The sequence below is a fragment of the Colossoma macropomum genome, unplaced genomic scaffold (assembly GCF_904425465.1).
Source record: "Colossoma macropomum unplaced genomic scaffold, Colossoma_macropomum, whole genome shotgun sequence".
Taxonomy (NCBI): Eukaryota; Metazoa; Chordata; class Actinopteri; order Characiformes; family Serrasalmidae; genus Colossoma; species Colossoma macropomum.
The window spans coordinates 7,390,474-7,450,168 of record NW_023494796.1 but is presented as its reverse complement, the minus strand read 5'-3'; the positions used below and the strand labels follow the sequence as shown (position 1 = coordinate 7,450,168).

The following is a 59,695-nucleotide window of genomic DNA, read 5'->3' as shown; positions in this document are numbered from 1 at the left end:
ATAATCAAATAGACTTGCTCATGTGGTTTCTGACATACAGTAATGTACAAAACTGACAAAAGAGCTAGTTGTGTCTGTATTCTTGGCCATTTTATATAGGTGCTATATAGACATACATGCTAACCGATGAAGTATAACCTTCCATTACTTATTATCTACATTTCCTAGTTAGCAAAACTAAAGAAACCGAGTGTCCTGGCTGATCAGCTATGTTTGGAGTGAGAGGGAAAATACTGCGAATTAAACTTTCAAAATCCTTATCTGGTTCTCTCAGCTTGACCAGGCCTCTAAGAAAGGGAATTCCACCAATTTTTCAACATTTCTGCATAATTAAATGGTTACGATGTAATAAAAGTCATTCAGAGTGGTTGGTGGTGGTTTGAAATGCTCAGTTCTAGAGAAACCCAGTCAGAACTGTTCACAGTGGTGGTGATGGGAACCAGACGTCCTCCTCTAAAAGCTCCTTCAAAGAAAATTCTTACATGAAATGGTTATAAATACACTGTCTGATGTCTGAGGCAATGTTTTACGGTAGTTTTGTGATTAATTTTTGGCCTAGAACGTCTTGTAATCAATTTATTTTAACGTATTCTTGGTGGAAGGACACGTGAAGGGTGTTCTAAGGCAAAATAGTTCCCGAAGAAAACTCCTTTTTTCAGATTTACCACTATTTTACCATCATCACTATCACATATAGAAACTCAAAAGACCCGTGTAGGGTCACTGGTGGTTTTGGACAGTAAATAAAATAGCTATATTTGCGTTGTAGACATCATGACCCCTGGTTCCTATCACCACCACTGTAAAGAAATCCGAGTCAGTAGGAGTCTCCACCAACGAATCATTTCACACTGGATGTGAGTTTCAGTGTGAAATGATTCATTATTCAGTATATTATGAATTATACAGATCGGTGGAAATCCCCTTTCAGACAATGCTCCCTGTTGACACTAGTATGTCTGATTGTACGTGAAGTTAAAACACCAGTATTGGGTTTAACGATTCAGGTGTAGACTACTGTACACATGTAAGGTGGTGAACTAAACGGAAAAAAAATATTATTTTTGTGTAATTTACGTATATATTACCTATGTGTAAAGTGTGTTGGTGTCGTTTAAACTGATCTGAGAGCAGCATTTGGCAGATAAACCGAGCACACATCAGCACCAGAGCACCTTCCACCAGAGCCATTCGAGTAAAGTAACAATATGGATCTGGCGCCCTCTGTTGGATCACTTCAGAACTGCACTGTGTACAGCAGATCGCCAGTGAGGCAAGGTGTGAGGAAGTATGGGATGTGTAGTTTAATCACACTGAAGGAGGAATTTGAGAAGCAGGTGTCCTGCGGTTTGTTTCTTGATGTAGACGTGGGGAATTTCTTCTATTGGTTGGTTAAATTCTCATGCTTGTTGCATGATTGAAGGGTTCTTTGCATTATGAAAGGGCTTTTCAGATTGATGAACAATGTGCTTTAGATGGTTCTATAAAGAACTTTTTGAAAAGGGTCCAAAAGGGTTCTTCTGTTGTTACGATGTCAAGCTTGTAACAATAGAAGAACCCTTTTCAAAGAGGTTCTATGTAGAACCATCTATAGTACATTCGTGCAAATTTTCCATCCCTTTCGTGATGCAAAGAACCCTTTAATCATGCAAAGCATTCTTTAAATGTTCATGATTCTATAAAGAACCATTTTCTTTACTAAAGAACCCTTGAAGCACCATATTTTTTAAGAGAGTACACCTATTTTAAGTCCGCTGGAACCAAGGATGAGAGAACCGACATAGAAGTGGTAATAAGAATACATTTCAGTGAATTTTGTGCTCCCCATACATTAATCTGATATATGGCAATTTATGGGTTTCAAATACATGATATATATTAGCATATATGGATTTCTCTTATATTCAACATATATTAGTCACATATGGACATGTATGTGACATATAGGCCAACTTTTGTCAAACTGTCCATTTTTAAAAATGGGACATATATTTCAGCCATATATAAAATGTATGTATAACACATATATTAAACAATATATGATAGAAAACATTCATAAAAGGCATATATTGTTCATATATGCTGGCATCATTTTATATAATGTAGGGTTTTATACATCTTATTTGTTTCTTCCACAAACACCCCAATGAAGTAAACATTAGTATACTAGCTACATAACTAAACTCTAAATACATGCACATTATAGGATATGCATTGAAACATGACATTAATGAAAATATTGTTCCTTGACACATATAAAAATCTAATATTTAAGAGGAAACAGTTAATATAGTAACAATTAGAACTATTACTCAACCATGTATCAGACATATGTGCATGATCCATACATTACGCATATACACTATATGGCCAAATGTATGTGGACACCCCTTGTAATTATTGAGTTCAGGTGTTTTAGTCCCACCCATTGCTAACAGGTGGATAAACTCAAGCACACAGACATGCAGTCTTGATAGACAAACACTGGCAGTAGAATGGGTTGTACTGAAAAGCTCAGTGACTTTAAACATGACACTGTCATAGGATGCCTCCTCTGCCACAAGTCAGTTTGTGAATATATGTCCTGCTAAATCTGCCCTGTCAACTGTAAGTGCTATTATTATGAAATGGAAACATCTAGGAGCAACAACAGCTCAGCCATGAAGCGATAGACCAGGCAAACTCACAGAGTGGAGACACCAAGTGCTGAAGTGTGTAGCGTCCATCCTCGGTTGCATCACTTACTACATAATTCCAAACTGGATTTGAGCTCGACCCATTAGTTCCAGTGGAGGATAATGGTAATACTACATCATACAAAGACATTTTAGACAATTTAATGACTCAAATCAATATGAAATCCATATGATAGCTCAACTGAGACGATAGAGACGATAGCTGGTCATCCTCTAGTCCTTCACCAGCGGTCACAGGACGCTGCCCACAGGACGCTGTTGGCTGGATATTTTTGGTTGGTGGACTATTCTCAGTCCAGCAGTGACACTGAGGTGTTTGCTGGAGGATGACCAACACAAACTGTGCAGCAGCAGATGAGCTATCGTCTCTGACTTTATATCTACAAGGTGGACCAACAAGGTAGGAGTGTCTAATAGAGTGGACAGTGAGTGGACACGGTGTTTAAAAACTCCAGCAGCACTGCTGTGTCTGATCCACTCAGACCAGCGCAACACACACTAGTAGATTTCAGTATTGATATTGGAAAGGACAATGTGATATGTGATATATATTGTGCCATCTCTAGTCATTTTCATGTGTGTCACTAAAACACATCTACTCTTTTACTTATGTCAACTTTTCTGAGATCTTTTTCTTGCAAATGAATTAAAGAGGAATTCCACACTTTTAGAAGTAAAGGTTCTGTGCAGGTACATTTTTTGTTCATCAGGGAACAAACAATGTAAATGTTCCCTCAAAGGTACAACAGTGGTTTTAAGGTCCAATTGTGGACCTTAAGTAAGTTTTTCACAGTGGAAAATATGTAAGTGTATCTTTTCATAACCTAATTTTTTAAAACAGGAAAAGTAAAATAAAAGCCTGGAGATGAGACGGGGTGTGTGGCATCAATACAGCTTAGAAAATATTATTTCAATGGATTATTATACAGTTATATTCCCTGACTAAAGGTACTGAGATGTTCCCTTGAGGGTACCACCCCAACGACAAGAGGGGTACTGCCCCAGAGACAGTTTACTACCTTTATTTCTGAGAGTGCACCAATTGTTCTACACTTCTGCATAGGTTAAGATGTAATATGTAAGATGTGAAATGCACCATCATAGACAAAACTTACCCAGTCAGAATTGTTCACAGTGGTGGTGTTTATTAGAGTCTATATTAAAAGCACAATAAGAAACATATTTTTACATTGCAATAGTTAAGGAATCTGCTCATCAGGACTGGAGAAACAGCCACGTAAGCTTAGAAGAGTTACGTCTCAGAATATCAAATGACTCCCCGATCAATACACACTCAGTCAAGCTGTTCTGTGTATTGTGTGGTGTATTGTTTCCCACCTCCAGTGCGGGGTGGGGGCGGAGGGGGTGTGTCTCAGTTAGACAAATTAAACTTAAACCCAAATAAGCTCTTTGCTTGCACAGCTGATTATAGACTTTATCCAAAACATCCTGTTTCTCAGGAAACTTTGTGTACAACACCAGACTTTTTACAACCTCTACGTTCTTAAAAAGCTGGTTCTTCAAGGGCACTTTAGTAAAGGCCATGTTCTATATAGAACCATTTTCAAAAAAGGTTTTATATAGAACCATACTCAACACAATCTCCATCAATCCGAAGAACCATTTTACCATGCAAAGAACCACGTAAGCATGCAAATCATTACGATGTCAAGCTTGTAACAGTAGAAGAATCCTTTTTGGTTCTATATAGAACCATATAGGTCTACAACACCTGAAGAAACATTTCACCATGCAACGAACCATTTAAGCACGAAATGGTTCTATATAGAACCACGAGTTCTATATAGAACCATTCTCTTAACTAAATAACACGACGAATTATATTTAACAGTGTAGAATTCTGTGATCTAGAACACAAGTACCTGCACTGTGCTTGTGCTCTAGAATGCTTTGCTACAGAATTCCACTTTCCAGAACAGAGAAATCTGCATTCTAGATCACAAGTGGCCCCCAGCTGCGTACTCGCGTTCTAAACCTCGGCTGGTGCGGAGATTTCTGCGCTCTAGAGTGGGAGTTCACTACGGCTGCGTCCCAATATGCGCTCTGTTGTGCGCAGCAGCTAAGCGCTCTTGATCATAAGTCCGAACGTCGGCTCTTCGGCTCCGCTCGGCTGTTTCCGCCTCCATCAGTATTCTCCCCGCGTCCGTTGTGAGCTGCTCGCGGACTGGAGCCGCAGAGGAGGTGCGCGAGCAGCCCGCATCACCGCGCGCCCTCTCTCCCCTCTTCGGCGCGAGCTAACCAACCGTCGCTGTCCTCGCGAGAGAGAAGGAGAGAAGGAGGGAGGAGAGAACAGCTTCAGCCGTCGTTTTCTTTACGTTTTGTTTTCTTCTTTCTTTGTTTTTCTTCTCGTTCTGTGCGCGTGCGATGAGTGGAGGCGGCGAGGCACTCGCTGTTCTGTGAGCGGTCGGTCGGTCGGTGGATGTGGAAAAACAGAAGATGATGAGTCTCTCCGGCTTCCTCCTGCCTGCTTTATGGGGACTGGCGCTCGGCGGATCACCCAGCGTCCAGATCGGTGAGAAACAGCCTGTTAGCTTATCTTCTGAAGAAAAGCCACAGATTCTCCTCCATTTTCAAGCGGCAGCCGTTCAAACGTGTTTCGACCGACGAAGCTCAGGTCGCCTTCTATTCGCCAGCTTCATGTTCGAATTGTGCCGTTCCACCTTAAATGGTGCAGCAGTTACGTTCTGGCGCCTCAGCAGCCTCAGGCGCCAGAACGTAACTGCTGCACCGTTTAAGGTGGAACGGGAAAATTTGACGGTTGGAAATGAAGACCAATGGCGCTGTGACTGTATGAGCCATCCTGATAGAAAGATTGCTTAAATTGCATTTATTTGATTCAAACTTGTAGCTGTTTCGGTTTAACACGAGTAAAGCACACATTTCAGTTTATTTCGGCAGTAATTGTGTCAGTGTGATGTGTTTTATTAATGTTGAACCGTTAGGCTTCACATTTGAATCCAATTCAAAGCATGGGGCTTTTTTCAGTGCAAGAGGACTGCGGTGTCGCTCAGAATGTCGAGTTGCGGGCTTTCTGATGTGCTAAAAGACTGAAAATGAATCTTTTCTTCTTCTTCTTGGTGTTTTTTCCCCCCAGGCGGCCTCTTCCCCCGGGGGGCGGACCAGGAGTACAGCGCCTTTCGGGTCGGGATGGTTCAGTTCGGCACGGCCGAGTTCCGCCTCACGCCGCACATCGACAACCTGGAGGTGGCCAACAGCTTCGCCATCACCAACTGCTGTGAGTCCTCACCGACTCCGGAGCTCCACTCAGCCTCTTTAACGGGTTTGGGCGGTTATTCGGTGAGGTGGACGGTGGTTTGTGTGTGTTTAAGTTTGTTTACCTCCTTCACGAGGACCAAACATGAAACAGGTTAGAAACGGACGTTGTTGACGTTGCGGGGACAGAAAGTAAACTAAGCCAAGAGATTTCCTTTTGGTTCCTCAGATTACGGTGCAGGCAGTGAACCCGGAGACGAGGAGGTCTCCCCACAAAGACAGGAATACAAACCCGCGTGTGTGTGTGTGACTGTGTGAATCAGAGCAGATTTGTTATTCATTCAAAATGGCGGCGCTGCCTCTGGAGGGTTTGTGCTCTTAAATATTTGAAGGACTCAGTTGGGGCGTTTTAGATGTGTTAGAGTGGAAGTATTGTTCGTCCTGGGTCCGACTTCACGAATCGGCGCTATCTGTGTTTTTAATGAGGGTGTTAGCCGCTAGACTTCACGAATCGCTCTTTTGAATCGATTCTTTTTCTTAGCGAATCGATTAGTGAGTAGAAGTGCGAATAGACCAGAAGTGTCAGACTCACTGAATCTCATTAAAGGTTTATGAGAGAACACCGTTTCTGTCATATCAACACCATTCTTTACTTTCCTGACTTACTTACTCTGAGGACAGCAGTTGCTCTAAACACAGGTCTGAACAGTTTATGACAGACAGTGGTCCGGAATTGCTTGGAATAAAATCATGTTATATTAACCTACATTAACGGCTAAGAACCTTTTTGTCCTTTTATAAAGTTGACATTTTGGAGATACACTATAATAGAGTTGATTTCACGTGTGACTCGTTCACGTGAATCGTTGAATCGGGCTGTTCATTAGAATCGGTTGGAGAAACTGAATCGGACTCATCATCACCAGAGGAGCTTGTTTTGGCCTTAGACCGGGTTCTAATGTGAACGTGGGGTCGCTAGAGAAATATGGTATCTAGAACTCTTGTTTATTTCTTCGTTTGTGGGTCAGCAGCGATATAAACTGGCGGTAATTTGCCCAAAGCGCCTCAAAGTTGGTTGCCACGGCAACGGCTGAGGAGCTAACGCCCCGCCCCTTTCCCCTTGTTTAGGCTCGGTGAGCGTTAAAAATGGGAGATGGTGTGATTTGAAAGTCGTCCGATGACGGAGGTTTAATAGGGTCTTCTCGTTGAGTGTCGGGGTTTATATCACGTATTTGTGCTGGAAATAAGCGCGGGCGCAGGCACGAGCCGAGAGGCGCGTTAAAAAAGGCACAGCTCCCTCCCTCCCCCCGCTCGCCCTTCACATCCACAGATAACCGTGAAGCACCGTGAACGGAGAACTGCTGCTGCTGCTGTCGAATAACAAACGTGAAGAGTGTTAACGGGAGCGGAGCTAAGCTCGAGACTCCGGAGGCTTCAGTCCTCAGCCTGTTTCTTCGCAACGAGGGGCATCAATGATTGATGCTGTGCAAACAGCCCCTTTCAGTGGTGCACATTGCAGGGCGCGTTGCATGAAGCATTTCATTCTGAAACGTGAAGTGCATGCTTCACACTTAAAAAAGAGGGTTCTTCAAGGGTTCTTTAGTAAAGGCAGTGGTTGTTTAGCGCGAGGAGTTCTATATAGAGTCATTTGCATGCTTAAATAGTCCTTTGCATGGAGTGATGGTTTTTCAGGTTGATGGACAATGTGTTGTATGTGGGTTAATATAGAACCTTTTTAGAAATGGTTCTTTATAGCACCAAGAAGTGCTACAATGTCAAGCTTGTGACCATAGACGAACCCGATTTGGTGCTACATAGAACCGTTTTCAAAAATACAACACATTTTCCGTCAGTCTGTAGAACCTTTTCACCTTGCGAAGAACCGTTTAAGCATGAAATGGTGCTATACAGAACTCATAGTTCTAAATAGACTGTTGCCTTTACTAAAGATCCCTTAATGAACCGTCTTAAGTGTGTAGACTGTGTGGTTTATTTTACCCGTCACTGTATAGCCTGATATGCACAGGACTGTATGCTAGCTCCTGTCCTAAAAGAAGGAGTAAAATGGCGTGGATGTGTAGCCAAGCCTGAGTAGCTTGTATGAATGTGTTTGAGCCCAGAATGAGAGGGGCGTCTGTGCTGGTGAATGAGTTGCAGCTCCGTGGGCGTGTGTATGTGGCACGCTGTTCAGAAACGGTGGGGCTGTTTTTAGAAGTGAAGGAGTTGCGGCTCCAGCATGCAAGCATCACTGCAACATGTCACTGCTGGGCCTGATTAATAAAATGGCACATGCTCATGTCCTCACACTTGCATGCATACACACACACACACACACACACACACACACAGGCTGTTGCAACTTAACACGCATATACAGGCAGGTACACGCACACATACATGCACAAGCACACACAATGCAAACACACACCCACATACACATGCACACTCTTCTGCACACCTACAGCTCCTTATCGTACACGCACCTGCAGGCACAAGCACACACACATACACACTCTCAAGCATCTTATCATGCACACACAGGCACGCGAACAGACATGCACAGGCATTAAGGGTCGACCCATGTGTGTTTTTGATTGATACCCTTTATCAGTAAACAAGAAGGCCGAAAAGCGATGCAAAACTAATATAAATGGAATATAATACTAACATTATTTATTAACAATCAACAATTATTTATTATTATAAAAAGTAAAGTGAATCAACACTGTGTGAATGTTTCAAAATCATAATGAAACAATGAAAGTTAAAAAGACAAAAATAACAATTTGTAAACAGCAACATTTAAAAAATTGATCTCTTTGTAGGTATAAATTACATAAATTACAAGTACTCCGAAATCAAGCACATAATCATAATCATTCAAGCTAAGAAGTGTTTGTCTCAGTATTTTTATTATTTTTATTAGTCATTTTTGGGTTTTTTTTGGTCTGTAACTTTAAAGACTGGTTTATTAGTTGTTCAGCTCATTTCCTGTCTGTGATGTTATTAGTTGTAGAACATGCATTACTTTTCACTCTAAATGTAATGAGTAAATATACCAACATATACAGGGATTAAAAGGCACAAATATCCAAAATTTGTGTTTTCTTCCATGTACAGCTTAAAGCTTCCACTCACCAAATAGCTTAAATGTGCTGTTTGACTACGGTGGACTTGTGCATCTCAACAACAACTCTAACACCAGCCGTCTTCCCAAGCTGTTGGATCGAGAGTGAATGAGTCAAATTATGTTACTGAGTGAGTTGTACTTTTTGGCAAACGACTGCAATGATCAACTTCAGCGTGTCTTTGCTTTGTTTCACAAACACACAACACAGACATGACTAACAAGAGAGTTTGATTCGTTTACTTGACGCATAGTCCAGCCTTCGACTTACCCAGTGACGCTGTGGTGGGACATTGAGACAGGCTACAGGCTACATATGTGTTGATTGATTGGACTAGACACATCATACTTATTTTGACTAATTCAGTAAGGCTGTGGGCAGGGGCATTGAGCCTGAAGTGTTTGTGTGAGTCTTGGTTGCTAGAGATGCACATTCATTTTGTTAAAGAATTTTTATTGATGAGGAAACAAGGTAAAATCACGATTCTAATAATGGGAAAAATGATAAATATCGTCTTCTATAGTTGATCAACCCCACAAGCATGAACACACATAAAAGCACATGTAAACAGAGACAAATGCAAGCACATCCATCATTTTGTAAGATACATATAATATGTGAACACGTGCACAGGCAAACCCATATATGCTTTATTTGCTAAGATATGTAAGGTACTTCACCATTGTTTGCAGTAGGGCGTATATTTATATTTCTGTACCTTTTCTTAAGGGGCCTACAACATCAAAAAAGACATTTTTGGTCTAGTATGTTAATGTTATTGAAGTTTTAAGTTTTAAAACACACCCTTATTCTTCAGTCCATGCAGTCTATATATGGAAACTAAGCTGTAAAAATGGCCTGTTTTAAGTTGATTATATTTGGGATGTCACAAAAACCGGCACATTTAAATATATACATCTATTCAGGCTTCAGCAGTTTAGCCCCATCTATGCAAGACAGGAATACATAAGACAGGGCAGCCAATCAAAACAGAGGTTATTTGCATATATATCAGTATTTTGTCTTTTTTGCCATTTCTCCCAATTTTCACCCCAATTTTGTCTTGTCAAATTCTGCCCATTGTCTCCCACAATCACACCATACTAACATTGGTAGGATGAAGACAAGCACGAGCTTTCTCTGAGTCACGTGAACCCAGCCACCACATCTTTTCAAACTGCCACTAACATAACATCACTGAACAGCTAAACCTGCTTGGAGAAGAACATTAAACACCAACCCTGTTACTGTTAACAGACGCCCGTGAACAACTCAGCGGTTTAAGGACGTCATGAATCTGATGTAGACTTTATAAGGATTTTTCTAAAGAACAAATGTAAGAAAAAAAACTTGGCCCACTCCGCCTAATTCTGCGGGATTTGGAGAATTCACACAGATGATATATGTGTGCAAAAATATAAAATACAAGAAAAATGTAGGATATGGGCCCTTTAAGGAAAAGTCCCAACAGTGTTTCCCACAGGTCTGAAATAAATCCTGGGGGAACATGAAGAGGATTTTAATGTATACAGACACCCAAATTAATCTCAGTATTCCTTTTACTTAATTGAGTTTGCAAATAAGGCATGTATGATTTAACAACTGATATTGCGTCCTCTGTTACACAAAGTATGCCCTTTTTATTCGTAATAACAAAATATGAAAGCTGTTAAAATGGAACAAATTATACATGGGGGGGCTGTCAAAACACTTTGGGGGCGCACGTTTGGGAAACACTGCAGAAAGTGACTTTGGCTGTAGGTCGGGTGTCCAATCATATCCACAGAGGGCCGGTGTGGCTGCAGGTTTTCACTCGAAACAAGCTGAAGCACACCTGATTCTGCTTGTTTAATCAGCTGGTCTTAGTCTTTAAACATTTCATCAGGTGACCTCCTGCTTTGTGGGAGTAAAACCTGCAGCCACACTGGCCCTCTGCAGACAAGATTGGACACCCCTGCTCTAGGTTGTTGCTCTGTGGATTGTCAGTGAGTTTTAGGAATGTTCATCATTAAAAACATAGTCGATCAAAATCACACGACATATTGTTTGGCGCTAAAATGCGAAAGCATTTTAGAATTCAGTATTTGTTGCCTTCTAAATATTTATCAGGACTGTCAAAGATGCTATACTGTGGCACCTCCTCCTAACATGCATACCGTTATACAATTTATGGGCACTGACTGTTATAGTATTGTGAACTGCTATGCAGTTTTTAATTATGCCAGAGCACCTTATATTTCATTCTGCTGCAATGCATAAATCATAGGGCTTTCTAAGAGAGAATGGTTTTAGTGTAGGATGTCTGCAGGAGGTAGACATTGTTGTTTGCTAGAGTGCTTCTTTAATCTCTGACAGTTTTTGTATGCAAACACTTGGGACACATATATGTTGTGCTGCTTGTTTCACTTATGTATAGCCTGTTCATTATTTGGTACCTAACACCGTGAAGCTATAATGGCATCTTGAAAAGTGTGTGTGTGTGTGTGTCTCATCGCATAAATATTCACATCAGTCCATGCGGTGGATTTAGTGCTGAAGACAGGATGAGAAACGAGTGAGTGGGCACTTTCTCTTACTGTTACTGACAGTCCCTCAATCCCAACAATCAGCAATCACCTTGAACGAGGGAGAGGGAGGGGGAAAGTGGAAAGGCTAAAAAAATTAAGAGAGAGGTTGAGGTCAAAGGAATGGGTTCACTTGAATGAGTTTAGATCAGGAAAAAGCCGCATTCACAAGGACATTTTGGTGTGGTGTCAAAACGCACATCTTGACATTGATTTCATTGAGAACAGTACATTGATGGATAAAAAGTGCACACCAGAGCTGAACTTGATGGAACATACTCACATAATCATCTGTCAGCTAATAAAGATGGGCTGGGTCGGAGTTTCTGTCGGTTACGTTGATGACAAATCATGTTGGTGGTGCGCCTGGAACAAGAGTACTACAAAAAGTAAATTCTGTTGGATTGAGCAGCTTAAAGGTGTGAAAAGAATGGATGACTAGATATGTGCTTTTATTTCTTCCTTTAACTCACACTGTGGTGACTCACCAGTAGGGCTGAAAGATTATCGTTTTTAAATCGAAATCGCAATTTGGATGAATGCAGTTTTCAGATCGCAATTTTTATTATAGTCTTACAGTCTATTGTCAACAACATTGATATGATGCAAGTTTTTAAGTAGGGAAATTCTATCTAGTAATATGGAGCTTGTGAACTCCTGAGACATCACTACCGTAAATCTCCGGCAGGCTGGCGCACTGTGTTAAGAGATCAAGTCTCAAGCCAGAAAGAATATATCGCTGTTGTCGGGACAAAACCTTGTATCTCCGTTTTTGTTGTTTTTCATTTTTTTACATAGTTGGAAAAAGGCAGCTGCCCTGTACGTTGTGTCAAAAATTCATGACGAACGGACCGACAGAAATGGTCCAAAATTACTTGGAAAAAATGATGTCTCCACTTATTTCAGTTAAAAGTTAAGAATGTTTTTCCTTGTCCTGTAAAGTTACCTTTGTGCAGATATAAGGTTTTGTTCCAACAGCAGGGATATGCTGGTCTTTCATAGCCAAAAAAGGCCTATACCTCAATATATACCCCAGTTATAAACATTTGCAATTAAAATTGTAATCGCAATATTGGTCAGAAAAAATTGCAATTCGAAATCATTCAGTCCTACTTACCAGGGTCAGTCTGTGAGCTCATTCACATGATTCTGTTGGATTTGGCGTGAAACGCCACAGGCATTTCATGCACAAGATTAATGTGCAGAGCGTCAGCTTGAATTATGACTGTACTGGTTGAACCATATAAGAATCATAGTCAGAAAGGCAGATTAAACACTCACCAGTGCAGGTAAATGTACATTTAGGGGGTAGATTTGTGTCTCCCCCTCACACTGGCAAGCTTTGTCATCTAAGATGTTCTAGTAAGGATTTTTGCTTTTTATCACTAGTTAAGTTAAGTTTCGGAGCTAATGCTCACTAGAATTACAGCTTATCAATAATCTTACTGGCTATATAGTTAAGCTACCCAATCAGCCTAGGCTAATGCTACCAGCAAAGAGTGGCAGAGCTGGAAACAAGTCACGAAGTTACAAGTAACAAGTAGGTCTCAAGTCTTAACACTCGAGTCCTGAGTTCTTCTTCAGCTATTTAAGGCCATTTCAACACGGATCACCAAAATGATGGTAACAGTAACCCAGCCTTTTAATGACAGCATATTAATAGCGTGTGGCTGTATATTAATTTCTTATCACTGTTTTTCCAAATAAAATACAAAGTCCATTGCACACAGATAACCATGACAGACTTAATGATATAAGGACTAGTGCAACTACTCATTAAAAGAATTTTGAAAGTACAATTAAACTTGAAAAATTAAATTTGAAGATAATACATTTTGATGATTTTTTGGGAACACTGGGCACATTGGATTAAAATAAAAACTAGCTCAGCTCTAAAACTAGCTCAGACAACTAAAATAGCTGCTAGTTTCAATTGAACTCACATGACAACAGAAACAAAACAACCAAGCTGAACCAAGTTTACAGAAATGACAGCAAAAAGATGTGGATGTACAACCCCATTTCCAAAAGAGTTGGGACACTGCAAAATGTAAATAAAAATAGGATGCAATGATAAGCAAATAATGTAAACCATATTTTTAAAAGAAAATACTACAAAGACGAAATATCAAATATTAAAACTAAGAAATGTTATTGTTTTTTGAAAAAAATATGTCTGTTTTGAATTTGATGGCAACAACACGTTCCAAAAAAGTTGGGACGGGGGCCTGTTTACCACTGTGCTGCATCACCTCTTCTTTTAACAACGCTCTGTAAGCGTTTGGAAACTGAGGAGTCCAGTTGCTGTAGTTTTGAAAGTGAAATATTTTCCCATTCTTGTTTGATATAGGATTTCAGCTGCTCAGCAGTTCGGGGGCTCATTTGTTTGTATTTTTCATTTCATAACCCTCCAAATGTTTTCAAAGGGTGACAGGTCTGGACTGCAGGCAGGCCAGTTAGGACCTGGACTCTTTCAATACGGACACATGCTGCTGTAATACATGCAGAATGTGGTTTTTCATTGTCTTGCTGAAATAATCAAGGCCTTCCCTGAAAAAGATGTTTGAATGGCAGCATATGTATATGTATATATGTATATATCATTGAGCATTAATGGTGCCTTCACAGATGTGCCAGTCACCCATGCCATGTGCACTAATGCCCCCCTGTACCATCATGAATACTGGCTTTTGAACTGTGCACTGATAACAAGCTGAGTGGTCTTTAGCCTGGAGAACACAGTGTCCATGATTTCCAAAAAGAATTTCAAATATTGATTCTTCAGACCACAAGACACTTCTCCACTTCCCCTCGGTCCATTTTAAATGAGCTCGGGCCCAGAGAAGGTGGCGACATTTCTGGATCCTGTTTATATTTGGTTTCTTCTTTGAGTTTCAACTTGCATTTGTGGACGCAGTGATGAACTGTTTTCACAGACAGTGTTTTTCACAGTGTTCCTGAGCCCATGCAGTGATTTCCACTGCAGAATCGTGTCTGTTTTAATGCAGTGTCACCTGAGGGCACAAAGATCGTGGCCAGCAAATACTGGTTTGTGGCCTTGTCCCTTGCATAAGTTCGTAATTCGAGCCGGACTTGAGTCCACAGCTCTACATCATGGTCATAATTTCAAGCAGCAAACATAATAACAATGTGTCATGTAGGAATGGCATGGAAATCATCTTAGAGTCTGAAAAATCGGCAAACAAGAAAGGAATGTAGCAGCCTAATGTGTGTCTGTGGATTCAGTCATGACATTGTTAAAAAATATTGTATCGTAAGAAAATTATGAATCAGATCAAATTATCTAGCAAATCCACTGAGAAGGCAGATCAATCTGGTGTATCCCTGTCTCCTTTTCAAAGATTTCCCTGGCATTACTGTACTTTGGATTTGATTAATTTGGCACGTTTAGCATTTGCATCTGCTCCGTAGTGTAACTTGGGCTGTTGAACCCATCTTGTTATTCTTGTTGGTACTGCTCTGTCGCTGCAAAATTATTACCAGAAAATCTGACTGGCTGGAAAAATTGCGCCATTTACCAGACGAGACTTGGTTGATGGGGCGATGCAATCGGATATCATCTATCATTGAAAGGTAATCTGTTGACTCTGCTTAAAAGGCAATAATTACTGTGTGGCAAATTTAACTGAATAATGTGTACACAATGTTTGATTCACTTATTTTTGTTGAAACCTTTGGTTATTATGGAGGCTTAAAAAGGCTACAGTAGAGTATATTCCCCACAGTCTCTGCTGCAGATTTTCCAGTGTATGACTAGATCTGACACAATTATTACATAATTGCCTGATAGCAGTTTTTTAAACGATCGCAGTTATTTGAGATGATCGTCATTATTTAAGCTCACTGCAATACAAGTTGTTAGAATTCAGCTGACTGTTGGGCAAATAAATGTAAACATAAATAAATAATACGTTAGTGCTCTAACATGTTAAGAGTAGTGTTTATTTGCTAGCTATGTAGCTAATGCTTATATTTTTAGCATGGATGCTAGAATGAGTGTTTTTCTGCTTACATTTTCTCTCAAAAAATTTAGCTTTGATTCTGTGTAAAAGTACACACTTCAAAATGGTTCTTCAGGAGATCTTTAGCAAAGGCAGTGGTTTTGTTTGGATGAGTGAGTTATTTATTTAACCATTTGCGTGGTTAAGTGGTTCTTTGCATGGTGAAGTCGTTCTTCAGATTGATGGAGAACGTGTTGTGAGTGGTTCTGTATAGAACCTTTTTGAAAATGATTCTATATAGCACCAAAAGGGTTCTTCTGTTGTTGCAAGCTTGACATCGTAACAATAGCAGAACCATTTTTAAAAAGGTTCTTTAAAGAACCATACACAATATGTTCTTTTTTTAAGTGTGTAGACCACAGGGTGATGTATTATTTAGAGAGTACAACCAGAAGAAGTGAATAGAAAATAAGTCTAAGCTGCAGCGGACAGCATGTATTAGTTGGGAGTGGGCAATATAATCGATAATTGCAATTTTTCAACAAGAAAATATTGTGCTAATTATTTTTAGATATCTCCTAGATCTAATCAGACACTGTGGCAGGTGGACTTAAAAGTTAATTTGTCACCTTTATCAGAGCCCTTTTACAAATCCCTCAACTTTCAGCGTCAGGTTCAGAGCTTGGCTGCAGATTTTTTGTAGTTGATGACTGTGACTCACAGACGTTGCCGCTTGCTGTGTCAGATCTGTAATGCAACCATTTTCAGTGCCTGCTTGTTTTAAGGGGTTGTCGTAATCTAGTCAGTGAAATGCTTGTCAGTGTGGTACAGGTTAGGGGTCGACTGATACGTTTTTTTCATGGCTGGTACTGATACTAATTATTAGTGATCAAGGACAACGATAACCGATATTTGGGGCCGATATTCATTTACCATAAAGTTTTTAGTGTAAAAAATTGTAAGAATGCAACTTTTACTTTTAAATGATGATTAGAAAGCTATAAAATACAAAGTGCTTTCAGCTTTAGACAGTATTTGTAGTATTCGGTAACGTCGCCATGCTGGAAGGCAAGCTGTAAAAAAATAGACCAGAATGAGCACACCAGGAGTGGACCTTGCCTTTTCAGTGTGTAGATGCAAGTGAGAAAGGAGTCACGTTTGTTTGGCTACAGTGAATTAAATTATGGGACCGAATGCGATAACTGGTCGACCTCTAGTACAGGTTGTGATAGACTTGGACAGTGAAGAACATTCAACTGTTTGTAGTTGATCTTGGGTCATTGCCCTGCTGCCAAGTGAAGCACCGTCCATGTGATTTTGAGACATTTGGCTGGATCTGAGCAGTCAAGCTCCTGTTAACATCAGGATTTACTGCTGAAGTCTGAAGACACATTATCAGTAAAAACACTGAAGACCTCTGAATTATGAGCAGTTCTTACTGTTCTCTACTTTTCACATTCCATCACTCCAGTATAAGCTAATCTTTAGTTAGACAGTCTACTTTAGGGGTGCACAGTAACATTGACATCATATCAGTATTATCAGATATTTGCTTTAAAAGTAATTAGAACTGGACAGATGTTTAGATTTGATCAGCATTGCAAATCAAAATTTGATGACATTTATTGTTTAAGTGGGCGCAGGGATACTCTGCCAAAATGTCGGTATTCCATTCACTTTACTCTGTTTGTAACCTTCTACAAATAAACGTTACGTTTCTCTATAATGCCAATCTGGCTTTAATTAGTCCCAGTTTCTTAGTATTAGAAATGTTTATGAATCGGCATTGACAATAGAGGAAGTGCTTACCTACATTTTATTCAGCTGCTTTTGAGTCCCAAGTGTTGTAAACCCTGTGCAGTACTGTGTATAAAAATGGCTGGATTTTCAATATAGATAAAATGAATGCTGACACACAATTTTTTAAACCTCATAGTTGTTGTTACATTTGTTCTGACGTTAAAGGTCTGCCTGGGACTGTTTTTTCAGTCCTGCTCACTCAGAAAATTGGCATCATTTGTCCTGCTTCCCACCCACAACCGAAACGATTTGTCCCGCTCCTGCCTGCACAGTTCTGTCAAGGCGAACTGACAATATCTGACATAGTCTATTGACGAAAACATTATCATCTGCTGAAATAACACGGCAGTCATGGTCATCAGACTCACTGTGAAGTAACTTCACCAACGGCATTTATTCCCAGTAAACACAAATCAGGAATTAAACCATAGAACAGTTATTTTTGTGTTTTGCTGGGCTCGGCAGCTGTGGCCGTCAGACTGAAGGCTCTGACTTGTCTGTAGGCTATGAGAGATCTGCGTGTTGTTCAGGTGATCGGTTGCTTTCGCAGCTCTTTAGAGTGACTTCATTCATTTTTACTGTTATTATTTATATTGTTTATACATACAATTTAGTGATCGTTCTACTTTATTCAGGCTATTCGTTCATTTGTGTGATTTCTCTTCATGTAAGCTACGGCCTGCTCCCGCCTACAGTGGGCTTGTTTCCCACTCGTTCCTGCGCACAACACTAAAAATTAGTCCCAAGCTGCAAGATATTGTGGTGGGTGCCGTGGGAATTCACGAGAGTGCAGACCCCTCAAATGGTCTGTATGAATTGGTTATTGGAATTCCACCTCTCCCTGTGTGTGTATCTGTTTACTGCTCAAAATATCTGTATACATGTTCGTGTTTAGAGTAGAACCAGAAGAGGCACAGTATATACCAGAGCTGGGTGGGATCCGTAATTGAAATGTTCTTGGCAGGTTTAGTTCAGTTAAAACGAAACCCTGTTATCTTTGATCTGTTAGTGAGATCAAAGGTAACGCTGCCATGCAAACCCTGACGCAGACCAAATAAGTGGGCCGAGACCCCTTGAGAAAGTTGGTCTCTTTACACTTTCAAACAAAGCCACGTCTGGTTTATTTGAAGTATGAAGAGTATCAAAGACCAAAGATGTCTGAATGGTCCAAACACTGAATGAATCATGAACGCATGTTTTCTTGCTGCATATCTTTTTTAATATCTGCAACAGATGGCATTCTGGTGCTGTTTTGGTACATGCATGCATTTATTATCTTTTCATGAGCCCAGAATTATAGAACAGATGGGGGACATAGGAAGCATTAAAAAATATATAAATGCACACGACAAATATATTTTAATGTGCTAGGATTTCAACATTTTATAAAAGTAGTAAGCCACGGAAGATTACTTTAAAATAAGACAAAAAAATAGACACTACATAAACTCCATAAGCTCAGTTAGACCAGAGTAGAGCATGACTCAGAGAGGTCAGTGGAAATTATCCCTGTTATTAATGCCAAACGCACGTTATAAAATCTGCCCAATCACATTTTTACCAGTACTGCTGCTGGCACATGACCAGTAGAGTCAGGGTTCAAACAAATCTGACACACCTGCTCCACTAATTAATGTCTTTGGAAGTCCTTGGTTGACTGGATCATGAGCATTAGTGTTGAGTGAGAAAGTGGGGGATGGAGCAGCGTGTTTGATGCGGGTTGGGAATAAACTGAGACCACTAATGGTAATGGTAATGGTAAACATCCTATAGATGACAATGTATTCTACTGATTATACAATAATGGAATGTGTAATTGAACTCGCTCTCTCACACGCACACAATCACGCACTCGTGTTCAAAGCCCTCATAGGCAGGAGTACTGCCAGTCCTGCTAGCATCCCCAGAGACAGGAGCAGCAGGCTTGCTGGCATGTTGAGTAAGTGATGGTGGTTCAAAGCTTTACGTTTTGTACTCTGGCTTCATGTGCGCTGCTTACAAATTACTCCAGATGGGCAGACAGTACAGAGAGGAAAGGATGTGAAAAGCGATCAAACGGACACACACGACACACACACACACAGTCATATGCTCAGCCCCTAATTTGCACTCTTTCTTTATTCCGTACATAAGTGTTGATTTTATTCGATTACATTCCTTCAGGAAACAGTTGAATGCGGTCAAACTCATGTGCCACCCAGCTTGAATGAGATACAGACGTTAGGATGTAGCTGTGGCAGGTTGACTTTGCATCATAGATTTTGAATTTTACATGCCGTGCGCTGATGTTTCACCAAAATAAAAATCTATTTTCAAATATAACGGTGCATTTCATTCAGATACCAAGGCCAAATCCCATTTCACCCCTCGCCTACCACTTAGCCCTTAGCCCTCCGTTTTGCACGTTCACGGCTAGGGATTTTTGTTGAGATGGAGGGGTAGGGTGAAGTGTTTGGGCTACATGGCCCTCCAAACGGAGGTTTTTCAGAGGCACACTCCAAATCAGAAAAAAGAAAAACCGGCAAGATGGCTGTGCAAGCGACCAAAGAAACCCACAAATGTATTTTCTCTGTTAAAAAAATATGTTAACGATGGTATTATCTTAGTTTAATGTCATTTTAATGTATTATAGTATACCAAGCATGAAAAATCGCCAGTAGTATGCTAATGTCTTGGTAGCTAGCTAGCTAAACTATCCGTTCCACCTTAAATAGTCCAGCAGTATTGACACCTGAATCGCCAGAATGTAGCTGCTGCTCCGTTTAAGGTGGAACAGGAAATTTGAATGAGAAGCTGGTGAATAGCTGACTTCAGCTACATGTCACCAAAGAATGAAGGGTGGGAGATAATAAATTATTGCATCCCCCGTCTTTGAAAGCATATGATGCCCTAAATTTAACTAAAGCCCAGCAGTGAGGAGCTGAACTTTACCACTCCTCTGCTATCACTGCAAACTGGCAGGGTGGCCTACAGAGCAGCGCTAGTAGCCTGTTAATGAAGTAATGTTCTTTTTTATTTGGGTCCCATTTCGCAGGGGAAAATTTCAACCACTGCCCCTTGTTACTCTGTTCCAATGGGCAAGGTGACACTCGAATTCAAGGGTTAGGGGTAAAAATAAGGGATTGGGCCAAAGTCTGGCGCGGATCATTGAAAGCTCAATGTGACATAGCGGTGTGTGGTAGAGGTGAGCTGGTTTGTGCCAGAGGAGCAATGTTTAGCTCTTGTTTTCTAGAATTTATAGATTGTTAAAGAATGAAATTCTTTTGTCATATTGTCTAACTAGAGTACTGACGATAGTAAAACCAGTATTTGTTTATTTTTGTTGATGAAAACAGTATAAAGATTTTTTTTAATCTCTACCTTTAGATGTGTTTTTATTCTCTTTACGCTAGGCCTAGGCGAAATCTAAAACAAATAGCATAATAATTGTTTGTAAAAATGTTATTTTATTGTTTTATTGTTGTGAACACCCCATTTTATTCCATTGTTTTAGTAGTGAAAGTGAACAAAACATTCCATGTACATATTATTTAATATTATTTAGCACGCTGTTTAAAATGAAATTAGTCCTCTCCAGCTCTGTCATTTCTCTTTCCCAACACATGGCCTTTGAATCATTATTTATTGAATTATTAGCATTGGACAGATTTTTAGAGCTGACTGATATTTCGAACTGATATTCGATGTTGTATTAATTGTATTCTGGAAGAGCAGAATGTTGAGATGACGCTGGACTACGTTACTGTAATTAATTTATAAGCCTCTACAAATAACTGTGATGTTTCTACATTTTATACATGCTTACATATCGGCATCAGTCCAAAATGCCCTTATTGGTGCATCCCTAACATTACATCACCCTGTCGCCCAGGCCTAGTGTACACACATATACTCAGTATCTTTCTTCATCTTACAAAGACACACGCATACTCTCACACACACACACACACACACACACACACACACACACACACACACACGTAGACATACATTAGCTGTCTCTCTTGGTGAGTATTGTTAAAGTAGGGCAGCTAAATTTACCACTCCACTGTTTCAGGCCTCAAACAAACACAAGGTAAACCTCTGTCACTGTGTGTGTGTGTGTGTGTGTGTGTATGCGCTGTTGTACACGTCTTTTTGTCTCTCTGTTCGCCTCTGTGTCATTCTCGCTCTCCTCGTCCTTTCTCTCCTTCTGTTTTTTATGTCTCACCAAGACAGTGTGAAGTACTTTATAATTCTGCAGGGAGTTCCCAGATTCACTGTGTTTGTGTTTTTTTTTTGAATGAGAGAAAAGGAAAAGAGAGTCTTCAATGGGCCTGTTGTATTATCTTTCACACACTCAACACATCTGCATTAGGGCTGTTACTGTCGATTATATTAGCACTTGAATAATCTACCAACTGCTTTGATTCATTGAGCAATCCAAGTAATCCAAATATGTATGCCCATCAGGCTCTGTTGTTTATTGCAAGAGAGACCAGTAGAATGTAAAATATGTATTATCCTCAAACTACCGATTAATCATTGCTGACTGATCGAGAAGTCAAATTTTAATCAGTGATTTGCTTTAAATCGACAGCTTTAATATGCACTGATTAAAGAACGTCTCAGTTACTGCATCTGTGTCTCCTTGCTGTCTCCTTACTGACCTCAAAAGCAAAGGACTATGAGGCATTAGTGCTTAGATTGTTTGTGTGAAGATCTGTTTTGATGTTTGACTCAAACAGTTAATAATGTGTTAGAATTCCCATCACCAGGGGCTCTGTGTTGTAGGTACATTGGGCTGGTCTGATATTATTAGCTTGCTGTGTTTATGCATCTCACTGCCTACCAGAGAGGGATTTGTGTGCCAGTTTGGCTTAAATCAACACATAACCAACACCCTCCAAACCTGTTATGATAGATCATATGCTGCCTTGTGCAGTCTCTTTCAGTGCCAAGTTATGCAAGCTTATTCCAGTGTCCTCGGATTTCTATGCTAGTGTGGCTGTTAAAATCAGAGTCTACAGTTTGGGAGTGGGCTGCCTTTTTTGGAAGTGATCTGCAGTGTGCACTGCAGGATGGCATACAGAAGCATCATCAGAGAACTAGGCCTGGGACAGCATTTCAGTCATCTGTGCACCGTTACACTGATAGTAATGCCACATAACTCAATTTTGTTGGTGCAAAGGCTGTTAGTGAACTTGAATAATAGAAGCAGAAATGGTACGTTAGCTGTTAATCTTGTGTGATACTGAAAATGACATAAACCTTCAACAGATCTTAAGCTTCACTGAAGCAGGCCATCTGAAAATACCATGCTCAAACTGCTTAAACACTCTACTGCCCTTCTCTAGAAATACTCAGTCAACATGACTTAAATACAAAACCCCTTTTTTATCCACTTAATACTTAACACTTACAAAGGTGTGCAAAACTAGACTGTTTAAAATAAAGGAACTGCTATTCTGGTATAAAACATTGCAGATTACTTTTTGTTTGGACCCTGACACACCAAGTCGACTTTCGGCCGTCGGATGCTGTCAGGCTGCTGTTGAGTGTCGTTGGCTGAACATCACACATAGTTTGTGAGGTGCGTCTTTCACCATTGACTCTAGTTGGCTGTCGTCAGCACTGTTTTGGCCAATTGAGCATGTTGAATGGGCGTCGGTTGTCACCTGTGAGGAGAGAAATGAAAGGGAGCAAAATGAGCGAACAGCACTCTCAAGAGGACACAAAAAAGAACAGCTTCATTTTTAACACCAGTGCAAATAACAACATTTATTAGTGGGGATGGGCATTTTAACCATTTTTAAATGAGCAGTGATTGAAAATGATATTCCCAGTTAAAATATTTAATATTATTATTAAGAAACACGAATGCATAATAACACAATAACATAATAACATGAAATAAAGCCTACGATGCTTTTTTTTGTCATATAAAAGACACCCACACGTTTTATGTATAAAACAAAGTACCCTTTTTTAACCACTCAGTGCTGAGCTAATGGTGGTTACTTTCACATTCTAGGTTTGGCTTAAACACAGGCATTTCTCACTTGTAAGGCATTCAAACGATATATTTGTATGCATTATTGCAGGTTTTACAGTTTTTTCAGGCTGTTGTCCATGCCTGCTATGGAGAGTTGTTCCTTTTTTGCAGGTTACTTAAAGGTACTTTATGTTCTGCTACAAGCAACTTTCTGCTGGCACTGACCTGAAACTGATAGTGGATATTAGATCCATCTCTAAACAGAAGCACTTTGTTTACAGTGTTTACTTACATTTGCTCTGTAATAATTAATATTCATTTTTATATCAGAATTGTTTGTGCTCTATTTAATCTGGTTGAAATTGATTAAAGTGCCCTCCTAAATATGGAGCCCATACTTTATTAGTTCAGTCATATCTTGTCTTAGGTTATTGGTATGTTGTGTATATTTAGGTTTTATGATACGTTGTTATTTAGGCTGAGGTTGAATCATTGTTTCTCTAACCTTTTTTGCCTTTGGAATCAAGTGAAAAGATCTGTAAAGTGGGAAAATGAGTAGTTTGCGTTACTTTCGTTGCATACATTGTGCCAACAGACATTAGAATAAAACAGATTAATGAAGACACATTATGAGTCAGAAGCTTTATGTCCTCCAAAAAGAGGCGTTTTGGAAAGTTTTGGTTTGGCTCAGTGATCAGTGCTCGACACCTTCAGATGCATCTTCTCAGACGTGTGGAGGCAGATTTCTGGACACAGATTAAGAGTGACCCTGGACACTGTCAATAAGAATTCTCCATGGAAAATCCTTTTAGGGGTACCAAAAATGATTTGAAGGACTCAGATGCTCAATCTGAATCCAGAAAACTATCATGTAGGTTTGAATCAATCCTAACTCTAGACTAAAGCTAGTTTAAAGTCTTCACTAGTGAGCCTCCTCATATGCTGCCGTTTAGCCATGTCAGGGTTAATTGGGGTCTAAAGAAGCAGCACAGAGTGCACCAAAGTGTGAACAGTCTTATTTTGATTATGCAGACGTGCTGAGGGGACAGTGCAGTGGACTTGCATACTAATGAAATTATGAGAAGGGGTAAGGTGATTAGTAACCAGTGCAAATGTCTCATGGGTTCAGGCTTCTTTCAGCAAGGCCTAGAGAGAGGTGGGAAGAATCTGTTATCTCCATACTTTGTGTATAAAAGCACAGAGGTGTGAAACGTAAGACGTTTTAATGTTAATGAGCTGTTTACATGTCTACAGAATTATCAGTGTAGTTTGTATGCAATTAAATCTTCATACTTTTGTTCCTGACAAGAGTTTATGCTCTAGTTTTTAAATGATTCTTTGTTGATTTTTGACTGCCTGTCTGAGGTTGGTAAAATCTTCTTGCTCTTTAATGAATTTCTTTTAATTAGAAATGTATAAAAATGCTCCCGTGAGCTTTTGACCCGACACACTGGCAAACATGGTTTCACTAACATCAGCAGTTACTGGTGCGATTTATTGTTTTTTTTATGAATTATTAGCAGCCCTTGATGATGATAAAGATGAGCAGAACAGGCCTTGACAGTATTTCTCTGTTGTTTAACAGATTGAGCTTTTACTGAAATGATGAGAAATTCAGTGTGATATTTTTAATCCTTTCAAAAATAAGCATTTTTCTCCAAATATATAGAGAAAAATGTATCCTTTCATACTCATTCAAATGTAACCTTTTTAGCCACACCTAGGATTTGTTAAGTGGTCATCCACAACTTCCTGTTTTGCTTGAGTGTAAATATGAGCTGACACACAGGCCCAACACTCTTAGTCATCCATCAACATGGGGAAGATCAGAGAATACACGAAGACTAGATTAATGGACATACACTATGAGTCAGGAACGTAATGAAACAAAAGGCTGCTGACCTTCGTAAATCAGGCAGTGGCTGTAAAAATAGCCTCAAACCTGGAAATACCTGAAAATCTCCTCTACTAGGACAATAATTATTGCTTTAAGGCTGACTCAAAAACGTGACTGATTCTGCCATTTAATCTGCTCTTTTCTATCAGTCACATGAGTTCTCTGTCTTTCTTCCGTCTACAACCACTGGTGCTGGTTTCTAACATTCAGAGAGGCTAAGCTGTATGAGTAGAGGAGCTATACAAAACAATGGTTGTTTGTGCTTTACCTGATCTGTTTAATATTGATTTAACTGTCCTCCTAAACGCTGCTGCATTTATTTGATTTGTAATAAATGTGATCTGACAAAGCTGAAAATTTATAGATTTTTGTTTAGCTTGTGTCACAAACTACCTTTGTGAACAACGCATGAATGGGAACGTAAGTCACACATAAATAGCGCTGCTCTGATTAAACAAAATAACAAACGTTCAGCAATAAAGGAAGGCTCGTGCATATTTTATATAGTGATAGAAAACATGGTAGCAAACAGAAAACACTGATACTTTTCACTCTTTTCATGTGCTGTAGCTCCTCTGGTGGCAGATTGAAACACATTAAATGGGCTATCACCAAATTCTCCAGATGGATTGTGGTGAGATGCTTGGTTCAGTAGGGTGTGACTGTGATGAACCTGCCTGGAAAAGAGTGAAGAAATTTGACAGGCAAAACTTTCTCAATGGATCATTTTGTCACCAGGTCTCCAGAACTGTAATTAGATGCCTCTGCAATGCCAACAAACTATTAAAAGGCTTGCCAGAAGAAAATCATTGTTGTCATCAAACCACAAACATGAGTGCCTGAAGTTTGCCAAACATCAAATTTGAATGTAATCAGGTTTTGAGGTGGGACACAAATAGTCTTTTAACATTTTTGCCTACATTTTTGCCTTAAAGGTTAGATTTCACTGATTTTCAGTGTAAACTGTTAATACCAAAGCCATTTTTTGATAAGTAGCTGTTCTTGGGTGCCAGTAATTCTGGAGAGAATGATATTTTAGTCCACTTGATGCTAGCACATCTGACCTTTAAAACCGGACAAAATGTAGTCATATTGGTCTTTTGAGCCAAAGACAAAACGAAAAGTGATTTTAGATTTACCTAACATGGCATTGCCAGTAAGTGTTGCCTGAATGTCTTTAAATGTCTTGATATGAAGAGAGAATCCTTACATGTTTTCAGACTGACTGTATTGGTAAGACTAGGGGCTGTTGTGTTCAGCCCAAGCGTGGCCTGTTGTAAACATAATGCGACATGGTTCCAGTCTCTGAACTCAGCAGCTGCTTGTACAGATTTAGGATCAGTTGGGTCTTTATACAAACCAGTGCGTTAAGGACAGAACTCCTAATGCCAGACTAGTGGCTAGAGACTGAATTTGTCCAGCCCCTGTTGCAATTGGTGGCACTCTAAAAATAGCCATGAGCATGCTAGCAAGAGTCACAGTGTGTTGGAGCTGAAATGCTTGACTTTAAGCTCAGTTCAGTTTGTTTGTGTGGTCTGAGGGAAGGGAGGTTTAAGCCATATTAAGTTTACATATATAAACGCCATGCAGCTACCAGTTTCAGATATCAGCAATAAGAGACTAAGCCCTATTTTGGTGACTTGGTGATAGCGCAGTATCAGCAAGGACTCAAATTTACTATGTCAAAGGTCATTACTTAACGCTAGGCAAGTGCCAATATAAAAACTGAGCTAACCTCGGTTTTTGATAACATCATTATATTGTATTAGTTGTGAGTCACTACACTTGGATTAAGAGTCACTACACTGGAATTAAGAGTCACTAAATTTGGATTAAAAGTCACTTTATTAAGATTACAAGAAACTTAGTCAAGGCCAATTTTGGCTGACTTTAAAGCTTAATAAATTAGCTTTGGAAGGTTTTAAATAGCAGTACTCTGTAGGTGATTATATTTGTACAGTATGTGCACATAATGATGCTCAATGTGTGTTTAATTCTTTTTATAATTAGGACTGGAGTTGAGAAGTTCAGAGCCCCTGTCACAGATCACTGACCTTTATTTAAGAAACTCAGAAAAACTTTAATCATGAACATGTATTAGCTGCGGACATCTTGATGTAACGATGCTTAATGTGGAAGCCTGTAGCATTACTTTTATAAGTTGTGTTTTTCAGTACAGCAATGCTAAGTTCTGTTAGTCTGGCAACTTATTATATTGTATGTTGCAGTTTACAGTGAATTATTCATCAAACATTTCAACTTAAGGCCTAACTCTCAATATTACTAGAGTAAGTTAGCATTGAAGACTGTTTGCAGTCAAACGAGTTGTTAAACAAAACTGCCCTTGTAAGGTAACTATGGTTTTAGTTCTTTTACTTTATATATACACGATGCAAGTATATGTATTTGTGAGAACCTGCATTTTCCTCCTCTGTTGGCAGGACATGCGTTTTTGACCTTTTTAAATGGAGAAAAAAGTTGTTGAGTTTCTTTCTTCTGCTGTGTAGTGATTATCTGCTCCTCTGATCTTCTCAGAGGAGACAGTATCACATAATCAAATTGCAACCTACATGGAGCTTATGAAAGTAAACTTAACCTGTTTATTTAAAACAATTTCTAATGAAATGTGTTTGACTGAATTGCAGTGACAGTCTATTATGATGTGTTTATTATCACAGTATACTGCCAAATACTGGAGCCAGTCTATTTGTCTAACGACTCTGCAGACTGCATGATAGCTAAGATTTTGAAAGTGTGCATTTGATGGACTTTGCAAGCTGTGTGAGCAATGCCTACCCATGAAATCCTTCATACAGAAGCCCTTCACCCTTGATGCGTCTATATTTATGTGCAGAAATATAAATGGGCCTCGAGACATGTAGGTTACATTTACTTTGTATGTTACGGTTTTTTTGTGAATCATTTGCTAATGTACTTAAGTGTAATGCATTATGTAAAGTGTAACTCTGAATATTACTGAAGGAGCCTGTTAGCCCTAGTAGACTGTTAGCTTTCTGCTGGTTATTAAATACAGACAAGTTTTCACATATGTTTAGTGTGCAAACATGTGCAGATATGCATGCATTACTACTGGAAACATGTTAGCACCCATCCGCAATACATTAATAGGCTATAAGGACCATGTTATTAGGTCATTCTGTGCTTGCTTTGAAAATTTAGAGTAGTGCCACTGAACCTCTGGAGTGGGTTCTTTTAGCCTGGGCAGTAAAAGCTCTGGTTAAAGAGAAAATAAGCAATGTTATTATTTTTGTTGCCTGTTGCTTTAAAAACAATTGGCTAAAAAAAACAGCCACTGGCAAGAAATGGCAGAGAGCTCCACATCAATACGATTGTTGATTATTAATGTAAAATAATTATTATTATATTAACATGCTATTATTATATTAATGTTTTAATATCTTATTATTTGAATAATGTACACATTTGGATCAAGTACGCTCAGTGCTGCTAGACTAAGGAAAGCTTGAAGGTTACTTTGGCCAAAAGCATCAGCTAAATGTGAACAATTTCAACAATGTTCTTGAAATTGTTTTTGTGTTTTGTTTTTTTTTCCAGTCTGTTCCCAGTTCTCGAGGGGCGTGTATGCCATCTTTGGCTTCTACGATAAGAAATCTGTGAACACCATCACGTCGTTCTGCGAGACGCTGCATGTTTCCTTCATCACGCCCAGTTTTCCTGCTGATGGCCTCAACCAGTTTGTGCTGCAGATGAGGCCAGATATCAAAGGCCCCCTCATCAGCCTTGTGGAGTACTACAAGTGGGAGAAGTTTGCCTACCTGTACGACAGTGACAGAGGTATACACACACACACACACACACACACACACACAGAAAAAGAATGAACCACTACATAACTTACAGATTATTTTCGTAGAAATTACTGAATGGAAATATAATTTACTGAATAGTACCCTTAAAACCAACTAAGTAATATGCCAAGAATTTAAAGACCCATCCAATTCCCAGCTTATTATATAGTGATATATATATATATCACAGCATAGAGGTATCAGATAGAGGTGAGTAATATGACGGTACTTTATTGTTATAGGGATAAATTTTGTTATTGTGATGAACAAAATACTTTTCTGAGCATATTATGTATATTGTCAGTACTTAAAAAAACACTGACCAACTGCATGTTTTATTACAGAGAGAGCGATAATCAGGCCTGTTTAACCAGAGTTAGTGCAATGCAGTATGTGAAAGTATTTTCGTACGTTCCATGTACTGTGAAAATGACTCACCGTGGTATATTTTTGTCACATCATCCACCTCTAGTATGATGTTTTACCTAGCTTTGCTTGTTGTGATTGGACTGTTTTGTTGTGTTTTGCTTCTCTCAAAATTATATAAAAAAGAAAAGCAGCATTGCTTACACAGTGTCTTAGTTTTATGTATGTTAAACTATTCATTCAGAACAGTAGTAAAAGACTTGCACTGCAGTTAAACTCTGCAGTATGACAGTGATGGACAAAACAAAGCACCTGAGTTCCAACACATTTCCTGCTCCCACTGGTTGTGGGTAGGTGCTTGAAACTAACCAGCCTAAGTGGCTAATGTCAGCCCAGTGACGGTAACGGTAGGCTGCATGTTGGAAAACAAGTGTTATATGGAATATGCGAGTATTTCAGTGTTGTACAATTAATGCCATGGTAAGTTCGCACTATCCAGTCGTCCTGGGGAGGATAATCATAGTGCACAAGGCGATGCTTTTGGGACGACTGTGTTGATGCTGTATGTGCTAACAATCTGCAAAATAAATTGTCATAAAATCAGAGACATGCCTGCCGTTCATGCCAGTCATAGTGATTAATGCAGAAAGTGTTTGCCAATGATTTATCAGGTGTCACCGAGGCAGACATGCCCCACTCAGATCCATGTAAATAGTGGCATAAATGGGAAATAGATAAATGATTTTAAAGGAGAAAACAGGAACAGTAAGCTGAAATATAAAAATAGTCAGTAATAATAAATGAAGAAGTGCTTTTTTGTTTGGAAACATTAATAACCAATTAGAAATGAGAAATACATTTCTCACATAATTGATTTTTCACTGAAAAAGGAATAAAATTAGTTAGCTTAGTTAATAGAAAAATAGTTGATAGACTACTTATAGAAGTAATTGTTAGTTGCAGCCCTACTGGAGCAGTGCTTAGGGAAGTTTCTGTGTCTGGCCTTTTCATGTTTTTTAACACACATACGATACATTAAAGTATCAGATTGCTTGTCCAATTAATTTGTCTCACTTCACTCCTTAGGGACACTGAATGTGAACTGGAGCACTTACAGATATTGCACAGAAACTGATCCCTCTTGCATGCACACACACACACACACACACACACACACACACACACACACACACACACACACACACACACACACTCACACATAAATAATGTAGACACTGTTTGTACAACAAGGCAAGTTGTTCTATCTAGGAAGATAAACTGTACACTCATTCGATACAGTCTAATTCTGCTCTCACACACATGCAATCGCACTCACACACTCACACACACACACACACACACACACTAGCATCCTTTCCACATGTCATATTTACTCAATCACACTTACAGTTGCCATGGAGAAACGCATTATGAGAGGGGCCGGCCAGTCACAGTCACAGAGTGGCTCTCGACTTGACACCAGTGCTGTAATGAATGACTAATAATGAATGTGTTACTAATGTAATAATGTTTTGTGTTATTTGGTTCTGTAATTATGATGGAGTGTGTAAACAGTGTCTGTGAAACTGCCATTGAATGGTCTATTAGTGTCACATTCATTCCACTGTCTAGTATGGCTGAGCAGAAGAATTTTACAGTGTATGTGTGTTCAATATGTATATTATTAAAATATATATGCTGTCCTAATCACGGATCAGGATCTATTATGCTTAGTTGTAAATGCATAGTTGGCTAGTGGTATGAATGCCCTGCTCTGCTTGCAGACGGGGATGAAGTAAAGCAGCACTGACATTAAATACAGCACTTACTGTAGGCTATGTTGTAGGGTGATAGTAGCATTGTTGTGATAATTTCACTGGTTTTATTTGTAGTGCCTTCGATGTTTAGCAGTGCTGTTGGAATGGGTTTTTGTGGTTTCAATGATAATTTTAAAAATATGTAGCATTTTTAAAAAATAGTTCTTTAGATTTACTTGCTTTAAATGTGTATATTGGCTGCACAGTTTGAATCGCGGTATTTTGTCTGAAAGCTGGAACAGCCTCCAGAAATGCACCAGAAGTGCCATATTTTTAAAATAATACAAAAATGTGAGTGCAGTGACTTTTATTTAATGTTTCACATGCTGCTCTGCATTAATTAAGCCTGTCAAACAGAGCATCTCAGCAGAAATCTGTTCTGAGAATACAGTGCTTTGGCATAGATGTAGCAGCAGCATTTTAATACAGTGCAAATGAACTTACATCACTCTTGTTGTTTACGTCATAAAACTGCAACATAGATTCAGTATAATAAAATTATTAAATTGATCCTTTGCTCATTATGTGTTTTGAGAAAAAATCTGCTGATTCTGATCCTGGCCGATTTTTATTGTGCATATTAATTATGCTCTCTTTGTAATGAAATATGCACTTGGTCAGAATTCCTTAAGTATCGATGGTCCACGACATGCACGTAAATTACGATGTCATTTTTCACAATACAATAAATATCACCATATTGCTTATCCATAGTTGCACCTGTATTTAATACTTTACAGTAACAAAATTGCTGTCTTTCAGGCAGTAGTCGTGTTGATACTGTCTTTAGGGAGGCACTAAAATGGACTAATATGTTTTGTACATATCTGCAGATGCAGATAGATCGACATAAATTAAATTCGGAAATTGGGACTTGATCATCTGGATTTGCAGTACAGGGCAATTTAATATTTATTTCTGTGGTGTTACAAATGTAGTAACAAAATGCAGATATTTCAGTGGAGAATCTCTGTATCACCTGAACGATCTGCTCTTCTGGAGATCTATTTATTGTCAATTAATATTTATTTATTATTATTAATTTATTAAAATTTATATTAATAATTATTAATAATAATTTATTAATTAATTTATTAATAAATAAATAAATTAATTAAATATATACACACACACACACACATATATATATATATATATATATATATATATATATATATATTATATATATATATATTGGCAGGGACTGTAATGCCATAATATATTTTGTCCATTTGTGTCTGGTGTATACATTCAAACAAAGTGAATCCAAAACACATTTTTTTTTCAGTGTAGTCTAGAACATGTTTCTTTTTCTGCAGTGCTTTGAGTGTGTATTACCATAAAGCTGTGGGAGAGGTTACTTCAAGTGACAGTGGGCTTCTGTACCTTCTTTACCGCACAGATTAGTGTCCTCCTGCTCTAACACATCTGACTCAGCTTAGTGGCTGATTATTGAGCCCACTGTGATTTGAATCAGGTCCATTACAGCCTGGGAAAAGGTAAACTGTGCAGTGCACGGAGCAGAGCAGGGAGGGCATTGATTGTTAGCTTGTGTTTTCATTAAGACTCGTACTGTAAGACAGTCACTTACTTTTGCACATTGGTAATTCATAGAATTTATTTTGGTGAAAACTTAAGTAGGTAGTGTTTTATTGCCCTGTCTTGTTGATTGACAAAGTGTTGGTTTTAGAAAAAAAAAAGAATGAAAAAAACTAGGAGAGAGGGATGTAGTTTGACTGTCTGGACAGTATGAAAAGTATTATGCTAGTTTGAACTCACGGGTGTAGTGTGAGAAGAGACTGTATGAAGGGACAGAACTCTGAGTGAGAATTTGAGCTGGAGTTCTGGGCACATTTTAATGCTTTGAATAAGAAGGCTGGACCCCCCTTGATGAACAGAGTAGGATTAAGATGAGATCCAAGAGCAAGGAGGACATTGGGAGGTAGCAGTGTGCAAAACCTTGGAACTGGAATCGGAAGTTAGAGATGGAAATTTAAAGAATGCTAGATTGGAAGGCGGAGAGGCTTCAGGCACAGCCCTCCTCCCAGTCATGAGTTATTTCATAACACCTTTAGAAAAGAAAAGTGGTTTGTGTCCTTGAGATTCATTCACTCACACCCACACTACCCACGTTCTAAATGAAATATTGCAGTATTATCGCTTCTCGCAGTCTGTTCACTGACTGTAGAGCTCTTGTTATTGATTAAATGAGTATTCCAGTAAACTATCAATTATTCTGGTAATTTATTAAGTACTCAGTGTTTTTTAAACAGTAGAAATTGTCTTAAACGAACAATAACAAGACATGAATAACATTAGAAATAGGAATGCACTAATAAGGAAATGGTACATCAGTGTCTAATATTTTTCATGTATATATCTGTCTGTCCCGATATATAAACATCTCTTTTTACAGCACTTAAGTGAGCACTAAGTTAAGTACTTGTTGATATATGTTGTACTGCACTTTTTGAAATATATTGAAATGTATTGCTGTGTTTAATTCTGTTTTATTTTCTCTAGGTATCACCATGGGCTTTTGTGTCTAGCAATATCTGAGCTCAGGATGAGCTTTCTCTCTAACCTATTTGTAACTAGCAAAGATACTTTCTCTGAGTTGACAATAGAGCACTTTTTTGCAAGTCGCTCTGGATAAGAGCGTCTGCTAAATGTACATTTATAAAATGTAGAAATGGGGGTGAGATTTACCTGAATTAGCAATACATTACAATGTAACACTTATTTCTTAGGGTCACACATGCAGTAAAATGAATAAAATGCGGGCGTTTTAGCGCAGTAGCACAGTGCCACCTTAACATTCTCTTCAGGAGTACAATAAACACAGCAAATATCAGTTTGAAATATCAGTCAAATCTAAACATCTGTCCAATGTTGATAATTTTTAAAGCTAATATCTGCAGATTCCTAATGATTTGAATATCTTCATGTATACCCAGTTCTAAAATATCATATTGGAAAAAGATAAGGATTCCTTTAAAAGCTTAAATACATACAAACACTGTGTGACCTCAAAAATGCAGAAAAGTGAGTTTGTTATTCAGGCTCTGTAAGAAAAGACCAGTTTTATAAAACTTATTAAAGTTATTAAAACTAAATCATTGTCGACTGGTTTACAGCGTGAATTTCAATCAGTTTATTTTAACAAGGTAGTCGATTAATTGTGACAATCCTAACTGACTGTAATATCAGCGGTTTGCACCATCATCTGATGATTATCCTGAGGTTCTCCTGCAGCAAATAGAAGTTTCTTCTGTGGATGGTTAATTTGGGGGACGTCATGGCCGTGGTATGGTGCTGTGTATGTTAAATCTGTGGTTTCAGGCGGAGGAATGAATCCCTCCCCAAGAGACCTAAATATGAAATCAACCGTGGTCTTTGGCTTTTATCCGAGAGGGGGAGTGTGAGCGAGAGAAAGAGAGAGAGGGAAGAGGAGAGAAAGCCAGCGAGAGAGTGTATGTGTGTGGGGAGAATGTGGGGGAGGGGACAGGCAAAAAAAGAAGGAGAGAGAAACAAGAAGAAAGAGATGAAATTGAGTGGGCAAAAGAGCAATAGAGAGAATGCAGGCATAAGAGAGGGAGAAGAGGAAAAAAATGACATGAAAAACTGAGAGAGAAAGAGGGTCCTTTGGGTTTTTTCTAGCACAGCATTGTATTTTAGAGAGCCATTTCCCGAAGGTACATCTCTTTGCTGGTAATTTAGAGCGCTGGTGTTTTTGATTAAGGCAGAATTGAGGTTAGATTAGAGCAGAGATGGGTCCTAATTGAGACTGAGGCTAATTTTAAACGAAGTAGTCAAACTTGTTTAATACAACAGCCTCTGTAATTAAGGCTAGAGCCAGTTGATGATCATTTTGTGGTGGTGGGTGATCAGGTCAGGGAATTGAAGTCTAACCGCAAAGAAAACAAACAAGTACATGAACACACGCGCACTCCCACACACACACACTGGCACACAGACGTTCTTTAACATCCTGATTCTATGTGAAATATACACTGACTGTCAAAAGTTTTTTACACCTTTCCTTTCTTGGTAATTTGATTATGGTTACTTATCTTACCTGTAAGATAGTATTTGCAAAGCTTTTGTTGTGCAAACAAAAGTAAAAAGTTGGTAATATTGTGCATATAAAGTAATGCTTTGATGACATTAGGTAGCTGTGTGTGTAGCTGCCAATATAACCACCAACAGTATTTTGGTAATACTGTTTTTTTTTCAGCATAATGCAACATCTGTCTGGAGAATCCAACAGATAATCCCAGAACCCCTTGTAAATTTAACCCCGTCTAAATAGAGCTAAAGTGTCTTCTGTAGTGTGAAGAGCAGGTTTTACCTAAATATATATTTGTGAGTTTACTTTTCTAAATTATTTTTAAAAGCACATATTAAAACTCTTCTGGTTCAAAAGGGGTTAAACACTTTAGAGGTTTGAGTGCTAACATCTAAACAAGGAGAAAAATGTGTGGGTTTTGGTATTATTCCATTGACCTGCTACGAATTCAGTTATAAAAAATTACGCATCAGATATTGTTTTCTTCTATATAAACCTGCTTAGTCTTTAATATATTAAGTTACAGCAAACCACCAAAGGAAACATGTTCTGTTGCATGAAAAGTTTTTTTTTGAAAAGTGACGTGTCCCCAAACCCCTGATTGTACAAACACTGAATAATGTCTTCTGTTTCTCTCTCTCTCCCTTTCTCTCCGCAGGCTTATCCACTCTGCAGGCCGTCTTGGACACAGCGGCTGAGAGGAAGTGGCAGGTGACAGCAATAAACGTGGGCAACCTGAAGGATGAGAGGAAAGACGAGGCCTATCGTTCGCTCTTCCAGGATCTGGAGAACAAGAAGGAGAGGAGAGTCATCCTGGACTGCGAACAGGACAAAGTCAAAGACATCATGGAGCAGGTGACAGAGAATAAGCATCTATCCGCCCCTTTTTCTCTTCTTTCTTTCGCTCTCTCTCTCTCTCTTTATCTCTCTCTCTTTCTTTCTGTCTCTTTAATACTGTCTTTCTTTAACTCTCTGTATTTTTCACTATTTTTGTCTTTTTCTATCTCTCCTCCTTCTCTCTTTCACTCATACACACTAGGCTCCTAGACTCATTCTTAATCTTTTGATTTAATGACAGTAAATCATTCTCCTTATTGATTTTCTTCAAATATATTTGTTTCATTAGCAGGCTTTGTTCCCTGATATATTGGGCTGTAACAGATGATAAAGATTTATGTCATGGCTCAGTTTTTTCTGTCTTTAAAGTCATAGCTCTTGCAGCAGTTTGTCAAATTAAGTGACACTGCTCATAATGTAATAATAACGTAATATTCACTGAGGTAGCATTAAAAAGATCTTTTAACATTTTTTAAACATTATGTCCAGCTACACAGCCCACGTCCATGTAGTGTTACTGAAGTATTTAAGTTGACCTGTCATACAGAAACGTACGCTCACTCTTGCAAGATATTATTAGAAAATTGATATGGCTGCTGCAGAGCAGACAATTGAAAATCTGTGTATCGAATTGTTTGTGGATAAATTTGAAGTATATAATGCATGTAATAGTAACGCTAAACTCTTATGGTTCATACCAATGAAACAGCAGTGTGCACAGTGGTATGTGGGTGTCATGCGTGTCATGGCTGTTAGATGAGAAGCAGTGTAGGCATATATGCAACTTGCATAGGGGTCTTGGTAGCTGTATCTATAAATAACTCTGTGTGATGTTAATTTTTCCTGGAATGCGCACAAGTAAAAACTGAAGTGAACACTACAGCGGTACAGTAGGTATCTTCAAGTAGATGCTATCTTTGTATAGTATCTTTGTTGAATATCACCAACTGTAGTTTTTAACCAGCGTAGTTTATTTACAAGTTTCCTACATGGAGTTGAAAGACATTGTTAGAAAGTTGACAGATTTAAAGTAGTGATGTGTATTATATATATATATATATAAATAATATTAAGTACTATGCAAAAGTCAGACACCACCCTTCATTTATGTAACGTCCAGTCACAACGACTGTGAAGTATAGCTCTCATTTATAGGTGATATTTCTGTGGAGATTAGGTTTACAATAGTCCACTTGCATAAGTAAGGAAAAAGTCAAAGGAAAATAAATGAAAAAAGTTTCCAAAGAATGAAGAACAGATACAGAGAAAATGGGACTCCTAACAACTCCTAGCAAATGGGACGTGTTTCTGTCCATCCTTCCACTGTGAGAACCCAACTCAACTTTGGGACAGTCATGGGCTGGAGGTTAGAGAACCAGCCTTGTGACCGGAAGGTCGCTGGTTTGATCCTCTGAGCCAACAGTCTGTGACTGAGGTGTCCTTGAGCAAAGCACCTAACCCCCAAGACTGTGGATAGGGCTGCTCACTGCCCCCTAGTGTGTATGTGGTGTTTTGCTGCATGGATGGGTTAGAATGCGGAGGTAAAATTTCCCCATTGTGGGACTAATAAGGGTCTCTTAATCTTAAATAAATGCTATGGGTTTGAAAGGATGTGTAGCTGAGGAAGATATTACTGGGGAAAGGGAATTCTGAAAGAAGAAAACAGAAAGTCTTGTAACTGATAATGAAGCAATTAGAACAAGTTTTAAATAAGTTAGGAAGTTTGGCTCCACAATCGAAAGATGAAATTAGAAATGTTGGTGGAATTTTAGACTCCACTTTAACTTTTAAATCTCACATTGGTAATAGTAGAAAACCATTCTTTCTTGTAAGAAATATAACACGAGTTAGACCTTTTCTCAAACTGCAAGATGCTGAAAAGCTGATCCATGCTTCTATGTATTCATGACTAGGCTACTGTAATGCTTTATTCACTGGGTTACCTAAACACCACAATTGACAGACTACAACTTGTTCAGAACTATGCAGCTAGAGTACTGACTTGTACAAAAAAGAGAGAAAATATAACACCCTGTTTTAGCTGCCTGCCTCATTTAGAATTGATTCTAAATTTCTTTTACTGGTTTATAAATCGCTTAATGGATTAACACCTACATACATCTCTGAGTGCCTGACAGAATATGCTCCAAATTGGGCATTAAGATCTTAAAGTGCTGCTTTATTGAATGTTTCCAGGATAAAGCACAAAAAGAGTGGCGAAGCAGCATTTTTACCCACCAACAGCAGCTGAAAACATTTTTAGCTTAGTATTCGGTTAGGTTTCTGTTCCATTCTGCTTCTGTTTTTATTTCAAGTCTTATTTTATTTAGTCATTTTTTCATTCATCCAGTTTTCTTTATATTTTTTTTTATTATTATTTTGCTACTTACTGTTTTTCATACATGAATTTGATGTTTTATTTCATTGTGAAGTACTTTGTGCTACATTTTTATACATGAAAGGTGCTATGTAAATAAAGTTAATAAAGTTATTATTATTGAAATAGCTTTTTAAAAAACACTGTTGCAGCATTCTCCCTTTAAGAGTGGGTTTCCTTTGGCTGTAACTTTGTGAAACTTGCATTCTGTTTGTGGTGTATTCACTACATCAGAAACAACACACCTACGCTATGCTAAATCTTGGGACTTCAGGGATTTTCCATATTCAGTGGGTGTAAACTCGCAAATCAACCGATATCCTCCTACTTCACAGCTTTTTACACTGTTAAAAAAGGTCATACTGTCAGGTGAACCATTTTAGTTTTAAAATACTTGCAGCATTTATTTTTAGTGCTGTTTTTATTACCTCCATCATATCTTCACTATCCTTGCTAATCTTTCTTTTTGTTGTTTTTAGGTCATCACAATTGGTCGACATGTGAAAGGGTATCATTACATCATCGCTAATTTTGTGAGTTGATCAAGTGGAATCTTCCAGGCCTTTTCTGACATTATCTTTTTTAATGGATCTCTGTGTTTGTGTGTACATGTATGTCTGTGTGTATGTATGTATGTATGTGTATGTATGTAAGTGTATGTCTGTGTGTATGTGTGTATGTGTATGTCTGTGTCTATGTGTGCATGCATTTGTGTACAAGCATAATTACATACGAATGGATGAGCTCGTATGTATGTTCTGTTTTTAATGTTATTTTAATGCGTGTTCAGGGCTTTTTGGATGGAGACCTCTCAAAGATCCAGTATGGAGGAGCGAATGTGTCTGGATTTCAGATTGTGGATTTCGATGACCCTCTTGTTTCTAAGTTTGACCAGCGATGGGAAGCTCTGGAGGAGAAAGAGTACCCTGGGGCAGACAACAAGATACGAGTGAGTTAATGTGTGTGTGTTTTGCAGATGTGTCTGTTTGTGCATGTGAGTTTTCAGATTATGGCAGTTGGTCAACTTTGACCTTTGCCCCTGAATTACTTTACTTTTCAGATTTCAGCAAAAGGTATTATTTATACATTGCTAGTTGTATAATTACCTCTGTCTTATCTAACATCTCGGGGTGTTACAAAACAGCATATTGTATTGTGTTGTTTGAGACAGCAAGGCTCTTGATTCAATACACATGGAGATCAAACAACACGTCCAACAGAGTGGAGCAAATTAAGTTGCTTGCAGTTGGCATGTTAGTTCACACTTTCCATGTAAGCTCGGGGCTAACGCATTAGCTCTCATAAAATGAGGACGACATGTACCTTTATGAAAAAGTTCTACAGTAATATTACAGGCTGGAAATTGATACAACTGCTATAATTTATTACAGGACAATACACAAGTAAATATTACTACAGATGCACAGTGATATCGCAATCATATTGATATCGGCAGAGAATTGCTTAAACAAATCATCAGCGTCAGATTAGATTAGATTAGATTAAGATGAATTTCACTTCAGAAGAGCAAACATTTAGGTTAAAATGACCTAGATGCATTTTGTTCATTTTATTGTATTGGTAAACCTGTACATGTAAATGTTACTCTCTGCAGTGCTAATGCAGGTAGAATTAATCCCAATTTCTACATTTATAAATTACAAATGTTATAAAAATATTGAATATAGGCATTAGTTCACAATTCTCATATCAATAAATTTTACATATGCAAGACAATATTGTAGATTATTATAGCAATATACAGCACTGTAGACATTCAATACTTTCGCATAGTATTACTACAGATCTTTTTTTGTAAGGGTAGCAGCATAGGGCACATTTTCAGTTATTTTTGCAGAGTTGAAAATGTGTCAAATCAAGACATCACTGCATCTTATCGTTTTGAATTACAAAATTTAGGAATCATTACACCTTTGTAACGTCTCATTGGCAATACATTTAGAGACTTTGTCTCATTAAAATCTGTCGCTAGAGTAGATGGACACATCTGTTGGCCATAGTAAAACAGATCAGCATGTGAAACTGCATGTGGGGTGTTACTGTGTTTTCTGTCACTATGGAAAAGAAGCACCATGCTGCAATTGCACCATCAATATGGAAATGCTTATAACTGATTTGCTTTAATAGAGTAATGGTGAAAGGCGACTGAAATGTGCAGTGTGTTCTATTCTGTTCTATTCTATTCTATTCTATTGATTGATTGATCGCTCAAAATGGCCATCACTGGTCGATGGGTACAAACTTATATTACACACTTCTATAAGAATAACCGGGCTAGTCTGCATTGTAGTTCATGTAGTTACAGTGAGTTGCTGTTTTTTTCTTTATAATTAAAACTGAGATGTAAACAGCCATTCAGAGTGTTTTAATGTTAAATTGGTGCAGTGTAGAGAAACTCTGGCCTCACAATCTTTTTACAGGGGTAGAGATAGGATGCACATGCCTACAATAGAGATGTCTACAGTACTACAGAATGCCCACTGAACCAAGTGTCTGAGTTTTCATGCACCAAAATAAAAATTCCTGACCGAAATTCAAGACACACCTGGCTGAAAACTGAAAGTTTTGTTTATGATTTTGACTAAATGTACTAAACATAAACACAACAATAAAAAATGCACTTTTATTATTGTTAAAATCTGCCTTCAGTAAGACAAAACTTAGAAGTATTTCAGCATATAGACTACAGAATGATCCAGTGTTCTTTACAGCGGAGAATGGTTGGTCATTTAAGGCAGTGAATTCCTTTATTTTTTTTGTTGTACTTTACACTTTAGCTCTGTTGTTGGTGATTTTTTTTCATCATTTTTCAAAACCCCTTTCTGTTTCTGTTGTTTTGCTGTATTCTGCATATCCAGCAAGCGGTTGTGTCTTGAGTACCGCACCCTCTCTTCATACACAGTGATTACAAATTGCTTGTCTAATGTCCCCAGAAGGAACTGGGAAATAGTTTCACATGGCTGACTTTTTTCCACTGTTTATCTGCTGCTGCTCAAACTGTTTGAATGGATCTGCCCTGACTGGCAAGGGAGAGAAAAGGGAACAAACAGTGTTTTAAACACTGTTTCTTGTTTTCATTATTACTCAAATGATTTATCAAGAGTTAGATTTTGACACTTTGTTTTAGTCTCACTTAATCTTGTTTTTTTTTTTTTCCTCTTCCTGCCGCAAATTGAAAGTGCCACTTTTAATCATTTTCTGCTAAAGGTTTGGTGCATCCCTCATTGTTAATGATAAAATAGTGGTACATTCAAAAAATGACACCCTGCTTGTACCTCTTAGCAATTAATGGCTCAAAACACTTGAAGCCAAAATCGTATCTCAAATAAATAAAAACAGTATCTCATGCATTACACAACATATTTTAAACCATTATCTGTAATAGGTTTCTGTAAGGATAAACATTTTTTTTATTTACCATTACCATTTTGAACAAGGAAACACATGAATAAGATCATAAATCAAAAAAAGGGGCCATTGCTGTAAACAAACATTATTATTTGGTGTGATGGTTGATTAACGTGTGTGTGAATGTGCTCTCACTTGGGCAGTACACCTCGGCTCTGACGTATGATGCGGTTCAGGTGATGACAGAAGCATTCCGTTTCCTGCATAAACAAAGAATCGACATCAGTCGGCGCGGCAACAATGGCGACTGTTTGGCCAATCCGGCTGTGCCTTGGGCTCAGGGAGTGGAGATAGAACGCGCCCTGAAACAGGTTCATATCTTACCTGTGTTATTGTAAAATAAAAAAAAAAAAATGTACATGTGAACGTTTTGTCTGAACACCTCTGACGTGTATGTGCGTGTTTAGGTGCGAGTGGATGGACTGACAGGAAACATTCAGTTTGATCAGTACGGAAAGAGAGTGAATTACTCAGTCAACATCATGGAGCTGAAAAACAGTGGCCCTGTGAAGGTACATCCTTCTTACTCACATATGTATGCACACACAAAGAAATGCGTATTTGCAAACAGAAAATATGAGTCATTTGTGTGGATTAGTCTAGCAGTAATAAAAGTGTCACTAACAGAACCTGACCAGGATTGGTTGCTTGCCTCAGGTTGGATATCATCTCATCATTTTAAGTAGCTAGCTTGGCTGACAGGGTGCGCTCTGAAACTGATCTCATGGTCTGACAGCAGCCTGCAGTTACAAATGACCCAACTACAGTGATTTTACACTGCATGCTAGTGAGCTGACTGTATCCAACAAGCATGGAAACTCAGCAATAGGGTTCCTCAATATAGTGTTTGCTAATTGTTATTATCAGTTTACAACACTGATATCACAGAGCTGATATCATATTAATATGGAATTTAGTCTCTAACCAATCACTTAATGTTTTATTTTGTACTCTGAGTCACAGTCACTATTTACTGTCAACTAGTTTCAGTAAGAAATGTAAAATTTAAACAATGGAACAACAAAACTGAATGTAAAAGTTCATTACCCTGATTATTAACTGATTTTGTTTATGTTACTTTTACATTTATTTCTCAGTTCAGTTTCTTGTACTGCTATACTATGGGATTATAAAAATGGCACATTTTGTCAGATATGAGTAGGTTGAATCTGCTGTATCAAAAGTATGGTTTAACATAAGCTATTACTTGCTTATTAAAGCTTCCAAACAGTCCTAAAATAAATAATAAAATATAAAGTAATTCTTCATTTCTTATTTTCTGGCCTTATTATGGCTTAATTCACTTAGCACCTTTCCTGTTTTCTCGAAAGAGCAGGTTCAGTCCCCTTTTTGTCACCAGTAATATGATTTGTCAGCGTATATAGAAGTAGTGCATGTCTAACCAGGCAACATTAGATACTTTTATAGCTGGTGTAAACAACTGGCATGTTTGTGATTTTATGGCTGTATGTTTTACAGATTTAAAGTGTTAACGCATGAAATATTTTTATCCTTCCCAGTACAACCAAACCATTCATCTCTTTTATGAGGCATTCTTTTTTACAACATTAGTCTAACCTTACGTTTACTGGGCTGACATTAGAGGATAGTTAGTTAAAAGCACTTACCCACTTCGGGGGAAGCAGAAAATGTGTCAGAATTTATGCACGTATGATGTAAAGGATGTGTCAACAATAAACAATCTGCATCAGCATTTGTTTATAATCACTGTAGTCGACTTTGTCGCCTTATCATTAGTATTTTGTCCATATAGTGCAGTCATACTCAGCAGCAACTTTCTGAATGCAGAGTAGTGTGCATAGTACAAGTAGACCCTCTGTATGGGTGTACACTTTATTGGATGAACTTATTCTTTCCTCCAGATTGGCTACTGGAATGAGGTGGATAAAATGGTAGTCACCAAATCAGACCTTTTCCCCAATGACACCATGGGTATGGAGAACAAGACAGTTATTGTGACAACCATCTTGGTAAGACCATGTTATAAATTCTGTGTTAAATGTAAAATATACAGGATACTGTTTTAATAGTTCTGAGTGTATTTGGTATTTATTTGTGCGTTTTTGTATGTTTTTGTTTTGTAGGAAGCACCTTACGTGATGTTGAAGAAGAACTCTGAGTTATTTACTGATAACGATCGTTATGAGGGATACTGCGTGGACTTGGCTGCTGAGATTGCAAAGCATTGTGGGTTTAAGTACCAGCTGAAGATTGTTGGAGATGGGAAGTATGGTGCAAGAGACGCTGAGACCAAGATTTGGAATGGCATGGTTGGCGAGCTGGTGTATGGGGTGAGGAGGACTATAAAACACACACATACCCATAAGCACACAGATACATGAGACACATATTCGAAGAAGAAGCAAATATTAAAGGAGCAATAAGTCACTCTGAAGTCCTTCATGAGGGCTGAATGCCACTCTGATGTTTACCCTGTTTCTTTGCTAATGCTGGTCTCTTAGTTTTCTTCGTTTATTTATTTTGTATTTTTACACAGATCATTTTTTCCATTTAGTATTCAGGAACGTGCCACTCACCTGTCGGGTACTGCATTGAATAACCTTTGGGAAAGTGACTGGCGTAGCCTTAGATCCATTAACAGATCAGCACGCAGATCTTTTTCTACTGCGGCGAGTTTGCTGAACTGTTGTTACATGATCTAAACATGACATTGTCCATGTGTGAACCCCCTCCTCATTATAATAAAATGGTTCATACAAGCCTAAGAAGTATGTCTGCGTTTTGAAAGAAACTTAGACAATGACGAATCACTTTTATATACAGCGCTTTCTTTTGTTGTTTTTTTTGTTTTTTTTTGTGGTTGTAAACATTACTTATTGCTCCTTTAAAAAGCACAATAGGGCTGTCACAATTATTTGACTTGATTCCTTTACAATTCAAGTGATTAAAAAAATCTCTGATTCAGCAGTGCTTAGTTGGCAGTTTGATAATGTGTATTTTATATCCTAATCCTCAGACTAAGAAAAATATGCACCATCATTTGGCACTTTGTGTTTTATATTACATTTTACATGTTTTTTGAAGGCTTCTTGGATTAGCTTTTTCTAATAAAGTATTTTGAGATGTTTTGAAAGATTATGCATGGCAATTAGTCATCAAAATAATCTGGTTACTTGATTATTACTGTAATTGACTGTGACAGGCCTTCACAAATTGCTGTTTTGTGTATCCAGACATATATTCCTTGTCTTCCTTATCTCTACATCTCTTTTTCTCACTCAGAAAGCAGACATAGCTGTAGCCCCCCTGACTATCACACTAGTCCGTGAAGAGGTGATCGACTTCTCCAAGCCTTTCATGAGCCTGGGTATTTCCATCATGATTAAGAAGCCGCAGAAGTCCAAGCCAGGCGTCTTCTCTTTCCTGGACCCACTGGCCTATGAGATCTGGATGTGCATTGTCTTTGCCTACATCGGCGTCAGCGTCGTGCTGTTTCTCGTTAGCCGCTTTAGCCCGTACGAGTGGCACACGGAAGAGTTTGAGGATGGCCAGCTGGGGGCCAGCGAGTCCACTAACGAATTTGGCATCTTTAATAGTCTCTGGTTTTCTTTGGGCGCTTTTATGCAGCAGGGATGCGATATTTCGCCAAGGTTGGTGTGTGAGTCAGTGCTAGCTGGTGGGCTAGCTAGCTCACGGTATGTGCTTTTCTTAGTGTAGCTTTCTGGATCAGCAGTTCACCCTAGTGCAGCCGTGGTGTTTGTATGCTCACACTCCTGCTACTGCTGCTTCTGCCTTGTTATCACAGAAAAGACTTTCTCACCTTTGATCCTTCTTTTACTCTCCTTTGGCTAAAACAATCACAGGGCATGAAGAGCAGGCTAATGCAGGAGTAGGAACTTTTGACGGGGGTGAGGTTTAAATCCTCGGTCAGAGGTTTCTTACGTGAGTATAGACTCACCCGGTGGGGGACTGTATGTCGCAGAAGGCCACTAGTTTCTTCCTTCTTGGAGTGGTACCGTGTTTCGGCTGCATATTCCCCATTTTATTATAGGTTACTACACTACAGAGCTATACCACTCTCTATTTTTTCTTTGTTTTGTCTTTTTCTCTTTTTCTTTGCTACTGAGCATTCTCTCTGTATGTCATTCTTTTTTTACCCGACATGAAGTCTGTAGTAGGACAGTATAGTTGCATTCTTTTGCTTTAGGACTGTGTCATGGAGTACACCTTTGTGACATGGAATGGATTTATGGTAGACAGTAGGAATGAACAGATTCATCAGTGATTAGAAATTCTTTTAGAGTTAAGTGGATATGTAATATATTTGATATATGGGGTACCTTGTCGTCCAAGTACTGGGTAGTTGGATTTTTGGCACAAGCATAGTATTTGTCTAATATTAACACTGACTGTAAACATTTTATAGAATTTCCCTTTTTTGTGTCAAGTTTGTTGTTTCTGAGCAGACAGTGTGAATGTATGGGTGTGTGTTTGATGGTGTTTTGCTGTATGTAGGTCTTTATCTGGGCGTATAGTTGGTGGTGTGTGGTGGTTCTTCACCCTCATCATCATTTCGTCCTACACGGCTAACCTGGCTGCCTTTCTCACTGTGGAGAGGATGGTGTCACCCATTGAGAGTGCTGAGGATCTTGCCAAGCAGACCGAGATCGCCTATGGAACCCTTGACGCAGGCTCAACCAAAGAGTTCTTCAGGGTGAGGCTGAGGAGTAGAGCATCTTGGGAATTGTAGTTTTTTGAAAGCCTAAGTTAAAAGGAGAGTTTTCGGTGCTCTGTGATAAATGCCTGCAGGAAGTTTTGGTCTAAAACAAGAAGGGGTCGGCTGAAGTTGCGGACATTCCTCTGAGTTTTTCTATTTTTACGTTCATTTTGTTTAATTTCTCTTTTATGTCTGCATAGCCTGGATCCCATTCTTTTTCTTTCCTGTACTATACCAAACTATAACAAAAACGATCTTTCTCTTTCATTCCAACTCCTGCCCTCTCTCCGTCTCCCCATATCCAGAGGTCAAAGATCGCTCTGTTCGACAAAATGTGGCAGTACATGAAGAGTGCCGAACCGTCTGTCTTTGTGAAGAGCACGGTGGAAGGCGTCTTGCGCGTGCGCAAGTCCAAAGGCAAATACGCCTACCTGCTGGAGTCCACCATGAACGAGTACATAGAGCAGCGCAAGCCCTGCGACACCATGAAGGTCGGCGGCAACCTGGACTCCAAGGGCTACGGCATCGCTACACCCAAAGGATCTGCTTTAAGGTGGGTGGAGTAGTATAACAATATGACCCATGTTGTTATAGTATCCCACCTACCCTGATGTAGGCCGGGGGTCCCTCTGACAAAGGAGGTAACCTAGGGAACCGTAGTTGAAAAGGAGTAGGGATGGTAACCTAGGCGACCAGGAATCAGGTAACCTAGGTAACCGCAGGGTGAGAGAGGAGAAAGAAGCGTGAAGAAGAGTGCAGACCAGAGGGTAACCTAGGCAACCACCGAGATGAGTTGAAGGTGACCTTGACGATAGGCTAGGATTTGGTAACCTAGGTAACCAAGTTACCTGAGTGTCAGCGATCAGAGTGATGTAATGTAGATAAAGTTACAGACACAGCATCGATCTTATTGGCCAGGCAACTGAGCAGGTCTCTAAGGTAACAAAGGCTCAGCCAGATCTATTTTTAAATGCTTACGAAATTTACATTTTAAATTTAGCAAGTGAAACACATTAAGATAAAGTTAGTCTCTGTATCTTGTTGCTAGACAGTAGTTACATAGATGTGATTTAACAAATCACTGAACTTAGATGACATCACAGTCTTCAGGCTGAGATAGATTGCAAAGTCTTTTTAACCTGTTTGTGCTACAACTCACCTGTCTTGTGTTCAATGAGGCAAATGATGGCAAACGGCTCATAATAATTCATGTGTTTGGCCAGTTTGACACAGTAGCAGCCACAGTATTGATATTCTGCCTGCTTGGGCCTTCTGCTAAGATAACTTAAGCTGGCGTAATGTGTGTAAATGATAAATGCACCGTCTAAGATGTAGCTGACGTGTAAAACTATTATCGTTAGTATATTGCCTGTTGTGGTTCACCGTGGACGTTTGCCATAAAATTTGCCTTGTTGAGCACTTGTCTTTCCTCACTGACTGAATCAATGCAACTATATCTAATGTCCCACTTTATAATCCGTAAATTATTAATGCATGTGACTTGATGCACTGATTACTGAATGGTTATGAGCACTGATGAATGTCTAATATTAAGTTTCAGAGGCCTAAGAATACACAGTAATGTGATTGCGAATGCCAATGATGATGCACTGTTTGAACTACGCATGCAAGTCTCTTTTTGATACCTCTAACCAAATGTGTCTGCTTTTACAGTTAAACTGTTTCATTTACAACTAATTGTATGCATAAAGAATGAGCGAAGGTACTTCTGATTGACCAATTGCTATTGCTTAGCCTCCTCTATTTTAGCCTCCTGCCCTGAGAGTTACATACGTATAAAACCACTATCAAAAGCTCGGCCACCTTATAAAGTGACTAGATGTTTAACTGGGTTGCTCAAAGTTAAACCTTAAATCAGGATTTTGATTGCTTGATACTGACTTGATTGATTGATTGACTGATGGATTGTGTGACCCAATGTTGCATTTATTCTATGCGACTGGTGGGGGGGTGTGGCCCACTGCAGCCCCGCCCCCCCTATGCTGTCTGACGAATTTGTTTTATCGTTTGTTTAAGAAACGCGGTAAACCTTGCAGTGCTAAAACTGAACGAGCAGGGGCTTCTGGATAAATTGAAAAACAAATGGTGGTACGACAAAGGAGAGTGCGGCAGCGGAGGCGGGGAGTCAAAGGTCAGACCCGTGATCAGGAACTATGGGTAAAAAAGAAAAAGAATGAAAACATGTGAAATGAGTAAGCAGCACTATTGGTCCCCCGGCAACCAACCCGTTGGAACTCCTTTAGGGCTTGAGCTTGAGTTGCACGCAACCTTTGATTAATTCAGATTGGAATGCTTCATTGAAAAAGATGTATATATTATGCCTAGACTTACTAAACGATATAAACATAGCACAACTAAGAGTTAGGAAACTGGGTAATTGGCAAGGCCTTTACATGACTGTTGTAATGGGAGTCTCAGGTCCAGAGTGCCGAGCTGATGGTGCTGCTTTCTCGAGGCGATGCGTCCGCACACATCTGGCACAGCAACGCCGCGATTGCTGACTGCCAAATGGAGCGCGGAGGGCCGATCGCCACTGAACGCGCAGGGCTGAGCCAATCCAGCGCTGTTAGCGAGTTCTAATGTTCATGACAATAACATAAAATAACATTGGTAATGTTATTTATGTTATTCCCCATACGCGAAGAACGCCAGTAAACCTTGCAGTATTGAAACTCAGTGAGCAAGGCGTCTTAGACAAGATGAAAAACAAATGGTGGTACGATAAAGGGGAATGTGGATCCAAGGACTCGGGAAGTAAGGTCAGTCACTGCAGGGAGTGTGTGTGTGTGTATGTGTGTGTGCGTGTGCGTGCGTGTGTGTTTGTGTCAATAGTAAATGTGTGCCTGTGTGCAGCTGTGGACTGATTGTCTCTGCCCAGACCCTTTCCCTGCGTGTTTGTGTATTTGAGAGGCTGTGTGTAATTTAAAACTATTCCCCCAATGATGGCAGAGTGAATGTGAACATGTGTGTGCATGTGTGTGATAGGATGTGTGTGTGTGTGTGTGTGTGTGTGTGTGTGTGTGTGTGTCAGAACGAGTCCCCAGTACAGATTATCCAACGCATGAATCAGAGACAGGCCTGTTCAATGAATTGCCTATACGAAGATGTGGTTTCATATTTAAATACAGAGTAATGCATGCAACCCACCTACATATACAAACACTCAAATGCATATATAAGATCATAAGTTCATGTACACATTTTTCAATATAGCACACTCATAATATGTACATCTACAGTATATTTGTATATGCTGTACTGTGCAAAAGTCACCCTTATTGTATTTTCCAGTCAAAATGGCCATTAGGTACAAGTTATTGTTTTTTTTCAGTATTTTGTCCAGTAGTTTGCATTTCTGTTCTTTTCAGAGACTTGCTTTCAGTCTTTCAGTTAAATCTGCAGGGATATTTTTCCCCAGCACCAAAGTTTCATCTTAGAAATTGGGTGCATTTATACCTTTGGACAGAAACACAGTTGGATTTTTTCAGATCTGAAAAAAGAGTGGAGCTTGATTGTCTCTTCTCTTTAAGTACTATTTATCTGATCAGTTTTGGTGGTCTACCAGGTCTTGCATGGTTGTTAGGAGTTCCATTTTGTCGTCTGTATCTTTTATTAATTGTTTTGAACCCTAGTTTTGCAAACTCTTGTTTTTTCACTTATTTCTCACTTATTTTCCTTTGACTTTCCTCTTCCTTATGCAAGTGTATTACTTTATATCTAATCTTATCAGAAATATCTCCTGATAACTGAATAACTTGTACTTAAAGGCCGTTTTGGCCAATTAAAAAAAATAGTGGTGTCCAAGTTGCACAGTACTGTAGATAGATGCATAAATACTCTCACAGACATACATGCACACCTGTATAGGCTCAGACTGTCCCTATGCTCTTCCTTTGTATTTCTATGTACTGCAGTCAACTTGTCTTTTCTTTCTTTCTTATTTTCTTTCTTTCTTTCTATCTTCTCTACACAAAAATCGTCATAATGTTGGAGTTATAAATGTTGTATGTATATTTGTCTGTAGCTTTAGTGCTGTGCACAGTGTCCCTGTCTATTTTCTTCTCTCGCTCACACACACTTTCAACACACACATGAAGGTTTCTATATTTCTTTTTTTACTTTTCATAGTCTTACTGTTGTGCTGGATAGAATAGTTCTTAATACAATTTACCTACTCTTCCAAACTCATGTAGCCCCTAGTCAATAGTCACTTTTGTAGATATTTAGCGACTTTACTGTCTTGTAAAACTAAGTCAGTTGCCACAATGTAATACAGCCACTATTTTTTGTGTCCGATTTGTGACCCTCACCGTTTGACCCCCTCTGCAGGAGAAGACGAGTGCACTGAGCTTGAGCAATGTGGCGGGGGTCTTCTACATCCTGGTGGGCGGCCTGGGGCTGGCCATGCTGGTCGCTCTGGTGGAGTTCTGCTACAAGTCGCGAGCCGAAGCCAAGCGCATGAAGGTTGCCAAGACTCAGGCTCTAAATCCCCCCTCTTCCTCGCAGAATTCTCAGAATTTTGCCACTTATAAGGAAGGGTACAACGTGTATGGGCTGGAGAGTGTTAAGATCTAGTGGGGTAGGAACGGTGGAGTTTTTTTTTTGTCGTTTATTCGTTTGTTTGTTTTTGCCAGTCGTTTCATTGCCGTCGTCCGTTTTTTTTTTTCTTCAAGGCCTCATTGCCGTGCATTCGTGACAGACAAAAGATATGTATCGTTTGTGGGTTGTGTGTGAAGTTACCATACATACATACATACAAATTATTCAAGGAATGGTTGGGTGGATGGATGGATGAAATGGAGGGAATGGATAAATTCATTAATTTCTGAATAGACCAAATGATGAAAAGGATACATGTTCATAAATATACTGAAGTAATAAAACTCGCCCTTACTCCTCTGTGGTTTATGTAATTTCAGAATGATGACAGTATCTCAAAATGCTAACGTACAATTTCTGTTCCATGTCTATCCAGGAAACAGCCAAATAAACACTACTCATTCACATTTAATTGTCAGGGATAATGTTAATGTTAAATCAAAGCACCTAATCGCCTAACCTTAAGCTTTAAAAGCTTCCCAGGTGCTGCTGACCTCAAAGGCCTCTTTTCCACTGTAGAGCCAAATGGTTCTCACGACTGTAATAATGCGCTATGGTTTATGGTTTCGTTTTCCATCTGATGTCCTACTAAATCAGGACTAGGAATAATCTTCGAAAATCCTCGCGACTTAGTTATGGCTAACAGTCTGAGCACCACATCACAGAACATGTTTGATTTCAGCTGTCACTCCTACACCAGTCACTTGACTTGCGCTCCTGAAGAGTCTTTACATTGTAATTGTGTTATCTGAGCGTCAGTTAACTGGAACTGAGCCTGTACTGTGGTATTTGGCACTTTTGGCCTGCTAACTAAGCTATAGTTAGGTTAGCTAGCACACATTTCCATACAGTACTGAACAAGTTTGATTTCTTTTTACATCACTTGTGGCACTTTCATGAATTTTTACACGATTTTTACCACCTTAACTCTGTAATATTGTATACCGCGGTAATATCTGGAGATAGTTTGAAGGTATGGATACCGCCCAAGCCTAGGGGTTGCATGAACCCATCCTGAGTTAACTTTAAGCTTACCAACCAATAGCTGTTTTATCAAACTTTATAAGATACTAAATGTATTAATAAATAATATTACCAAGTTAATTATGTGCTATCTAGCCGTTTTTGTAAATCGCTAGTCCCAGCATACCCAATACTTCAGACTAGGCTACACCACTCGTCTGGATGGACGAATAATAAGGATGATGGACTAGTTGATGAATAATTGGATGAAAGGATGAATAGATGAAAGGACTTTTGGATGAATGATGAATGGATGGTACATTTCGTCCACATTCTCAGTTTTGGCCCCCCCCCCCATGCCGTCGATTTTTTTTCTGCCTTTTCTGCCATCATCAGTGCTTGGTGTTATTTATGGACTGGCACCATGGCTTGCTGTAGAGATATAAATAGCTGTTTCATCGCGCTCAGAGAGAGACCCATTAGTTGTCAATCATTCTCCACCCCATCTGCCGCTCATAAAACTTCTTTATACTTGTGCAGTGTTCATACAACGTGAAACTGACTGATGCTGTTGATTTCTCTCTTTTTTCTCTTTCTGTCCCTGTGTGTGTGAATGTGTGTTTGTTCCCTTTTACCTTTTTGTTGATCCTTTAATTTTGCGTAATGTTTGGTTTTGTTCTTGCTTTGGGGATTTGTGTGTATATGATTCTGTCTGTCTTGTGCATTTCTGTTTGTATCTGTGTGTGTGTGTGTGTGTGTGTGTTTGTTTAGATGACGTTCACGGACGCCATGCGCAGTAAGGCCAGGTTGTCTATAACTGGCAGTACCGGGGAAAACGGTAGAGTGCTGACTCCAGACTTCTCTAAAGCCGTCCATGCTGTGCCCTACATGAGACCAGGCATGGCAATGCCTCTCAACATGAGCGAGCTGTCCTGAGTGCCTTACACACACACACACACACACAGTTGTACACATTTTCTTACATATAAACACATGTTCTTGCAGACCCAGACTCATACATACATACATAATAACCCAGCTAACTCACACTGAGTGACTGTACTTGTATAGGCCCTATTATCAAAGACACAGACTCATGATTTCCATAGATGTCCAAACGATCAAAAACAAGTAAAAAACACATCTACGGTAATGCTGATGTCTGCTAGTGCCCTTATTAGATTAAGTACATTAACTGCGATTCACATGAACATTTTCTAGCTGTTCCAGATTAAACAGGGACATATGAAGCTTGTAAAAGACATTGTTTTATTTGAAGCTTTATTTGAAACAGAGATTAACATATATTTTACTTTGTATGTAGCAGGCTTAAAGTGGTTTAAAGTGACTCTCAGTAAAGTTTAAAGTGGTTTAAAGTGACTCAGTAAAGAGCTGCTGCTGCAGTTTCCATTTCGAACAACTGACTGAAACGCAGTTGTACAGCTCATATTCGCATTCAGTGGCACATCTAGGATCATATTAAATCAGAAATCTAAACATGATCGATTGATTCCACTGTCACTTCCTAATTATGTCGGTGGTTAATCTGATACTTTAGGCCTTCAGTTCAGCTCCTGAAGTCCCAACCAATGAGAGAGCTCACTTGGCTGTATCTACCTAATAGGATCATTTTTTGCTTGGGGTTTCATGAATATAACCCAATTATTTCAAACCAAAAGAATATTGCTACAATATTTGCAGAGTTTAAATACAACCAGCATGAAAAAAACTAAAAATTACAGACACACGTGTTTTTATTTCACAGAAATCATTAGGCTTTCTTTGAAGGCTTAGAAGGCCCTACAAATCCACATCTACGAATACACACATATCCACACTTACAAATAAGCAAAAACGCAACGATATCCTATCTATACAATATACACAAGCACTCACACACACTCGCAAGACACTTGTACATACACACAGAAAAATGTACAGACACCTTATGTACATGTGGACATTTTAACATGAACTTTTACATCGGTTTACACATGCACGCTGTTGTACCACACAAACGATCAGCACTACACGCTCGCATACACCTCCGATCTTCAGTTTTCACTGACATTTTTTCCACACCCAAGCCGAGGACTCGTAATCGTGCACTGAGGAGCAGCTCAACATCTGTTTCCATAGCAACATGTTTTTGGAATCTCTGATTCCGAAGACCACAAAGCACACTTGAATCATCTGCATCAAATGTGATGTTCTTTCATTTTACTCGAACAGCGTGAAAAATCAAAACAAAAAATCTTTTTTGAAGTACTTTTTATTTTCAAAACAACAGCGAAGAAACTGCTTCCATATTGTAAAATATACTTATGAATTTGCTTCAGTTTCAAAAGCCAAATGAGTTCATTTCAAGTAGGTGCAATGTTTGAACTGAATCATTTAATACTATCATAGGAATCACATATTGAAAAAAATATATATTGATCATGTAAATAACTACACTTTTGTTCTTTTGATGTTAATGTTAATATGACGATGCTTGACAGGAAAAAAAATCTTTCGATTTTGTTTTTCTTCTAAGAAGTTTGAGTTGTTGAAACGTGATGTTAATTTTGTTGAAGTTTGTTGTTCTTTTTGTTTTTTTGTTTGTTTTTTTGTTTTGCGGATCGTGTTCTGATCCTGTTTGTCTAGCCTATGGACGATGCAAGCAGTAGTTTTATAGTTCTGTCGTCAAGATCAAAAAAAAAAAAACAGACTGAAATGAAAAACACTTCCACTGAGACTTTTACATTTCTCCTTTGCGGGGGTTCATCAGAAAGAACATATTAATTAAAATATGAACATATTAATATCTTAGACCTAATTACAACACACACCCCCTCCCTCGGCAGTATTTTTAAATGCCAAATAGTGACCTGTGCCAAAATACTTCTGGCAAGTTTGCGTGGACTCAATAACAATGCCTCACATGTGATGTTTATCTTTTATAATTCTCATTTAGAAGATGTTTCTTTTTTCCTTTGTGTCATTCAACATGTACATTAAATGATGTGCACTACTATATGCAGTCTTAACTGTGAAACGCATGAGAACCTTTAGTTTAATCTTTGTTTTTAAAGCGATGATGATTATAATGATGATGATGATGCCACTGACTTTAGATAAATAGAACTTCCATAGTCAAATATGACCTGAAAAGTAAGAGAAAGAGAATAGAATTGCAGATATATTGATAATTATTAATTATTGAATTACTATTGAAACTCTATGCCGAGCACCCTTTTCTATGCCATGCTGTGTAACTGCAATCTTGTCCATTAGTTTTATATGTATATGTATTGTATATACAAGCAGAGACCATCCATGTGTATAACTTAAATCTCTAATTGTATGAACACATTCACATGGTACATACGGAGAACGCAGGTTGGTTCAAGGTTGGTTCGAGTTTGAAAGATGGTGGGCGTGAAAACTTCCTTGATGCCAAACCACAAGCAAACACAAACACACGCAAATGGACTTGAATCACCACTAGATTTTCATTTGGAAAGTTGACAGAGCTGAACCGGAGGAGATTTTTGTAACTGGAATGTGGATCGACTGCTTTATTTTTTGGACTTTTGGAATAAACAGAGGCTGAGAAAGTACCAGTCAACATTGTCTTTCTTCTCCTCCACAGAAACAAGGATGGAGGGGATTGGCAGAAGGAGAGAGCTGCTAGTTGTAGGCAGATTATTCTGGGCAGATGTTTGATGCAGTACCTTCAGAATTGTACACTGAAAGGCCAGAGCACCCTCACTAGAGGTGGGCAATATGGCAGAATGTAACATCACAATACTTTAGTTCACTTGAAGTCTTTATGATACATGATGTGTCACAGTATTTATTTTTTATGACATCTGATCAGTTAAAGTAGTGCCAATTATTAAAAATACTATTAAAAACTGAACCCAATTACTTGTATTCAACCTTTCACATACTGTGCTGCACTACATTCAGTTAAACAGGACTAATTATGCTCTTTTTATTCAAACATGCAGTTGGAAAGTGTTTTTAAGTACTGACGATATCTACAATATGCTCAGAAAACTTTGTGATGAAATTAATCACAATAACAATAAATATGGTCATACTGCCCAGCTCTAACCCTGACCCAAATTTACCAACAAACCCAAATATTAAGTTCATGTGAAGTACCTGTGTGCAGCAGTTGAGTTTCCAGAATGTTCTCATTCACACTCTTACGTGGAACGTTCTCCTCCTTTCCGTTCTAGAAGTACACAATATGGACAAAAGTATTGAGACACCCCTCCTAATTACTGAGTTCAGGTGTTTCAGCCACACCCATTTCTTACAGGTGGATAGAATTAAGCACATAGTCTTGCAGTCTCGATAGACAAACCATTGGCAGTAGAATGGGTTGTACTGATAAGCAACAACAGCATAGCCACGAAGCAGTGGACCTAGCAAACTCACAGAGTGCACAGTGCCTATCTTCTGTTGAATCACTCACAAGTTCCAAATTGCCTCTGGAAGCCACATCAGCAAAAGAACTGCACGTTGGGAGCTTCACGAAAAGGGTTTCCAAGCAGCTGCACACAAGCCTAAGATCAAAATGTACAATGCCAAGCGCTGGATGAAGTGGTGTGAAGCCGCCACCACTGGACTCTGAAGCAGTGGAAACGCGTTCTGTGGAGTGATGAATCACGCTTCTCTACCTGGCAAGTTTGATGGGCGAGTTTGGGTTTGGCGAATGCCAGGAGAACATTACCTGCCTGACTGCATTGTGTCAACTGTAAAGTTTGGTGGAGGGGGGATAATGCTATGGGGTTGTTTTTCAGGAGTTGATCTAGAACCCTTTGTTCCAGTGAAGGGAAATCTTAATGCTTCACCAAACCAAGACATTTTGGACAATTGTAAGTTTCCAACTTTGTGGGAACAGTTTAGGAAAGGTTCTTTTTTGTTCCAGCATGACTGACCCCCAGTGCACAAAGCAAGGACCATGAAGGCATGGCTGGGTGAGTTGTGTGGAAGAACTTGACTGGCCCTCACAGAGCCCTGACCTCACAAATGCTCTTCTGGATGAATGGGCAAAAAGTCCCACAAACACACTCCCAAATCTTGTAGAAAGCTTCCCGGAAGAGTGGAAGTTATAGCTGCGAAGGGGGGGGGCAGTATCATGTTATATTTTAGTGCCTTAGAGTCAGATAGTGACCCTTGAGCGTACGTTTATGTAACCTTTAAGGTGAATAAAACACCACCATTCTAATGTTTATGGTTATTTTTAAAATGTTGAAAGAAAGTGCCGAGCCAAAACTTCCTGAATGAATGAGAATAGAACATTCTAGATTCAGGACCCAACCAAATGTTCTGTCTGTGTTTGTTGGTGTTTGGTCGGTCAGTGTTCTCTGGCATTTAGGGAACACAGATGAACCCTTATTGTACCTCCATTGCCAGCCAGATTAGATTTTTTATGAGTAGGCCTATTTGCATATTGGCAGTGTCCCACTAATCACTGACCCAGAGCAGGCATTGAATGGCCACACAGACACACAACCAGCTCACTTGGCACTAGGCACACAGTCTTTAGAACAAACTTGTCCTTTTTGAGTCATTTAATCTCGACCATTCTCAGCAAAATGGATGAATGCTTTGAAAAAAGCACTGAGAGGAGTTTGTTGATGTTTTTAACTCAGATCGCTTTAAGCCATTTCTGTCTTCTCATGGTAAAACAGCAGCTGTGGCTCAGTAGGGTGCATGCAGTGGATGCACACTTTAATAGTAGACTGTCCTGCATACACACACAAAACATTGTGTTCACTTTTGTGTTTTACATGACAGGCTCTGATCACTTATGTGTTTGAGTAAATGAGCCTGCTACATGTTATTCATGTGATTCTGTATTCTCCTTGAGGACACACTTACCCACACACAGAGTGAAGCCCCTGGGCAAACAGACCGGCATGGCAGCTGCAACTCAGCAGTCAAGTTCCCTCTTGCTGTGCTCAGTTCCTCGATAAAATCACCAGCCAATCACAGACTCGTTTTAACATATCTAGCCAATCGCAGCCCTGTGCCAGACGTCTCAACTAATTAGGACCCAGCAAAAGACCAATTAGACGGGTTTCTATGTTGTACAACCATTTAAGAAGAGTGGGGCACAACCCCAATGCAAAGTAATATGTGACTTGAATATTTTGTGTAGTTTTAAAGGTTCAAATAGAACATGGGTTTGGTCATCTTGTTGTATTCCCATAGCAACATCTGTAAATGCTGACAGTTTCACTCCGAAGACTTTTTTTGTACCATGAAAGTTTTTTTTGTTTAGCAAGTAGTTGTATGAATGAGTCACAGCATTCACACCTACGGTCATGGCCAGAAATACTGCCACTTTTGCAGTTTTTCTTCCAAATTACTCACAAATTGCTATAAAACAATTAGTTTTACTCCAAAAACAGCTGACATTGGCAAAAATAGATTTCCACTTCATTTCACTAATTATATTGCACTACTTCTTGTCCACTCAGAACTTAGTATATTCAAGCAAATAAAAATGATTGGCACCCTGAACTTCATATTTGGTAGCACACCCTTTGGAAAGAGGTCCTTTATATTTGAAAGATTTGAATGGTGCTTTCTCCCAACTGCTGCTTTAAGATCTCCACAGGTGTTCGATGAGATTGACTCATTTATGGCCACTTCAGAACAGACCGGCGCGTTGTCTTAAACCATTTCTGCGTGTTTGTTTTATGTATGCTTTGGGCAGTTGTCCTGATGAAAGACCCATGACCTCTGACAGAGACCCAGCTTACTGACACTGGGCCCTACCTTATGCTCCAAAATTCTTTAGAAATGTTCTGATTTCATGCCAATATAGATGGATGAAAAAACAGTAAGGGTGCTGATATTTCTGGCCTTTTCAATCAACTCTTAGTGGCTGTAATATAGCCTAATTTTGAAGCATGTAAGTAACTCACAGTGAAATTAGTCAGGCTAAAGTACGGCCTCCATGCACCAAGTTTAGAGTAAACAATGGTAGCAGTTCATAACTTCATATGGTACAAAACTTATGCACATATTCCTCAAAAGCACACAGTAGATGTGGTGTAAATAAAGTATACTTACATTTTTATTGTGCTCATATTTGCTCTTTATTGTGTGGTCAGAAATAAATCTGCCAGCCTTTTTCTTTAATCTAATTGGTAATGATACAAATATTTTCAGGTTGAAAAGCTCAGCTGGTTGAACCAGTTTATAACTGTATTGAAATAGTTGTGTTTACAACTAAGTTGTAAACTAAAAGTAGTTGCTTAGTTGTCTTGTATGAAAATGCATTAGTCAAATACTTTTTAAATTATTTAACCAACTGTTACGAACTCCTATGTCTAGGGGAACACTTAAGGCTGTACATAAAAAAAAAACAAGCCAACGCCATCTGACTGCCAGACCAAGACACCACCAACTACAAATAACTGACC

General features: G+C 38.9%; 1 protein-coding gene across 4 annotated transcripts; it reads left to right on the top strand.

Moving 5' to 3' along the window:
* The first annotated feature begins 4,898 nt into the window (after window positions 1-4,898).
* Window positions 4,899-54,544, top strand: gria2a (glutamate receptor, ionotropic, AMPA 2a). 4 transcript variants are annotated; one of them, XM_036583728.1, is made up of 16 exons: window positions 4,899-5,229; window positions 5,812-5,952; window positions 28,832-29,071; window positions 35,996-36,192; window positions 39,031-39,084; window positions 39,342-39,500; window positions 42,124-42,291; window positions 42,388-42,492; window positions 43,864-43,971; window positions 44,086-44,292; window positions 45,245-45,612; window positions 46,478-46,676; window positions 46,985-47,232; window positions 49,345-49,459; window positions 51,030-51,164; window positions 53,034-54,544. In XM_036583728.1, the coding sequence occupies exons 1-16, from the start codon at window positions 5,154-5,156 to the stop codon at window positions 53,196-53,198; spliced, it is 2,685 nt and encodes an 894-aa protein (XP_036439621.1). In that variant the 5' UTR covers window positions 4,899-5,153; the 3' UTR covers window positions 53,199-54,544. The 4 variants fall into 4 exon arrangements, with proteins under 4 accessions (XP_036439621.1, XP_036439618.1, XP_036439620.1 ...); XM_036583725.1 differs by lacking the exon at window positions 49,345-49,459 and adding an exon at window positions 48,717-48,831; XM_036583727.1 differs by lacking the exon at window positions 49,345-49,459 and adding an exon at window positions 48,717-48,831 and having other exon boundaries at window positions 51,030-51,245.
* Window positions 54,545-59,695: the final 5,151 nt, after the last annotated feature.

Excerpts from the sequence above, each read along its gene's own strand:
- gria2a (XM_036583727.1), top strand. The coding sequence starts at position 5,154 with ATGATGAGTCTCTCCGGCTTCCTCCTGCCTGCTTTATGGGGACTGGCG. Across the intron at positions 44,293-45,244 it reads TTGGCGAGCTGGTGTATGGG|AAAGCAGACATAGCTGTAGC; the intron begins GTGAGGAGGACT and ends TTTCTCACTCAG. Across the intron at positions 45,613-46,477 it reads GGATGCGATATTTCGCCAAG|GTCTTTATCTGGGCGTATAG; the intron begins GTTGGTGTGTGA and ends TGCTGTATGTAG.